Source organism: Dipodomys spectabilis, unplaced genomic scaffold (assembly GCF_019054845.1).
Source record: "Dipodomys spectabilis isolate Male_0828 unplaced genomic scaffold, ASM1905484v1 ptg000052l, whole genome shotgun sequence".
NCBI lineage: Eukaryota > Metazoa > Chordata > Mammalia > Rodentia > Heteromyidae > Dipodomys > Dipodomys spectabilis.
The window spans coordinates 2,982,269-3,053,650 of record NW_024870729.1 but is presented as its reverse complement, the minus strand read 5'-3'; the positions used below and the strand labels follow the sequence as shown (position 1 = coordinate 3,053,650).

The window sequence follows — 71,382 nt, the reverse complement described above, 5'->3', positions numbered from 1 at the left end:
CATTGTTTCTTAGAGATGGTGCTATGTGCTCAACAACAAACCCAAAAAACAAATACAGAACCAACCAACCAAACAAACAAAGCAAGCTTCACTATAGGAGCTCTGGTTAGGTAGTGCTGCCTTGCTAAATGTGACTTTATTAAGGCTGGCTTTTGCTAGGCTGAGCTGGGCTGGGCTTCTGTGTGTCTGTGTAGCTCAGAGGATTTGTCAATGTTGGTGAAAAACAGTGAAACTCAGATTGAGGGGACTGTGACTGTTTCCTGCTGTGTGTGGCCGTGGTTAGCTTCAGGGGTATCAGGGCCATGGGATAAAGGGGCCTAGCAGGTTGGTCTGTCCCTCACTGATGGCCTATGGCCTATGGGGGCAGTGGCCCTTGAACAAGAGGATTTCACGGGGCAGGGCCACCCCTGATCTGCCTTTGCATATTGTGTCCTCAATGAGCCCAGGCCTGTGTGACAAATGCCCCAGAAGAGAGGGAAGGAGGGGCAGGAGGAAGCCATTCAGAAGAGGATCTGCATTTTACCATCTTCTTGAGCCATGCCTATTTGGTAACTAAATAGGAGGCTGGCAAAACCCCACAGTAAAATATCTTGTGTTCACTCATTCATTTTGTGTTTATTACTTCATTCATTTCCATTCCCTTCCTCTCTCCCTTTGTTCTTCCATCCATCCATCTGTCCATCTACCCACACACCCACCCATCCATCCATCTATCCATCCATCCATCCATCCATCTATCCATTCATTCTCCCACTGTGACATTGTGCAAAAGTCGTCAGGGGTTACAAGATACCATTTCCTTGCTATTTACAAATTTCCAGGCCAGGCAGGGAGCTAAGATAAATGTGCACATTCTATGAAGGAGCAAGAACCACAGGAAGACCACCAGCAGCAGACAAGTGGTCTCATGCATTTGGAGAAGAGTTTCTATGAATGTGGGTCAGAAAGAGGGACAGCTGAATTGAAACTGGAGGGATGGGGGGGATAGATTTCCACTGATGGAGATGATTTGATTTCACCTTTTCAGAAGGAGAAACAACCAGGGTAAGGGGGGAAGTCGAAGGCTGTGTGCAGCAGCTCAGGGAAAGGAGAATTTGATTCGGCCTCAGAGCAGGGAGTGTGTGGGTGGTAAAGCAGGAGGGAGAGATGTTAGCTAAATTGCAGAAGGCTCTGCAACAGGCAGGCAGAACTTACTCAGAGTTAGTGTGACCCTTCCAGAACTGGGCTTGAGACACTGTGCTGACAGAGACAGCAGCAATGGGAGAGATCTTCAAGGCCTTCCTCAGATGCCCAGTGAGTAAGCCCAGATCTCTCTCTCCTCAGCCCTGGAAAACCATCAGGCTGGTGCCCTGTGGATCCCTTCCTTCCTGTCCAAGCACTTGGACAATGGCCACTCAGCACCACACACAGAATGATGGAAAGCAATGAGGCACAGTCCATGCCCAAGTGACAGACAGCCTGGATGGAAGAGAAAATCACTAGAATATCTTTCTGAGTTCTTGGGTAAGTAGTTTGGGAGATTATTTTTTTAACTCAATATATTCATTCATTCATTAAAAGACATGGAATTTGGTTATGTTGTCCGGTCTGGCACAAGTGATTCTTCAACTTCCTGAGTAGCTGGAGCTATAGGTATGCATCATGGTGTCAGGCTTGTTTGTCAGTGGAACAGAGAGACACCATTTGCTGAATGTAAAGTGACCCCATTAGGATCATATGCCATTTTCACCAGTGCTTAAAGGTATTTTCTCACAATAATTACTCTTTTCACCTAACCCCTGTACCTCAAGTGCCACTATTAGAGATGTTTTGTTTTGTTTAGTTTAATAATAGTACTGGGCTTGAACTCAGAGCCTTCCTCCCTTGCTTGGCTTTTTGCTCAAGTCTGGTGCTCTGCCACTTGTTCCACATCTCCACTTCTGGCTTTTTGCTGGCTAATTGAAGATAAGCCTAGGCTGGCTTCAAACGGTGATCCTCAGATCTCAACCTACTGAGTAGCTAGGATTACATTTGTGAGACACTGGTGCCTAGTGAGAGAGTCTTTTGGTTCATGAATATTAAGCACCAGCATCAAGAACTGCCCAGTCTTTAGCATTTTGGAGAAGATTCTTTGGATTATAAACCTATTGTTGAAGTTTTCTAATAGATACATCCATATCTTAATGTCTATGGTATAATTTTAAGAAACATTTAACTAGCAAGTAACTAGTGGGTACCAGGAACTGATCCAGGGTAAAGTTGAGAATAAAGTTGAGGATACTCTAGTTCTGTGCTGTAGAAACCAAACCCCAAGGCCCCATAGCTCAGCATAGATGAATAAGCATAGCTAACCTTTGCAAGCTATAGGTATTGGCTGTTAAGCGTTGTTAAGCTTTAAATACATTATCTCACTTAAACAAATTAATATCCTCTAATAAAATAGCTACCAAGATTATTGTCATTTTAGTCTCTCATAGGCTCAGGAATGTGTAGATGTGTTAGGAATCAAATGAAGAATGATTCAGGGAAATGCGCTGGAGTTAAAAGAAAATCCAAATGCAGGCTAGGCCAGCCTCTGTCTTCTCTATGGCAACTGTCAGTTTATGAGGCAGAAAGGGCACTATAAAATACTTCCCCAATAGTGAGATTTGTGGGAGAAAAATCCAACAAGACCCAAATGCAGGGTACAAAACAAGTGGGGGCTGAGACGGTTAGCATAAGAATACTATGTCTCAAGCACCTCACTATACCCATCTGAGCACAGTGCTTGATGCCCATTTAGTGGGCACTCAGCAAATGCTTGCTGAATTTGTTTTTGTTTTTGCATCAGTAAAGACTAGGATCAAAACAAGGAACTCTGGAGACTTACTACAATTGTAGGGTTAACAATCCGATTGAACCAAGGACTTCCCACTCCTGCCAGCTCCCCAGTATAACAAAGGATCAATCTACTTCTTTCACTCACATGCTATGGTACATTTTGATGTAGCTGTAAACTGGGTTGAGAATAGAAGCCTCCCTTGGTGGGTCCTGGGAGGATTTGTGTGTGTGCAGCCTCCCACTCCACCAAGTTCTCCCATTCCCATGCGAACATGGATGGCTTTCCTTGGAAGGTTGGTGACAGCCCAGCCTCCCATTCACAGATTGGAGAAAGGGCATTCATTCATCTTCTTGACATGGCAGTGGTGGGGGAGGGGAATTAGGGGCTGTAATCTCTCTAACTGGGATATCCCTGAGAGCAGAGAGATCATTGTCTTACTTAGCTGTCTGGATAAGCTTTAATTTTAATTTTCATTAAGCCAAGGCAGACTCCAAAAATTAAGTAGCATTATGAAAAGCAAATAGCATTTTTTTCCTGTTTTATTATTTTACTTTATTTACCTGCAGGGCAGACATGGAGGGGACTCGATGCCCATGGAGAAACTCTGAAGTATTTTCTGAGAACAAACATCATAGCAGGAGGAGGCCAGGCAGACAGAGGAAGCGTGAGGTTCATGCTGCAGAGAAGGCAGGCCTGGTGAAGTCTAAACTTGTGAGTAGAGCATCATGGATGTAGCCAAAGGCTTTTACAAACTATTGGCAGGCTTGTGAGGCTTCTACCTCTCCCTTATGGAGTCCTAATTTACCTGGATGTTCCCATTTGGATAATTCCTCTGTTTTATATGCATCCTGTGGCCTCAGAGTGGATTAATCCAAAAGAGCCAGGATCCAGAGGCCAGAGAGGCCTACAGGGGACCCGAATCCCTGACTTCCCTCTGACCCCAATTTTGGTCTCCCTCACTTGAAATGAGAACAGCAGGATTGGGAATGAAAAGAAAGAAGGTCTTACAGTATTCAGGGGCAGTAGTTAGGGAGATTCACGACAAAGAGAGGAATGATTGTCACATGTTATGTCAACCCCCTGGCCATATTCTTTCTGTGCCTTTGTCTTACTTGGACCACCAGCAGCCCCTTGTTTGGCTAGCCCCAACTCAGCCTATCTTGGGATCTGCCTCCTCCCTGAAATTCTTAGCCAACTCCATCCCACAGGATAGAATGCCTGTGTATTCCCCATTGTCTCAGGTAGGATCTCCTCAGCCCTCAGGAAACTCACCTTCTCCCTGGAGGCTTGAACTGTCCTATGATGGCCACTCAGGTCTCAAGCTCAGTGTCCCCTCTCATGGAGGTCTTTCCGATTTGAGGCCCTCCAGACACAAATTGCCCTGTTTGACTTCTTTCCCAAGTGCTCCCCTAGTTTCTTACTGTGTGTGTGTGTGTGTGTGTGTGTGTGTGTGTGTGTGTGTGTGTGTGTGTGTGACATTGGATCTTGTCCTTGTCCATAAGAAGTGAGTGGTACCAGAGGTGCACCAGATTGACACTCAAGGTGATATTGTCCAAAAAGAAATGTACTCATTGCCTGACGTAATAAACTATAACCCCTTTGTCCATCACCTTTATAATAACAATACTTTTTTTTAAAAGAAGGCAACCTGCTCTCATCCTTCTCTTGCCCTTCATTTACTTTGTGTGTTGCGGAGAGATGGAGAAAGGAGTCTTCCCCTCCCCCACGTGATAGCCAGTGCACATTTGCCAGCGGGTGTTTAAATAGCTCTGGGTAAAAGCTAAAGGCAGTGTAATGAGCAGTGTACAAAGCTCATGCTGGTTCAGAGGGGACTGTGGTAGATCCCCAGCTAGAGACTGGGTTTCCTCACTTCCACAGCCTGCTGGCTAGGTCAGGTATATCAGTCTCCATCTAGTTTCATAACAGGATGTTAGTGGTTCACTTCCCTATTTCCCTTCTGATGCTTGAATCCTGGAGATGAGAATTCTGGGACTTCCCCCAGTTAGACAATGCAGCTGGGCAGTGGGGGTCCCAAGCCAGTGAAGGTACATGATTGGGTTCGAAGCTGCAAGGTTCTTTATGGAGTCTTGGAGCAGGCATCGTTAGTGAGAAGAGGAGAGGGGAAACAAAGGAACCTTCCCAATTATTAATAAGGCAGCAGCCCCATCCATCTTAATGAGACAGGGTGAAAAACCCATGGGCCGGGCTGCCGGTACACAATAGGATACAATGGAGACCTTACTTTCTTTTTAAAAGGAGGTAAGAAAGAGACAGACAGAAGGAGAAAAGCCTTACAGATTGGAAAAAAGTTCCAAAGGTCCACTCTGTAACACCCCCCCCCCCCCATAAAGACAGCCTGCTGTGCAGCCATGGCTGTCTGCAAAGTGCAGAGCGGTACTATGGTCTTTGGCTGGGCCAGGGCATAGGGCCCTATGGAATGGAGCAGAACTGATCCCAGCCAGGGCTTTTGTTTCCTGGAATCAATGTGGCCTGGTGTGAATGTGGCTCTTGCCAAGTGATACAACACTCCATATGTTTTGTGAGCTGGGCCCAGTGGCTCATCCTCAAAATCTTAACTACTCAGAAGGCTGAGATCTGAGGATCATGGTATGAAGCCAGCCTGGCCATGAAAGTCTGTGAGATTCTTTTCTCCAATTAACCACCAAAAAGCCAGAAGTGGAGCTGTGGCTCAAGCCGTAGAGCTGTGAGCAAAAATGCTCTGAGACAGAACCCAGGCCCTAAGTTCAAATCCCAGGACTGGCCCCCCAAAATTGTAAACCTTTTACTTAATAGTTCCTCTCCTTTACCCTCACCCCCACTGCCACCAGGTATGTTAAAGGTTTCCCAACTCCAGGGTCACAATTTCTCTGTTAGCTATAGGGTTACAGGCAAGTTGCTGAGGGTTTGTCCTCAGTTTCTTCAGAATGAATGAGCCTAACCCTGGCATTTACTGAGAAGGTCATACTGTTCTCTTGTGTGCAAACAGACCTCAAGGTGCTGATACAAAACTTATCCAGAATCTGAGGCTCATTTTGGCTTCAGATTTGGCTTCAGAACAAGGGTCCCTTCCACAGGGTTCAGAGTGGGTCTCTCTCATGTTTATTTGGATTCCCAGAACCCTGCATCTAAACGTTGAATTAAAAGTCCAAACTCCAATAACTTTACCAAGACAAGAGGCTGATCTAGCCCTGGTCACACCCCCTGAAAGTGGAAAATTATCCTTTCTATGGAGAATATTCTCCCGACTTGGAGGCTGCACCATCCCTGGGTCTCTTCCCTTTCCGCACAGTAGGCACCCCAGGTCAACTTCCAGGAGTCCCACTGTTCTACTTCTGCTGGAGTTATCTGCCTCATAGGAGAGCTGAGAAAGGAAAAGAGAAGGTATCATATGGTCTGAGGCTCTTAGCAGGAATTGCAAAGAGCTGAATAGAGAGGTTGGTCAGATTCCCAATACACATAGGTGGGGCTGCCTAGAAGGAAGGGAGCTGGTTCCTCTGGCCACCTCTGCTTATCCAGAGGATTCTTGGGGATTCTTCAGGTGGGTCATATTGAGTATGGCTGTGGGTGAAGTGGATGAGGTCATAAAATGCCTTACAGGATGTTGTAGGTACCAGGGTCTGGGCAGAGGAACCTGTGGGGATCGAGGCTCAGCACACTCCATAGCACCCAAGGCAGCTTTACCCATCTCTTCCACCCGGGGACTGAGTCCAGGCCAAACGGGAAAGGTGTGTTTGGTGTGGCAAGTTCTTACAGGATGAATTCCTGCAGCCCGGAAAGCATGTCTGCCAACACTCTCCTGGGATGGCAGCCCATGACCTTCCAGGGCTCTTCCCTTGGCAGGACTGCCTCATGGTGGATCACCTCAACCTCAGGCAGCCAAGCTTTCATGCTGAGGAAAGCCAGGGGGCCCACAGGGCCTGAGGCAAGTGTACCAGGAGGTCTAGTGACCATGACAACCTATAGTAAGACCTTAATCAGGCAACATCACTCTCAGCCTATTTCAGTTCTCCTATGCTTCTTTGTCCATAATTAGAGCAGGTAGAAGAGGCTCAGAAGTCTTCCTCCTAGAGGGTGCAGGGCTAAATGAGTAGATGCCATGGAAGGAGGGTGGGAGGCCTGATGAAAATATGCTGGAAGAGGTGAGAGGATAAAGAGTAGAAAGGAAGGTGTGTATAAGAGTTGCAAGTGAGCCAGCAAGAGAGAAAGCAAGCTAGCAAGCTAAGACACACACACACACACACACACACACACACACACACGCACACACACACACAGAGTGCACATTGTGCACATAGTAGGAGCTCATTAAATATTTGTTGATTGATTGTTGGCCTCAGAGTTCTCATTCCCTTATTCACTTCTATGTGGTCTGGAAGAAAGATGGAGAATATGACTCCACATGCACCATAGACTGGACAATGGAGGCAATCATCCAGAAGCTGTGAGCCATTGCTTACCCCTCTAGTCTTTTGCAATAATTACTGATGTTTCAAATAAAGTAGGATTTTAAAGGACCTGTATTATGAATCAAATATCAGAGACTCATATTATTCCATCTGTCTGTGAGGAAGTGGATATCATTCCTTTATCTTCTTTTCAAAACATTAATATTTATACTTTTATCTCCTTTGTAAGTGATGTATGATCATTTCTGAAGTTCTAGAAAAATGAAGAAAAAAACAAAAACAAAAAGAAGACTGTGTAAGCCACCTGTGATTCCAATACCCAGAGAGTTGACAGTTCAGTTGACCCTTTTCAGATTTTCTGGCTCTTTTCTTCCTCTTATTCTTCTATTCTTTCTGAAAAATTGGAATTATAGTATGAATGTAACCCATCCTCTCCATATAATGATCATCTTGTCTTTTACTTTTTCCTTCACTTATACAACAAGTATTTATTGAGAAGCAGATGCTTGAGTCTGAACTGACAAGTGCAGTGTTTCTCCAAAGGCCCTCTGTGTTCAACGTCAAAAACTGGGTGTTGGAATGATTTTTCTCGGCGACACAAATTCTCATAGGTAAAATTTTCATGGCAGAAATATTGAGAATATAATGTTTGAAAAGATAAATGGGACTGAGAGTACAATTCAGTGAGAGGGTGCTGTCTCAGTAATGCACTGGGCCCCATCTCCAGCACTGTAAAGGCAAAATCTAAACAAAAATAAAAGAGCTAGGAGCTACTGGCTCATGCCTGCAATCCTAGATATCTGGGAGGCTGAGACTAGGAGGATTGTAGTTCCAGGTCATCCTAGACAGAAAAGTCTGCAAAGTTCCATCTCAAGAGAGGAAAAGCTGTATGAAGTGGCACATGCCTATCATTATAGCAATGCCAGGAAGCTTGAAATCGGTGGATTAAAGTACAGCTATGGGCCTGAGTTCCTATCCCACTAATAACCAGCACTAAAAAGAAATGACTTGGGGTGTAGCTCAATAGGAGTATACTTTCCCAGCAAGAGCAAAGCACTGAGTTCAAATACAAGTATTAACAAACAAACACAGAAAAGAAAGAATAAAAATGCAAAAAGAAAATGTGCTCAGCCAGGTACTGGTGGCTCACACCTGCAGGTTGAGATCTGAGGATACCAGTTCAAAGCCAGCTCAGGCAGAAAAGTCCAGAAAACTCTTATGTCAAATTAATCACCAGAAAACTGGAAGTGGAGCTGTGGCTCAAAGTGGTAGAGTGCTAGCCTTAAGTGAAAAAGCTCAGGGATAGCACTCAGGCCCTGAGTTCAAGCTCCATGGCTGACAAAAAAAAAGTGCTGAAAATTTAGGACTGATTTCTGAGTTTGTCCCCAAGGTAGTCAGAGTATCCATGAAGAGATGACTGAGTCAGGGGAAGACAAGCTATATGGGGCATCATTGTACTCTCTCCTCACAACCACACCTACAGGGTGTGGTTGTCTGCCTAGTATCATACATGGGCAGGAATAATATAATAATAACAAAACATCAACATAGTTCTGGTTTAGTATTGGTTTTGCTTTCTTCACCCGAATCTTTCCAAATTCTGTATTGACCACTGGCATTTGCATTGCGCTTTTCAGTTTTCAAAGTTCTGTTTTCAGTTGAAATGGTAAAGGAAGTTAAGAGTTTGCTTTTTATTTTAAACTTTCAAGCCTTAACCTAATCCTGCTTAGAACCTTAGATACAGAAGTGGCAAGATTATAATGTTACATACTCTACTCCTCTACCTGAATGGAAACTAGCTTCTTGGCCTAGTGCTTTCTCTCCCTGGGCTGAGAGGTTGACAGCATGACCCTGCTAGCAGCTGCATTCCTCCCTTAAGCTCCAGATACTAAAGATTACTCTGGAGTCTACTACTAGTACTAGATGTGAAATCTGAACTCTGTCCTGCTTGTTTTTGGTGGAGCAACTCTTTTGTGTCTCCAGATTCTGTGTGGCTCTGCCTGTTGATGGCTTTTGGAGAGCTTAGGAGGCTGGAGTCAGTCGACTTACATGTCAGGCCCAGGAAGGATGCCCCATGTGCCTGGCAGCTATACCCTGCTAAAGTATTGAATATGGACTTTGTCTGGTGTGCTGCACTCTACTCTGAATGGACCAAAGCCAGTCATTTGGCAAAAATCAGCTCAGTTGCCACCATTGTTCTTAGAGGAGGCAGAACTGAATGGAGAGGACTAATGTATTCTATTATGTCCTCAGTGCAGAGTGTTGGGTGGGGGTGGCATTCCTCAGGCTCCCTCCCCCATTACTGCCCCCCCCATCCCAGAGGGCAGCCCTGAACACTGCTGTGTTTGGAAAGCACCCTACTGGAATCTTGCAGTGGTGATAGGAGTGGCCATAAGTGCAGCAAGAAAGCCAGGAGTGAGAATGGAGCCTTGGGGTACTATGATGAAGAGGGAGCCTGGATGCCAGACAGGAGACAGCTGGTGGCTGCCTGTTACCCTGACACATGGCCTGCTTGTACCCTGACCTCCCTCACCCCTTGGCTCAGCAAGCACAGTCACCAGCTGTGCGACTGTGTCTATAGCTTCTTCTCTTATTTGGACATTCCTCTTCCAGAGGATGAGGGATTGAGGGGCATGTTTTGAGCAGTCTGCAGACATCTCTACCCGGGTCAGTCTTGCCTAGACAAGGAGAAATATGAAGTGTGAAGACAAGTGGAAGAGGGGTTTGGAGGTGGGAGCCTGCCCTCAAACATTTGTCACCGAGGCCCCTTAGGTGTAAAGGAAGGGCTATGTGAGTCTCTCTAGTTGTTCGGTTACCTTGGAGCTCCTAGAGGGAGACTCAGCCAAGGGAGGAAGGAATGAAGGCAGGATGTGGCTGGCCTGGGGCTCAGGTGTCTTTCCTAACAAGACAGCAGTTGGAAGTGTGACTTCCCTGGCCCTGGTCCTGGCTGAGTTCATTCTTCAGAGCTCACTCCCATTTTTGGACATCAGCACTGCGTGACTCTCACCTTTACCTTTCCCCTGTTATTCTCATTGACAAGTACTCAGTTCTTGGGTGACAAATCAGGAGGTTGAAAGCCTGCTTGCTCAGGATAGCTGGGCAGGATGGAAAGGGGGTAAGTGTGTGTGTGTGTGTGTGTGTGTGTGACAGAGAAAGAGAAAGAAAGAGACAGAAAAGATACAGAGACAGTGCTGTACCTCTAATGCTGAGTATGGTATAGTTCCTGCTGGGCTTGTTCTGGAACTGTGTCCCTAAAGTGCCTGCGGCTTTTTTTGGGTTGTTGGACCAGGGGAAGGCTGATGACAGATGAATCTAACAATAAGAAACACTGTGTCCCTTTTGTTTTCCACTATTTGAAAATACATGAGATAATCATATGGGTTGAGAGGTTTCAGTTTAAGGTCACCTGACTGTTGCTTTGGACCTGTGGTGAGGCAGAGAGCACAGTACCACAGTACAAAGCTGGGACCTCAAGGAGCCTGAGAAACAAAGAAATAGGAAGTACCTGGGATCCTGATCTCACCTACAAAGGCATACTCCCAATACCTAACTTCCTTCCATTAGGACCTGCTTCCTAAAGCTTCCACTACTTCCCATTAGTGCCAGAGGGTGGCCTGCAAACCTCTGGCACTGGCCTTTGGGGACATTTAGGATCCAAATTATAACACTGACGATGATATCACCTTATCCTATTTTAATCTTACCTTCCACCTCTACTATTTATTTCCTAGCCTTCTAACTCTGATGCTGCCCTTGTGTCTGGTTCTACCACTGCCCCTGACCCCCACTCCACCGCCACCATCTCTATGATTGAGGAATACATTAGAATCCTTCATTCCTCATATGACCCAGATCAGAATCAGGGGCACGGAACTACAGGTGCAATGGATGTACACTTGCTGATCTTCTTGCTTTTAGAAGCAAGAGATCAGCTCAGAGAGCACCAGTGGCAGGTTGAACTATGTCAGGAGACACAATGGAACGGCACTCATGTCTGAGATACCCATTAATTGCCTGGAGGCCATTTCTGCGGGGTAAGGATGGGAATAAAACCCCACTGCTGGGGGATTCAGATGGGTTAAGACATGCAGGATGTGGGGGGGCATTTCTTCCTCCAGAAGGAACAGTTATTCTGGTGTTAAAATGACAATGATAATCGCAATAAAAGTAAACAAACACAGGAGATGGTGGTGAGGATTATACAGAGATTTAGAGAGCAGCCAGTTATTTATTTTTGTACCAAAATGGCTACAAACCCCTTTACACCAGAGGAGCTAATGCAGAACTTGGAAAGCACTCCAGGACTGAGTGACTCTCTTTGGGAAATTGTTATTTATGGAGCTTTCTAGTATGTATTAAGCAATTTGGTGGTCTAGACTACAGTTAAAGAAAGAACAAAAGAGGCTTGATGGACAAATTATGCTTTTCCGGGGTGTGGGGGGAGTTATGGCTTACTTGTAACAGTCTAAGTGTTAGAAGTATTTGGTAAAAGGCCCCATTTGTGCCGAGAGATATTAAATCTGATAGAGTATGAAAGTGCTGGACGGGTACCCATGCCTCCAGACACACAGCGTCTGTGTTTTACATATGGGGAAGAAAGTGAGGTCTGTTGGACTTCTGGCTGCTGCAGTCAGCCTCAGAGCAGCATTTTTACCCTTCTGTGTGATGGACACCCTGCTGACTGCCTCCTTAACAAAATTGCTTGTCTGTTGAACCTCTTTTTTTTTTTGGTAGTACCAGAGGTTGAACTCAGTCTTGTGCTTGCTAGTCTACTACTTAAGTCAGATTTCTAGCTCCTTTTGCTTTGCCCTATTTTTCAATAGGGTCTCAGATTGTTTTGTTTAGGGCTGGTTTCCCACTGTGATCCTCCTATCACTGCCTTCTCTTCTAGCTGCGATCACAGACATCACCAGACCTAGCTTGTTCTTTGAGATAGGATTGTATGAATGCTTGGATGTGCTGGCCTTGAATCTGGATCTTCCTATTTCCACTTTCCTTTGTCCATTCTTTCTGCCTGAGAACTTGATTTCATTTGACTGTCTGAATGTTCTATGCTTAGGGAGGCTGATGGACCTCTCTGAAACCCAGTTTCCTCTTCTGAAGAGTGAGGGCTGATAAGACCTAAGACCTCTTTCCCCTCCCCCTCTTCTCCCCCCCTCCCCTGGCAGTGAGATGACATACCCAGTGTCACTTAGAAATAACATCATGGTTGTAGGGATGGAAGTCAAAGGTGGATATACAAACCCCCAGGCCCAAGAACATTTCCCCATGTAATGATTCTTGATCTTAAAGAAGCAAAGGAGTTCCCCAGGAATCTCAGTAAAATGAAAATTATAATTGTATAAGTCTAAACTGGAACCTGTGAGTCTGTACTTTTGGAAGATGCTGACCTGCTAGTCTGGAAACCACACCTGGAGTAGCAAAGTCCTGGGAGGTAATAAAAATTAGATCCTTCAGCACTTGACAGCAGTCAGGAGGCTGCAGTCAAAGCTCAGATGTGGGAGATCAGTGTCATTTACGTTGGTTATTCGCTTCCTGAAAGAACATTCCAGTGAGAGAACACTAGAGAGTATAGATCTTGCCTAAGAAAAACTTGGGGGTGGACAGCTCAGGACTAGTAACCAAGATTCCTTTTGACCTAGGTGCTTTCTAGCTTTCTCTTTCATTAACCTTGTATATGGGCCACACAGATGGTCTCCTGGTTACAAGACAGCTACTATACCTGAAAGTCACATCTCACTTTCAGGCAGGAAGAAAAGGGAAGAGCCATGCTTTATGTCCTCTAAAGTTATCTACTTTAAAATATGCTTTTGTTGACAACTTCCATCCATTCTCACTGGCCAGAGGTGGGCCATAAGGCCAACCTCAAGAAAGTGACTCATTTAGTAAGTGTTCAACTATTGTGCATCTGTGTCTCTCTCTGACAGGGACTGGAAATGCAAAAGATAAAAATGACATAGTATAGCTTCTCAAGGAAGCTTTGGAAGAATTCCAACATTTAACAAAGGCAGTTTAACAAAGGCAATCAGGCCTTTTGCAAAGTCAACAGAATTTAGCATCCCAAGATCTGTGTTACTGACCTGAGACTGGCATCCTCCCAGTGCTTTGGTGACTAGGCTGCTTGCCAGGGTCTCACCACGCTGAACCTGTCTTCTGTCGGACAGAAACACTGAAACTCTGCCCACTCAGAGGTTGTTTATGAGGGCCAATTGTGATATTGCGCAGAGTGCAAACCAAGAATGACTACAGAAAGGCAGCCCTTTACTAGGCAGGACATAATGGAATTCTATGCCTTAAACTAGGTGAGTGATGCCTCTCCATGGAAGAAGGTGGATGCATTATTCAACTATTCAGGCAGAGATGTGTGTATGTATGTGTGTATTTGTGTGTGTGTTTTGTGTGTGTGTGTATGTGTTGTTTGCATATGTATGTACTTGTGTGCTAGTACTGGGGTTTGAACTCAGGGCCTGAGCATTGTCCCTTAGCTTTTTAAAAAAAATTGTTTTATTGTAAAGATGCTGTATAGAAGGGCTACAGTTATATGAGTAAGGTAATGAGTACATTTGTCTCTTAGATTTTTCACTTAAGTCTGGTACTCTACTACTGAGTGACAGCCCTACTTCCAGATTTTTGGTAAAATTGGAGATAAGGATCTCACAGACTTTACTGCTTGGGCTGGCTTTGAACCATGATCCTCAGATCTCAGCCTTCTGAGTAGCTAAGATTAAAGGCATGTACTACCAGCAGCCCAGATAGAGAAATAGTGAAAGGGAGCATTTCACAGCTGGAGGCAGGAGGAGGAGGAGGAGATAAAGATGGGTACTCTGCTCCCCACTCTTGCCATCACCTCATTCATATCCCAGTTGTTCTCTAATGAACCCCCGAGGAGGGCAGTCCGTCTGGTATGCCCTATGATGAGTTAGATAGATAAGCACAAACGTCCTGGTGCTGGTTGCGAAGGCCCGAAGCAATGGTGGTGGATTTATGGGCCTCCAGTCACTGAAGCATGTCCCATTTCACTCTCACTTCTTGGAGATAACCAGAGGGAAGGGGCTTTCTAAAGCCTGCTGCTCTACAGAGTGAGAGTGAAGCTTTGAACTCTAAAGACAGAATGTAGAGCTAGCTGTCAGGCTGTAGAGTCTCCTTTGTCCATTCTTGCTCCTCATTCTATTTGCCAGCAGAGGCTTCTGAGACCTTCCAACCTTTTATGCATCAGTCTCGGCTCTTCCTTCCCCAAGAACTGGCTGCTGCATTCACCCTCCTGTCTCCCATGCTCCACCAAACAAGCTACCCCAGGGAGGCGCTGGAGTCCGGGTTGACTTGGGCCATGGCCTCTGTGATGGGAAGAGAGGCAGTCTGACAGCTCTATACTCTACAGTCCTCATATCAGGCCCTGGTGGCCTGATCTAGGCAAAGACAAAGAGAACTATGAGTTATTCATGCTTTGGTTCTCAGAAAACTCAGTGCAAAATCAGTATCCAAGTACAGTACCCCACAAGCCAGGGAAGACGTCATCATTTATTAGGGTAGAGTGCTAATTGAACATTCAGCATCTGCCCGGCTCTGCACTAAAAGCTGGGGTTACAGGGATGTATTAGAAAAAACAAGTCAAAATCCCAAAGTTCTTGGTCATGTAACATTTACCCAAACGTCAGCAGTTATAAATAATAGACATGTGTGCTATGATGATTGTGCCAGGGCCCTAGCACAAGGAGAAAGTTGTCAATCAGACCAGGGATAGAGGAGGGGATGGACAAGGAGACAATTATGTATGACTGCCTGGAGGAGACAGTGCTTTCAGGAATCAATGAGTTTGTGAGATAAAATATAGGACACGCAGTAAATGTGAATTTCAGAAAAATATTAGAAATATTTTTTAGTATAAGTATATCACAAATATCATGTGGGATACACTTAGGCAATACATTTTTCATTGCCTATCTGAAATACACATTTTATTGGACATCCTATATTTTTATTTTCTAAATCTGAAAACTGTATGAGTGGGTTTATATAAAGAAAACTACAGGCAAAGGTGGACAGCAAACTGAAGTGAGTGGGGCTGGGAAAATGTAAGCATTTCCCTGAGAGTTTACCCTGAGGTAGTGAGAGATGAAGCCAGAGAGACTCTTGATGGCAAAATCCTGATTTCCTAATGCAGTCTGGACTTCAAACAGCAGACAAACCAAGGATCTGTGAAGGTCTGAATCAGAACTGCCATCTTCAATTCTTGAAGATAGTAATGTACCTACATTTATTTATTTATAAATATATTATTATATTTGTGAATCAATAAAAATTCTTAATTCCATGGGCTGGGAAGTTGGGTCAGTGGTAGAGCGCTTGCCTTGCATGCCTGAGGTCCTGGGTTCGATTCCTCAGCACCACATAAGCAAAAAGAAAAAAAGCCGGAAGTGGCGCTGTGGCTCAAGTGGTAGAGCGCTAGCCTTGAGCTGAAGAGCTGGGGACAGTGCCCAGGCCCAGAGTTCAGGCCCCACGACCGGACCCCCCCCCCAAAAAAAATTCTTAATCCCAGTTTAACAAAGCCTCATCTGAAGAGTGAGGCAGCTGTGCCCATCCAGACAGAGAGGATAGACACTGACCATAGCTATTCAGGGTATGAGGAATGCCACTTTTGAGAGGTCAATGATACTGGTGAATAAGGGTGGACACTAATTCTGGGCAGATCCCATGAGCCATGACGAAGTTTCCCCTCAGAAAGTGAAGAACATTCTAGTGGATTGCCTCAACTGAATAGCTGTGTACCAAAGAAGCAAAAGGGTCCAGCAGTGGCAATGGGGATGACCAGCCATCCCACATCAAGAATGGCGCGGAAGGCCATGTACGTGGGGAAGAGGTAGGGTTGGGCTTTGCCTTCTACTCTAATTTCTTTTTTCTTTTTTTTTTTTTTTGGGTCCAGTCGTGGGGCCTGAACTCTGGGCCTGGGCACTGTCCCTCAGCTCTTCAGCTCAAGGCTAGCGCTCTACCACTTGAGCCACAGCGCCACTTCCGGCTTTTTTCTTTTTGCTTATGTGGTGCTGAGGAATCGAACCCAGGGCCCTGAGCATGCAAGGCAAGCGCTCTACCACTGAGCCACCTTCCCAGCCCTTCTACTCTAATTTCTAAAGGTTCTTTCTAAACTTTTTTCAAAATTCAGTAGCAGATAAGGTAAATTTTTGAGAATCAAAGGCTTGAGATTACTTGTGCATAGATATGGAAGAGAAAAGAAGCTCATCCAAGCAAAAACTTCACTGGACTTCATGGTATCTGCATTGAATACTGTTTGAAGATTTCAATGTGGCCTAGATGCTGGGGATTCTGTGTCCTTTATTTCAGAGAGGTAGCAAAAGAAGCATTGCTTGTTCTTCTTTAGAGATGAAAGCTAAAGTGAGGGGAGGGGAGTGTATTTCTTGGGAGCCCCAGCCTGTTAGGGCAGAACTAAGGCTGGATCTGTGTTTTCTGACTTTTGGTCAGGATGTTTTTCTCTGCCTTGTACCAGATCTGCCACTGCCATTCTGCTCAATGCTGCTGGAGGATGGAGAGTAAGATAAGTGTATCTTTGGAGAGTGTCCTAAAAATCCTGGAACAGGGGAGGAGCATGGGCTGGGGAGGCTCCTTCTTTCCCAGGTTTAAACTCTGTGTGTGGGACAAGGCCACCAGGTAGGCACCTGGGAGGCCCCTCAGTGACCTTGCTTGGCCTGGCAGTCAGCTTTGAGCATGGGGAGACTGACTAATGCCTCCTTAAGCTAGTGTTATGAAGCAACAGAGAATGCATTTCCAATTTTCATGTACAGGCACCTGGAGGTGTGAGGAAATCAAGAACTTCTTTGAAATGAGGAGTGATTTAAATCTTGATGTCTCTTATATTCATTTAAACCACGGGAGCTAGGAGGGAGTCACAGGCTTCGCCAGGCCCACAATTCTCCTAGTCAGGCAGTCTAGTTTCTGAGAGTGTGGGAGGTCAATAGCATGCTTAAAGAGCCTTTGTTCTAGAACATTCTCCTGTACACACTCATACACACACACCATTAGAGAAATGGAGATTGGAATTTGAATTTAAAAAAAAAACTGGACAACATGAAAAAGGAAGCAACGTATCTTTTGCATCTCTGAAACAGGAAGAAGATTCCATCTGCTCAGGCTAGTGCTAGCTGGCAGTGTATAAACTGAACTACGGTGAGTTTCCAGCCTTCCAGGTGTGGATGGACATCTATCAGTGAAATGTGAAATAAGACCCAAGGCCTTCCTTGCCATCTGAGTCTTGGACTCAGGTTTGGAGTCTGGGTTGAGGACTCTGGGGTGTATGAATACTGACACTTTCTATTTGACCTGGAGCAACTCTGTAGCAGGATGGTGACTGGAAGGGGTGTAGAGGAGGTTGGATATTTGGAGTGATCATAGTGAATGTGGGTGTCCAGATAGAAATAAGATTCTTCCATGAGTGGATATTGTGTGGTTAGCTCCTCATTAATACCCTGAACTCATTTCCAGAATTTTAATAGTGACAATACTGACCTAAGTCCTGAATCCAAGTCTTCCTATCATTTGTGAAAATTGTACAAACATGAGTGAGATGTCAGTTAAGTCTGGATTTCAAGTTGAGAGGATATTATCTGCAAACATGATATCTCCAATCAGTGAGTAAACAGACTCATTTGCCTTGGGACTAGGGCCAGACCAGAGGAGAGAAAAGGACCCCCTACCAACAGCATTTCCCCCTAAATGACCTTTGAATTCAGACGAAGTTGCCTGATCTCTTGCCTTCTAGGCTCTGTAAGGAATATTAGCTCCTCAGGCTGAGCATTGTGAGTTACTATGGAATTAACCCTTGGCCATCCAAGCCATGCTATATCTTCTCGTTTCCTCATTCTTCCCTCTGGGCTTTGGGCAGCTTTTATTGACCTGGAAAGGAGATAGAAGTGGATGACCTGCTAATGCTTCCTACATTGCGCTGTGGACTCACAACCTCTATGTGGCCATAACTGCTTTAAGAAAATAGCCTTGGGTTGGGTGTGGGTGGCTCATACTTGTAAATCTGGCTACTCAGGAGGCAGAGATCTGAAGATTGTGGTTCGAAGCCAGCCCAAGCAGAAAGTCTATGAGACTCATTGCTTAAATCAACCAGCAAAAAACCCTCAGAGTAGTCCTGTGGATCAAGTGGTAGAGTACTAGCCTTGAGCAAGAATAGCTCGGGGACAGTACTCAGGCCCTGAGTTCAAGCCCTAGTACTAGCATGCACTGACAGACAGACAGACAGACAGACAGACAGACAGACACACACACACACACACACACACACACATACACATATACATACACACAGAGTCCTGGTTCTTCACAAACTCTAGGAAGTTTTATTTGGAATCTGTCCATCAAGAAATTAGGCATGCAGAGTCTAAAGCAAGCTTCCCTAGAGCTTTAAAAACAAGCTGGCTCAGTAAGACAGCACTTCCTAGAGTCGAAGGCTGTGGTATTTTTGCCAAATGGGGTGACACCACACTGCTCAGATGGGAGTTTTGGCATCCTTGGCTTGGTTTTACCCACATTTAAGGGAACTTGAGAAACTGCTTGTTGTTTCATGCCCACACTCCCAGCTCTCTGGAACTTAATCCTCCTTCTCCATAATAGTTGAAACATACAAAGATTCTCAGGAACTGGGAGGTGGTGGGTGACAATTAGACTTCTGTTCCTGGATGCTAGTTGAAACTGGTCAGCTGTTTCTGTGATACTGTTCACTTTGTGCTTCTACCTTTTGGGACCTTTGGTTTTGACGTGAGGTTCTTGGACCGGGCCTGGCCTTCATGTTTACAGAGGCCATGCTGATAAGTATACATGTGTTTTTAATATTTTGGCTTTCTTCACCACAAACATGTCAATGTGTATTATGCATGTGCATATCTAGACATGCTGTTGGCCAGCTAGGATTTGAGTAGCCTTTTAAAATCTTATTTAAAAAATTAATCTGTCCTCCCAAAGCTACCACTTTTTTTTTGGGGGGGGGGTTAGTACTGGGGCTTGATCTCAGAGCCTGGGTGTTATTCCTTAACTTTTTCACCCAAGATTAGCATTCTACCATGTAAGCCAAAAAGTTTCTGGCTTTTTGGTGGTTAATTGGAGATACGAGTCTCACGGACTTCCTTGTTCAGGCTGACTTCAAACTGCTATTCTCAGATCCCAGACTCCTGCGTAGATAGGATTACAGGAGTGAGCCACCAGTGCCTGGCTCCAGAGCTGCTTTCTTAAAGCAGCTTCAGCCACACTGGTGCATGCTTCCAAAGCTAACGCATTCATGAGCAACATGTTCCAAAAGGAGCAACTTTGACCTAGTACTTAGATGACATTAAGGACCATGTTTAAATGTGCCACTTGGATACAGATTGCATTTTGGACTCAGTAAACAGACGGGAATACCACCTTCCTGGCCACTATGTAGTCCCTAGTTAGCTCAAGAGCACTCAGTTATTAGCCTTAAGCTAGCTACACAGAACAGAACCGTGGAGAGTAGAACAGCCATGCTGTTGCTTTAGGAAAAAGAAAAAAAAAAGTATAAAGGAAAAAGCTGGGCACTGGGGGCTCACACCTATCATCCTAACCACTAAGGAAGCTGAGATTTGAGGGTGGAGACTCTTATTTCAAATGAACCAGGAAAAAGTTTAAAGTGGAGCTGTGGATCAAGTGGTTGAAGGCCAGCCTTGAGTGAAAAAGCTACAGGACAGAGCCCAGGCTCTGAGTTCAAGTTCCTCTCCGCCTGGCGGTCCCCGCCAAAACAAAAGTCCTCATAATCTCTTGAAATTTGGGAGTCCTATTACTGTTCCCTGCTGTCAAACTCACCCAAATTAACTACAGTGTAAAACATGCTTTTTATCCACCTCACACTTCTGGCTACTCCTCCACTCCTTGTCTTTCCTTCTTGTTAATTTCTTTCTTGGTTTTCTCTTACTTACTTATTATTATTGCTTTTTAAGGGGTGTTGACCTGTGTCTAGTTCTAGTAAACCAAACCCTCTCGTCCAGTGAAGCGATTGGTTAATTGCAATGCTGACTGACCGGGTAATGAGTGCAGCTCGCGGCAGCCGGGAGCTGATTGGCTGCGCGGGGAGACTCCAGGGCTTGGCGGCCGGAGCCCCGCGCACTCCAGTCCTGCAACGTCGGGAGTTGGAGCCGCGCGCTCGCCCGCAGCCCGCCGCGCCTCTGCAAGCCGGGACGGCGTTGGGTCCCCGCGCCTCGCTCTCCTCCGGCGCGAGCTCCCTCCGCGGCTCCTGGGGGCAGGCCGTGGGCCGCCACCCTCTGGAGACCCAGCAGGAGCGCGCGGTCGCGGAGCCCGACAGCGTCGGGGACTGCGCCTTTTGTCCCTTGGAGATTTCCTGGAGTTTGCGGCGGGACGCGGGCGTGAGGGCAGCGCGGGCAGCCCCGACGTCGCGGGAGCGAGTGCGGGGAGGCAGCATGGGCAGCGGGCGCAGCGCGGGGGGCCGCTACGGGGCCGCCTGGGGCGTGCTGCTGGCGCTGACCGCCGGGCTGATGGCCGAGGCTTCGGCCAGCGAGTACGACTACGTGAGCTTCCAATCGGACATCGGCTCGTACCAGAGCGGGCGCTTCTACACCAAGCCGCCGCAGTGCGTGGACATCCCGGTGGACCTGAGGCTGTGCCACAACGTGGGCTACAAGAAGATGGTGCTGCCCAACCTGCTGGAGCATGAGACCATGGCCGAGGTGAAGCAGCAGGCCAGCAGCTGGGTGCCCCTGCTCAACAAGAACTGCCACATGGGCACCCAGGTCTTCCTCTGCTCGCTCTTCGCGCCCGTCTGCCTGGACCGGCCCATCTACCCGTGCCGCTGGCTCTGCGAGGCCGTGCGCGACTCGTGCGAGCCCGTCATGCAGTTCTTCGGCTTCTACTGGCCCGAGATGCTCAAGTGTGACAAGTTCCCCGAGGGGGACGTCTGCATCGCCATGACCCCGCCTAATGCCACCGAAGCTTCCAAGCCCCAAGGTAAGGACGGGGTGACCGAGCGCACGCGTGCGTGCGCGCGCGCGAGCCCCGTCCCCGCCCGGCTCGTGCCCCGCCGGACGGGCCCCGGGGACCCGGCGAGCGCCCCAGCGAGCACCCCGGCTGCCACGCCCCGTCTCGCCCCCCCCCCCCCCCCCCCGGGCTGGAGTAGAGAAGTGCTGCCAGACGTTGCCCTCCATGGGACGTGGACGATTCACAGTTCCCCGAGTGCTCGAGGTGTCGCCCTGCGCCTCTCGCGACCCCGATGCCCCGCGCGTGTGCGTGGGAGCGGCTGGGCACCTCCGCCAGGACAGCGACCCGGGCCGCTCCTAGGAGCTGCGCTTCTAGGGATCCAGTCTCTCTTTTTTCATACCTGAAACAAAGCCTCGCGCCTTAAGGAAAAAGTGCTTTTCCTTTCCTGTGGGAGGATTCCCAGTCCCCATCCAACATTCTTAGCGACCCACTGGGATGTTCCCATAGGAAAAGAACACTCTGGAAGGAGATAATGCCGTGCGCAGTGTTAGTTTTCTTTCTTTCTTTGTGGTTGTTGTTGTTTTCCAATACCTTGAAGTCCTGTCGACTGCCGCAGAACTGGCTGCATGGGGGAAAAGTTTAGAAACGGCCGAGATTTGTAATTTTTTTCATTTCACAACTGAGTTCGGGAGATTTAAGGGGTGGAAAAATCTCTGAACAGTATCTTTGCATACCCCTCCCCCCCATTCGCTCATTTACACAAATCCTCGGGTAATTAGAAAGATAAAAATGTAATTAGCGTTTTGTTTATCTCCCCCAGAGGGGGTAGGGACCTGCAAATTGGACTTTGCAAATTCCTAATAGCCCTAGACCCGTGGTTCCTCCCGAGCCCCTCCTATTTAAAGGGCAATTAAAGAGTGAGGAGGGGAGAAAAAAATCTGGAAACGAAGAAAACTAACCACCAGCTCAGTCTGATGGCCTGAATTCTTCCAAAGCAGGGATAGAGAGCAGAGACATGCAGGTAATCAGGAAGCCATGACCTCTGCTTTCTGCAGTGTGTTTGTTTTGGTGACAGTAGAATTTGCCTCGGTTCTTTAACTTGTGGTTGATGCTCAAGAGAGGGGTGGGCAGTCACCTGCCCTCCCCCTCCCATCCAAGTGAGCGTAAAGGTACTTGTGGGCTACTGGGAACACTGGGAATACCCTTGCTTGCATTAGGAGAGACTCGCGACGCTGGGATCTCCGCTGAGGGGCATAGGCCTTGGGTGGTTTGTGGCTGTAGCCTCTTGTTTGCCTGTAAGGTGACTGGTCTTCTCTCAGAGTGAACTTCCCTGAAGGTGCTGTGCTTTGGGAAGGAGAAGGGTGCATTCATTCCGCAGGGCAAAGTCTGTGGTGTTGTGTAGGTGTGGAGTCATCTCAGTCTGCAGAGCTTCCTTTCTTAGGTCCTGCTGCTGGGTCAACCAGGTTCTGCCCAGAAGCTGTGGCCAGTCTTCTTTGGATTGGGTTGCTCTTGATGATTACTGTTACCCCTTTCTGGGACCATTCATTGGTGGGCATGAAGTGGAGATCTCTGAGGAAACAGCTTTATGGTAAGTGGCTGATGCCCAAGAGAAGGATGAAGGGGACTGAGGGGTAAGAATCCCCCAACCCAACCCCTTCCTCCGAAGGCTGCCAGGGTATGGAAGAGTTCCACTATTACCAGACTGTACACCTTGGGCTGGTTGCTGAGGTTCCACTGTTCTACTCCCTCCTCCTCTAGGGTCAAATTGTCACCCACCTTTGCTAACTTGAGGGGAAAAACCTGAGGAGAATTAGTCAAGAGTGGAGTGGGGCTGAAGGTCATTCTTACCTCTGTAATTTTGGTGAGAGCAATTCTGGGAGGGCTCATGGTTCTTCTAAGACTTCAGCCCTCCATCCTCAAAGGATATCATGTGTGCATGCTGCGTGTGTGCCTGCGCCTGCGCACAAGCAAGCATGCACTCCTCTGTGCCTGCATTTAGGAGGCAGGGAGAGACATATCAAACTACTGGTCCTCAGAAACTTATGGATGGTACATTTTGATATTACATGTTATTACTCTTATTTGCTTTTCCTCCATTCTTTGTATTCTTTGGTATTAAAACCAAGTTTTCAAAGCAGTGTCAATCTTTGCATACATTATGTTGGTTTCTGTTCATATTTTCAACACATGGAATTTTAAGGGTATTGGGCAGCCCTTAGTTATTAAGGATAGACTTAATAATGAAAAATGAGTCAAAAGAGATTTTCTCAAAAGCAGATGCCCAAGCTACATGGGCTTCTGTTACAAGAAGGGCAGTCACTTCTTTTCCAGGAAAGTGATTTCTAAATCTTGCATTTATATTAGACAAATCCAAGAAATTGTTTTTCCCCTATCTTGCAGGTTTAATGGTGGGAGTGGTAGGAACAAGCCCGTTTCGTGTTCAGTACAGTTGTGTTGTTAGTCATGTTGTGTTTTAAGCTTGCCTGGGTATTTTAGATACAGTTTGTAGAGGCATCATGCTCTCCCTCCCTCCCAGATCCTTTCTTAGGATCTCTTTCGGCCACTTAGTGAGCTGGCTAGGGAAGATCTGGTGTGCGTGTGTGTGTGTGTGTGTGTGTGTGTGTGTGTTAAATATTTGCATGTGTGTATTAGACAGAGACCTTGTGTGTGAGGCAGATTTTGTGTATGTGTGAGAGATCATGTATGTGAGAGATCTTGTATGTATATTATGAGATCTTTGTGTGTATGAGATTATCAGTGTGTAAGAGATTTTCAGTGTGTGTGAAATACCTTGTGTATGAGAGAAAGATCTTGTGTGTGTGTGTGTGTGTGTGTGTGTGTGTGTGTGTGTGTGTGTGTGTGAAGGAGAGATCTTGCGTATATGGGCAAGACACATTTTTGTGTGAGAAAGATCTAATGGTGTGAGACAGAGATCCTGTTTGTAAGAGAGATCTTGTGTTTTGTGTGTGTGTGTGAGAGAGAAATATCTTGTGTGTGTGAGAAGTGATGCATGTTTATGTGTTAGATATGACTGTGTAAAAGGTCTTGTGTGCATGTATGTATACTGATGCAATAATTTAAAAAAAATTAGAAGAGTGACATAATTTTGATTCTAGTCTTTGCCCTTCTCCTCTACTCTCCTTTAAATATTGGAAAAATATGAATATTAACAAAATACCAAGCTTTTTAGTTTTTGTTCTTATACTCTAAACATTTAAAGATACCTCACAACTGTAGATTAGTTCCCTTCTCAGAGGAGTGAGGATGGATTTTGCTGGCAGCTCAGCCTGCAGGGCCACAAGGACGCACAGGGATACAGATAAATATTGCCTTACACATTCCTCTTCTTCTCCCTGGCTAAAACTTCTCAGAGCTGAGTCTGGCAGTGAGAAAATGGAGGCTAGGGAGAACCATGTTGAAAATACATAGCTCCCAGTAGGGAGCTATGTATTTTCAACATGGTCCCTAACATCCAAAGGAAATTCATGGCACTAAGAAAAACACCTTCATGGGGTGCAGAGTCCTTGGCTGCCAATAGGATCCAAAGGAGATGTGGTGAGTGTGTTTGGAAGACACCTAGCTTTATATTCACAATGCTCTGACTTTGGCTGGTATTATATTCCTAGAACCTTGAGATGTGATAACTTCTACTTAAAAAACAAAAGCAAACACAAAACTAATGAAACAAAGAAAACCTTGAAGCACACTTTACACACCTGGTAGAGCTCACAGAGTCCTTTCCATGTTGCAGTACTTCTTATCCTTCTTTCACTCCTTGGAAGCAAGAACTGTGATGGAATATTCTGGGTAAGGTTTTTCTTTGGTCAGAAAAGTTCTAGGTACAAAGCATAGTCCCAACATTTGGCTTAAAGAAGTCATGCCAACCTCTGTTTGGAGTGTAGTTCTTGCTGCCCCAAGAATCTGAAAGCTATTTGACCCTGAATACACAGTGCAAGGGAAAGCGAAATGTGTTGGGACAGGGGCATGGCCTCTGCTAGGCCCTGCAGGAAAAGGTCTGGAGAGAGGTTATCTCCTGAGTGAGGCAGGATCCTGGGTGGATGGTGTAGCTCCCTCCTTTCTGCCTTGGGGAAGAGCCGTAGAGGAGTCCACGAGGAGGGAAACGATGTGCTAGAACCACAGTAAGAAGAAGAGAATAAAGAAGAGGTACTTAGCTCACCAAACTTTGTCTGACTTGGCCTTCTAGCACCCTTGGCATCCACCTTAGTCAATTTTCTATGCTCTTTAGCTGCAGCCCAGCTCAGCCTCCTATGGTGTGTGTGTGTGTGTGTGTGTGTGTGTGTGTGTGTGTGTGTGTGTGTGTGTGTGTGTGTGTGTGGTGATTTTCTGGATCCTTGATGAGCATCAAGTTTAACAGATGAGGAGGAAAAAGAGGAGGAGGAGGAGAAAGAAGAGGAGGGGGATGGGGGCGGGAAGCCAGTGATGAGAAGGCACTTCCATTGGCCCTGGAGGACTCTCTGGCAGCACATCCTCTCTGCCCTTTTATAAGAAATAGGGTCCTCTTATCCCCTCCCCCAGCTTCAGCAGCATTTTGGCTTGTGGGAGGCCTCTGGTTCTGGCCTCAGATGTCTCTTCCCCCTGGGCCAAGCCACCTCCCAGTAGCCTGCCTGTCTGCACTCACCTCTTCAAAGCTCTTCCCAGTCCCTTCTGAAAGAGCCTCTAAGGTCTACCCCCCATCCAGCTCTGTCCTCCCATTTGGTGGCCCATTCCACCCCCATTCAGCTGTTGGCTTCCTGCTCAAATCAGGCCACTACTGCAATGGGCCTTTTGAAGAGGGGACTTTAGGGCCCCGGGGCTGAAGCTGATAAGTCTGCTTTTTGCCTGGCTTCTGGAAAGCTGGTCAAATGATGAGCTGATTTGTTAGTCCTCTGCAGGTGGGACAGGAATTGGATGCAGTTATTTAAAGGAAAGGTGGAAGGACAGGAAGCAAACAATGACTCATTTTTGTTTAAGCCAGCTTTTTCTAGGGACTCACGGCAGCCTTAGTTCCATCTACTTTTTGTAGTGGAAGCTCAAGTAAGTGTGCTGTAGTCAGCATCACTAGACCAACACTTTTCTCTTTTTCTTTTTTTTTTGCAATTTAATTTGTGTGTGTGTGTGTGTGTGTGTGTGTGTGTGTGTGTGTGTGTGTGTGTGTGAGAGAGAGAGAGAGAGAGAGAGAGAGAGAGAGAGAGACATGAGGCTTGAACTCTGGGCCTGAGCGCTGTTCCTTCAGCTCTTCAGCTCAAGGCTAGTGCTCTGCCACTTGAACCACAGCACCAATTCTGTTTTTTTGGTGGTTTATTGGAGATAAGAGTCTCACTGCCTTTCCTGCCCAGGCTGGCTTTGAACCACGATCCTCAGATCTCAGCCTCCTGAGTAGCTAGGATTATAGGAGTGAGCCATGGGTGCCTGGCTTAATTTCTTTATTGTTGGTTTAGAGGTGATTGATAACAGGGTTACCTTTACATATATCAAGTACATTTTCTTCCTTTGGCTTACTATCATCAGTTCCCTCATTCTCTCCTATTCTCTCCCTCCCATCTCTGCCCATGAGTTGCATGGTTCACTTTCATCAATGTCCAGTACAGCCAGTGGGCTCTGCTACTGCCTTTTCACCCATTTTCTGCTGATTCTGTGCCCTCCTCCCCCTTTCCCTCAGATGTGCACGTGTATACAGCGTGTATGAGGTAAAGAATACGGAGTCATCAGAAAACAAAAGGACAAATTAAGAAAAGGTCCTTTGTTTTCCTTTGGAGTTTGTTTCTTTGGACTTCATTCAGTCTGTATGTTATTTTATATGCATATGAGCTGGTGCTTGGGTGTCACAACTTGGTGATTTCTCCTAAAACTATCCTCTTTTGGTCTCACTGTATGTGAGTGTCTGGAATCCTGTACAATTTGTCATATCCCATTGTGCTGTAAATCTGACTTATGCAGATCAGGGAGAACATGTACCGTTTTAGACCAACACTTTTCAAGAGCCATTCTCCTACTTTAGATCCTGGGTATAAGGGCCCAGGAATCTTTCTTGATTCTCAGGACATCCTTCTGAAATTCTAGAAGACCTGTAGCTACTTTGCCTGGTCTTCAAGACAGTCTCTTCCCTAGTGCTCTCCAGCCCCATAATTTATAACTTCTGCTTCTTTCTCTTTTTCTTCCTAGGTACAAATGTGTGTCCCCCATGTGACAACGAATTGAAATCTGAAGCCATCATTGAGCATCTTTGTGCAAGCGAGTTTGGTAAGACATCATTCCTGGCCACTTCTGGGGCTTTCCTCTAGGCTGTGTCTCCAGTGAGATGCAGTGCATTTCAGTGGAGCTTTTCCTTCTCTACCTCCTTCTTCTCCAGTTTCTGCTTTGTTCAGGTAAAGAGAAGGATCTGTTCTGGTAAAGAGAAGGTAGAGAATAGACCAATATGAGTCATTGTACATATTTTGGGGAACCCTCTTGAGTGGTGGACAGAGGCAGACTTAGAGACAATTAGACAGGAGCCAGGTCTTCAGAGGCTGCCCCTTCTCAGTGCTCCAGTGAAGCCTTTGGTGGGCTTTCATTGGGGTTCATTTTCATATTCACCCCTAGGTGTCAGCACTACTCTTCCCAGGGTGTCCTGTTAAGAGGGGAGATTTTCATGCTTGGGGGATTTAGAGGTGGTAGGGGCAGTCAAGTTCTCCGAGGCAAAGGAAACTGATATCCCAAGAGTGGAATTTTCCTCCCTTTTCCTCTGTCATTCAGGGTTAAAAGAATTCCCATCAGCACCTGCAGCTCCTGGTTGAGGTCTGGGGGCCAGATCCAGGCATAGTCCTGCGTTAGGGACATTTGGAAGACCTAGTTCCAAACACCTTGGCATCTCTCCTCTGGGAAAATAAATGTGAATGTCATCATCTTGGAAAGTCAGCTCCTTTCAGCTGCCTCTGCTTTTCATGGATGCAGAGAAACAGCCTAAGACAGGGACAGTTTATTGAAAGACAAGTTCAACGCATTTTTCCTAATTTCTACATTGTGCCCCTGAGGTTGGATTTCTTACAAAATTCTTACTAGGAAAAACATAAAGGTAGGTAATGTGAGTCTTTGCGTCCATTTGAAACCGCCTCCTCTGTGTTATCATCAATCAGATATGACAAAGTACAAGAAAGGGTACAGGTAAGGTTCCATGTCTCGGTGAGTCACACACATGCGGGAACACACATGAGACTGAGGATATTGTACATCATGGCAGGCACACACTCAGTGTTTGCAACTGAATGTAAGGTCGGAGAATTCAGGCCAAGAGGGGATATCACAAGAATGGGGTTTCTCTCCCTTCTCTCCATCACTCTGGGTTGAAAGAAAGTTCCCATCAGCACCTGCAACTCCAGAGAGCCTCAGGGAATTGTATCTTGGTTGTGGCTTTATTTTGATATTAGGTACGCCTGCCTGTCCCCTTGGATCTTGGAGGAGGATAATACCTCCAGAAAAAAAAATGGCCCCCAGTGAATTCTACTGCTGATATTCGAGTCACATCCTTTCCTTGTTGTCATTCTTTATTTTATTTTAAAAACTAATTATGTTTTTGCGACAAGGTATTGTTCTATTCCCCAGAGTAGCCTTGAACTTGTGATTCTCCTGCTGTAGCCTCCTGAGAGCTAGGATTACAAGCATACACTACCGATGCCTGACATCTTGTCATTCAGAATGAACTTAGAATTGAAGACATTTGCAGTGATGCATGTAGTCTGATTGTTCTTTCATGTAACTAATGATCCTATCATTTGCTTCTGTGTGTGTGTGTGTGTGTGTGTGTGTGTGTGTGTGTGTCTTGGTACTATCTAGGGCTTGAACTCAGGGCCTACGTGTTATCCCTGAGCTTTTTTGCTTAAGGCTAGCGCTCTACCACTTGAGCTAGAGTTCCACTTCTAGTTCCACTTGTTGGTTAGTTGGAGAATAGAGTATCATAGACTTCCCAGCTTGGACTGTCTTCAAACTTTCATCCTTAGAACTCAGCCTCTTGAGTAGCTAGGATTATAGGTATGAACCACTGGCACCTGTGTTAACATTGGCTTCATAATGTTAACATTCATGCTGTATTGGGCTGCCCCAAACTGGGCTAAGTCAGGCAGGTCTTCCTGTTCAATAGTCTGTGGGTACACAGTTGCATTCTACCTTAGCAACCAGCTTTTTTAAATCTATAAAGGCATATTGGCTTCTTTCCCAAACATACATTTGAACATAGAGGAAACAAAAACATAAGTAAATCTCCCCAATATCCTGGCAAGAAGCCTTTTGTTACATGACTATGGCAAGAGGTGAGCTCAGATATAGATAAAATCCCAAAGGATAGCTGAGGACAACTAAGGGAATGCTCTTTGAATGTCATTGATCTTCAAATATGGTAAATCATAACACTCACATTTAGAAGTTGGCCCCTTGACATTTTCAAAATCCAGGAATCATATTTCTAGGAAGATTGAGGGGTAATGAATGCATTAGTGGGTGCTGTTTTGTGTTCATGTAATTTAATCAGGTTCAGCTCTTTGGGGAAGAGTGATGGAAGCCCCTGGAATCCAGTGTGGAGGTGACTGGCAGGTGATGAATTTCCTGTCAGAAAGCTCAAACTCTAGTATGGCTGATCATTGCTGTGCATGTATCCCTTTACTCAGCATTTATTGAGTACAAAACACTAGCCTCAACACTGTAATCCCAAACTGCCTACCTACAATAAATTTAAGATTTTAAAGTAATTTTAAGTCTTTTAAGTTGTAACCAATCAGTAACCAGGGACTTGCTAGGTATTTATGACTCAGTTTATAACTCAGGCCATAGACAGGGCTAGGGGAGCTCAAGGACAAACTTAGTGTTATGAGGCTAAGTAAAGGACCAGGTACTGGTGGCTCACACCTATAATTCTTATTGTTCAGGAAGCTGAGCTCTGGAAGACTGAACTTAGAAAATCGTTGGGCAGGAAAATCAGAGAGACCATCTCTGACATAACCAGCAAAAATTTGAGCTGCAGTCATGGCTCAAGCGATAGAGTACTTAGCACCCAGCAAGCCTAGCAAGGGTGAGGTTCTGAGTTCAAACTCTAGGACCTGACTAAAAAAGAAAAAAAATGAAAAAGAGAAGAAAAAAGACCAACACATCTTTAAGCTCAGAATCTTTGTCTAGAATGACCAACCCCACAGTTGGTCAGGTCTCCCTGTCCACCAAGGCTTTGTGACAGTTAAAATAGATACATTTGGTAGACTTGGGCTGAAAAGCTTGAATGTAATTGACGTAAAACATAGGGTAGAAGTCTAAAAGGGGCTCTGGTAACTCACCTGGCATGATGGATGACCTTTCCCGCTGCCTGAGAGCCTGCTAACTCAGCAAGTCACCAGGCACTGTGAACCAGAATGATTTGCCTGTGTTAGTGCTAGACTGTGTCTACAGCATTATTTCCTTCTTTAGCCCAGACATTATTTCCTTCTTGGGTCATAAGGTCCTCTGGGATCTTGAGACCATCATATCAAGTCCTCTTACTTAGACAGTGAGGAGTCTGACATCCCCCTGGAGTTTTTTTCACTCACCTTGGGACTACCTTTCCCACCTATGAGATGATGAATGTGCTGACATCTCACCATTGATGTATTCCTCTGCACAGCGGGAGGATAGGGTGTGCTAGACTGCTTTGATGGGCACAAATTTTCTAGGGTTTTTGCTTGTGAGGCTCTTTTGTGTGTGTGGGTGTGTATGTGCTGGTAATGCAGCTTGAACTCAGGGCCTTGTGCTATTTACTGCTTGACTTTTAACTGCTCAAGGATGATACTTTACTACTTGAGCCACACCTCTACTTCTTCCAGTTTTCTTTTTTTTTTTGCTAGTTTATTGGAGATAAGAGTAGCTAGGACTACAGGCATGAGCCACCAGGGCTTGGCTTCTTGTGAGCTTCTTTAAAAAATACTTTGAATTCCCCCTCTCCCTCCCAGTTTCTCACCCACCTTAGGGGTTGAGCTTAGTAGAGTCCTTCTTAGGCGCCTAGAGAAGGCAACCTTCATTTCAAGTAAGCAAAGCAGCCAGCCAAACTGACGGGATTCAGTTAGGAAACAAAGAAATTTGGAAATGCAGACTGACACACACAGAGAAGAAAAAGAGTGTTTGACTCCCCACAGCAGTGGCCTTGGATGGGCAGGGTGGGGGGGAGGCATCAATTGCTGGAAGGCACTCTGTGAACCCCAGAAAGAGGGAGGTGTGTTCCTTGTGGGGTCAGCATGCACACCAGCCTTTCTGCCAGCACATCCTTAGATTTTCACAGTCACTGTGTGGCCTGGGCATGCCTAGCCCATTTACTTTGTCCCTGGGCAGTGTGGTTTTTCAGCTCTCTGGTAGGATTGTCTGGCCATTTGTCTTCTTTCCACCCCTGCACTCTACCCCTCTGTTCAGAGCACATTTTTTTCCCCCAACAGAGGAAAACATCAGCAGAAAAGCCTGTGTAGTGATGCTTAGGAATGCAGCTGGATCAGCTTGGATCAAGCACCAGATGTGGAAAGCCAAAAGTTAGATGGTGCAAAGTCTCCAGATTCAACATGGTGTCCAACCTCCTGCTGTGCTTCAGTTAGGGCACACAGCTGTTTTTTGTCCTCTGCTTTTTCCTGCAACAGGGTGCCCTGTTTGCCTCTTGAACAGAATTTGCAAGCTGCCACACTAATAATCTTGGTGTTAACAGCTCAGTGCCCATAGCTTCCTTCCCCCCCACCTCCCCTCGGCCAACCTCCCAGGTTAGTTTACCTCTGGGATAGGAAGATCTGATTTATAACCACTTTGAGGTTAGACTCCTGCCTCCAGCCACTTTCTGGAGCTGCTTCCCAGTACCTGTAACCCCCAAAGCTTTCCTGGTAGATATTTTCTTGATGAAATACAGTGCTTTTGCTAAGGGAGATCAGCTCCTTTGGCTCTATAGTCCTGTATTTTCTTGCTGTGGAAAAGATTTCTTTGCCCCCAGACATTTTCCCTGCCTTCTGGAAAGACTTTTCTTTTTGCCTGTATATTTCCTCATCAAGAGAAAAAAAACCCACATTGTACTTTGCATCTTAAAATTAGCCAAATAGAAAAGGAAAAAAATCCACTCTCGCAGTCAGCACTTGGGAGCATTTCCTAGAAGAAATGTTCTCAGCGGTCCTAGCACCTCTGCATGCCTGTCTTTACTCTGCCTCACAGGTCTCTCAAGATACTTGGCTGTGCTGTTGGATCAAATACAGTGCCTCACCTTGCAGAGAAGAGTAACCTGTTCTCTTGCAAAAAGTAGGCTCAGCTTTTCCAAACTAAACCTTGAATTTCCTCTCTAAGGATGAGGAGCTCCACTGCCAGCTCAGTAACTAAAGCTGCTGTAAGTTACTTGAGAACAAGCTCTGTGTCCCAGGCCACATTTTACCTGATGGCAGATGCTGGCTAACTGTGAGATGCAAGATTTGCCTTGCACCACTGACAAAGAAAACATACTTAATGCTAAATGTGAAGAAAATCTAAGTCTTATGGTGAACAAAACAAGCCTAATTTTACCTAAATAGTCCCTGGCACAGTGTCTCATATGTGGTAGGCATAAAATAAGTTTGTCACAAGGACATGTGAAGGACAGGATATGGCAGGGACTTGGACATTGGACTTCCTTGTTTGTAAAGGAAAGAACTTCTTTCTCAGTGACTATTGTATTTGTTTGCTAATTTCAAGGAAAACTGCCTGCCTTGTTTGGGGTAATTCAGTGCTATGTGTCTATATGAAAAGCAACCCTAACATCTAGAAATCTAGTTAGGTCAGCAGTAGAGGTGATAAAATGAAAACAGTTGGGTCTTATTGTCTCTGAAGATCTATAAAACAACCGGGTATCAGTGGCTCATGCCTGTAGACTTAGCTACTCCAGAGGCTGAACTCTGAGGATCACAGTTCAAAGCCAGTCTGAGCAAGAAAGTCTGTAAGACTCTTAGTTTAACTACCAAAAAGCTGGAAGTAGGGCATGGCTCAAGTAGTAGAGCACTAGCCTTGAGCAAATAAGATCAGGGATAGTGTCCAGGCCCCAAGTTCAAGCCACAGGACTGGCATACACAGTAAAGAAATGCTATAAAAACATACCCCTGGGGCTGGGAAGGTGGCTCAGTGGTAGAGCGCTTGTCTTCCATGCCTGAGGTCCTGGGTTCGATTCCTCAGCATTGCATAAGCAAAAAGAAAAAAAGCTGGAAGTTGTGCTGTGGCTCAAGCGGTAGAGCGCTAGCCTTGAGCTGAAGAGCTGAGGAACAGCGCCCAGGCCCCACGACTGGACCCCCCATAAAACAACAACAACAAAAAACAACAACAAAGAAAACATACCCCTCCCACTGATCTGTGAATGTCTAGACAGCTGTTATGGTGTTGCTTGTGTGAAAAAACATGAGGTTGGCAACTGGTGGTAGACCCATGGTCCAGGGTGAACAGCTCATTCTAAATAGGCCCTTAGTGTAGAGACAGTGCAGGGACTGTGGCTGAATCTGAACTCCTCAAAGCTTTCCAGTGGGTAGGATGTTTGCAATGTTAGTTACCTGTCATGTAGGGGCTCAGATTTCACAATGGGCCCCAAACCTGGGGTCCAGCCCAAGGAATAGGGCCCTGGGCTGTTTCTGGTAAAGTCATACATCAAGGAACCACAAGGGAAGAGCATATAGAGCCAAATGCCCTTCTCTGGTGAGCCTAGGGCATTCTTTCTCTGTCACTAGTTCTATGACTAGCTCCTGACTATAACTGTCAGAAATTTCAATGAGCATTGCTTTACCAGCATCTTTAAAAGACGTGAAAGTAGAGTGAAGGATGAGAAAGGACATGGGCATCCAGGATCCACGGATGGTCTATTGCATCTTCTGGAACTAAGTTCCATTTTCTTTGGCTTTCTCTCAAGAGGATTATGCATGCCTACCACAGTGCAAACCTCCTAACATCACCACAACCACAACTCGACTTCCCACAGTGAGATGGTAGCAGATGCCCAGATAGAGATCATTGTAGGAACAGATGAGATGAAATAGTATCTCACAGGCTGAACTCAAGAGCTGTTCCTTTCAGTTTCCCGGAAATGGAAGTAACCAGAGGTCTGTTCTGGCAGATGAGGTTTCCTTCACAGGCTTCACCAAAAGAATGAGGGGTTATTTTTAGTACTGTCCTCTGAGGTCAGCATTTCTATTCAAGTCTCCTTTTAGCCCTTCACTTCCATGCATCATGCTGAATGGATGCTAATCCTAGGAATATCATGATGACTGGATCAGATCCAGCTGATACCCTTTTATTCTCTGTGGTTAAGTCCAGGTCTGATTAAGTTATTTCTTGGGATGGACAGTTGACAAGTAGTATGGTCTAGGTATCCTTGGAAGATACTCCAACCTGCAGTTCTGTGATTCTCTCATAAGTACTCCTGATTCACTGCCGTACCTGCACCTGTCTCCTTCCCTTCCTCCCCCTCTCCCTTCCTCTTTTTCTTTGTGGCAATATATCTAAAATGTACAGTTTTAACCACTTTTTAAGCGTTAAGTCAGTAGCATTAAGTTCATTCACCTTGTCGAACAACCATCTCCACTATCAGTCTCTGGGTTTTTCATCATCTAAACTGAAACTCTGTAACCATTAAACATTACCATTGCCCCCTCTCCCCAGCCCCTGTTTCTGTCTCGAGCTACTCTCAAGACCTGATGGGGTAGGGTCGTATAGCAATTTCTACTTGCATGGTTGGCTCATTTTACCAAGCATATATCCCGATCTCTTGATGTGTCCACTAATTCATGGAGAAAGACAGCAATAAGAAGCATTTGCCCCTAAGTACACCTTTATTTTCTGAAGCTTTTCTGGTGAGGGTGAGAAAGAAGGATAAGCAGCTGGACACAGGCTAGGCTTGCTGCCCAGTTCTTTGGGCAGTGTTCATCTGTTGTACCAGTTTGTCCTTGTAGAGATAGGCTGAGTTGAATAACACTTCAAAGATCATCCAGTTTATGCTTTCCTTTACAGACAGAAAGGTATGACAAAGGAGTTAGTCATTTGGTTGTCCAAGGCTGCTTCACCTGGACCTCTGACAGTTATTCCTCTTAGGAGCACTGCCCCGCAGTCAGGCCAGATTGCATACCCTCTCACCTTCCTGTGTTCTCATGCATATCATTTCCTGCCCCGCCAGGGGTGGTGAAGGAGCTCCCAGTCAAGGGGCATTTGCTCTCTGAGTGTGGAATTTACAAGGACTGATGCCTGTATCTCACACACTGAAGGAGCTCAGCCATTGTTGGATTCCTTCTTGGTGGAGAGGCAGGCAGGCTCTGGGCCAGACAGACTTGGATCAAATCCCAGCCCTTCAAGCTGAGCGACCCACCAGAAAGTCTCTTAGCCTCCCTGGGCCTGGTTTCACCAATTGCAAAATTTGGATGGTAATTCTAATGTTACTATGTTAATTAATTAATTCCAGTTCCTGGAATATGGCTGCTATTCAATTCATAATAATGATCTCTTAGTGAAAAGAACTATTTCAAGATGAAACCTAGCTAAGGAAGGTGGAGACTAAGTGCTCATGGAATCAGCTTATGGGTGGGGGGGGGGGGGGGAGGTGGATTAAGAATTGGAATGGAATGTTCTGGTTAATTCCATGGTTAGAAGAAGATTAAACTGAAGTTCTTTTAAAAGACCCCTTTGGAAAACCTTTTAAAATTTCATGCAGCTTTAAGGTACTGTAGTTAACAAAAACAAACACAAAAATACAAATACGCCCCCTACCCCAAGCTGGCCCCCTCCTCCCTTGCACAGCTGGAAGTGAAGGAGGTCTGATGTTAGTTAGATGACACTCTCAAATCATCCTACAACTTAGAAACCATTAGACAATTAGGCCAGAATCTATACCAGTTCCAGGACACGCCCCCTGAAGTTTTCTTTGTGTTTTTGTGTGCTTTTAAGAAATCTTAGACCTAATATATTTCCCTCATAATTTATTGGGGTCTGTTTCATGGAGGGTTTAGAGTCCTTTTGTGTTAGTGTACCTCCCTCTCCCTCCCCTTTTTCTCAAGCAATACCTTAGGGGCAGATTTCCTTTTCTTTTCCAACAACTGCTTTTTGATATTCAAACCCCCACCCTCCAACTAGACTATATTCAGAAGCAAAGGAGCATTTAAATATTGGTAGTTTTCATCCAGTTTTGCAAAAATGAGCCAGAAGCTCCAATCTGAACACCTCCCCCACCCCCCCTGCCCTTTTTTTTTTTTCCAAGGAGAACAAATGGCTAAAGAAATGTCAGGCCCTTGCCCTGCCCCAGCCTGCTCGAGCAGCCAATTAAACATGCATTAGCTTTGGAAGGCTTCTCAAAGGCCTATGGATTTGTGCTTGAAATCTTTGTTTAGTCTTTCAGGAACACTGTCACACGGATGATTTATCAAAGAAAGTTGTTTATCTGGCAGTAAAATAAACTCTGGGCCTGTTCAGACTAAGATTCCCCGTGAATTTCTACCAAGGTAAACACTAATGACTGACAGGTTGCAAATTCCGTGTGAAAGCCAGACACATACAATAAATATTTGAACTACAGCTTTGCTGTATAAGAGGTACTGTCTGTCACTAGAGCTGTCATTCCCAATGTGGCTGCCTGGGCAGACTGGCACGGTCCACATCTGCGGGAGCTGTTCCTGCTGCGTGGGCCTTCCTGTGGCTGAGTGCCACTTAGTGCTGGCATCTGGGGCTTCCTCGTTGAGGGGGCAGGGGCAGGGCCTCCAGAGCGTCTCTGCAGCAGCACAGCCAGGCTGTGATGAGGTTTGAGGGAAGTGAACCAGAAGCAGCCAGCTTAGGTTTCTTTGAAAATAGACATTTGTTGAATGAAACTGGCAGGGGGTTGGGCATGTTGAGTGATTTGGAAGGTGGGGCCAGGGCCCAGTGACTGAGAATGAAATCACCTGCATTCTGCTGAGTTTGAATTCTAATGGCAAAAAAATCCTCAATGGCACGGGTGGCTCACATCATTATTCCTAGCTATTCTGAGACCAAGTTCTGAGGATAGTGGTTTGAAGCCAGCCAGGGCAGGAAAGTGAGATTCTTAATTCTAGTAAACTACCAAAAAGCCAGAGTGGCACTGTGGCTCAACTGCTAGAGCATCAACCTTGTGCAAAACAGCTGAAGGACAGCCAGCAGCCAGGCCCTGAGTTCAAGCCCCAATACACGTACACACACACACACACACACACACACACACACACACACACACACACACACACACACACACACTATGCGAGCTTTCTTGTGTCTCTGGCTTTGCTATCCGATGGTTTTGAGAGATTTATGTGACACTGTCAGAGGCAGGTGGCACTTTGGGCAGACAGAAGTGAGTGCCGGGGACATGTTGCAGGGACAGAGGGACAGAATGAGTGTGATGATGGAAAAGACAATAGATGACTGCTTGTTTTTCAGGAAGGGACCACTGAGTAACAAGTTGCACATTCTCTGGGTAGGGTTACATGAGCTTTGCAGTCCTTATTGTAGGGGCAAGTTTAGAGATGGCTTGGATACCTCCTGGAACTTACACTCTGCCCTGATCCTTCTCTCTAACTCCTTGCTGGGAAGGAGAAGAACAAGACTGAGAGAAAAGCTGACATTGTATCTCTTGCAGGTGGCCATCTGGGGCAGGTGCTGAGCTCCTGTGTATAGCCTCTGGTCTCATGGTTGTGTCTTAAGAATAAAACATGCCGATAGCTGGGCCCTGATGATTCAGACTTGTGATCCTAGCTACTTAGAAGATTGAGACTTAAGGATCAATGTTCCAAGCTAGACAGCGCAGAAAGTCTGTGAGACTTCACATTTAGTTAACCAGCACAATGCCACTGGAGATGTGGCAGAAGTGGTAGAGACTAGCAAGCATGAGTCTCTTGGGTCTATAGAGGGGCTGCAGATGTATGAGATGAGGCTCTTCTGAGGGACAGGTATACAGGTAATAGATGTTTACTGGCTTATAGATATTTGGGGAGGGGGGATCAAAGGATTGTTTTATTTAGGGGAGGAAATCAGGGGAAATGTTTACAAATGGTATCTGTGAGTTGTGAATAGATGCCAAAATAGTACTCAGGTAGTAAAGTCAGCCTCTCTAAACCAGTTTCTCATTCTTCTCAGGCAGAATTAAGAGGGGATTTTCTTACTTGTTTTCCCCAATCCTTCTGTCAGTCTTTTCCACAGGACATTTCCTCTTGGAATTCTCTTCCTTGGCCCTCTAAAAATTAGTTCATAATCCATACTGGCATCTTTTAGCCCATACCCATTTAGTTTTGGGATGTGGCTTATGGCTGAAGGAAATCCCTGCCTCCATGTTGGTGGCCTCTGAATTAGAAGTGAGCTGACACACAGCTGCTACCTCCTGCAGAGGTGTTGCCAGCCTGCCTTGCATTGCTCCTAAATTCACAGATTGCCCACATCTTTTCCACACTTCCTTTGGTCCCAGCTCCATAAATGGAGCTTTAGTGCTCAGGGGTCTTCTACAGGGCTGAGGAAATTCTAGGGAACTTTGTGGAGGATGTGAGTAGCTGTCTGTCCTGTCTGGTGTAAGCCTAGCAGGAGAAGTCATAAAGCATATTCCAGGAATCAGAAGATGAAGGCATGAGGAGGAGTTAGATCCCAACAAATAATGTCAAGATGACATTATTACCTAAGCATGCTATCTCTTACCATTATATCTAAGCTCAGACCTAAATGTTATATCTAAGTCAGGAAATAAATGTCAGGTTGTCATTTGTGAATTGTAGCAGCTAATTTTGGTACTGTCTTAGTTATTCCTGGCCAAAAACTTGGAAACTTGAGGAATTGGTTGGTCCTTCTGATTCCTGGCTGAAAGGATGATGAAATCCCAGTAACATTGCACCTTCTGAAGTGGAACCAGTTGAAGTGTAAAGCATGAGTCACCCATAAGGTTGTGACCACTGGCCCAAGTCAGAGATGCAGCCAGGTGAAGCTTAGCTGCAGGAGGGAAGGCAGGCAGGCAAGCAGGTACTTGCCAGCCCTTAACAAGCTGCTAAGGCAAAACAGCCTTTGCAGGCAGCCTCTGGCCTTTACAATCTACAATCCAAGCTGCCTCTTCCCAGAGGGAGTGGGCTGGCTGGAGTCAGGGCTTTTGTTCAGCTGTGCAGGGTGCAAAGAGGCCCAGAGGCTGCAAGGTTCTGAATGCCAGCTAGAACTCAGCCTCTCCAGTTACAGATTCTTTACTCTTAACATGCATTGTTATAAAACAGGCCTTTCTCTGTCTGTCTGTCTGTCTGTCTGTCTCTCTTGGCAATCAGAGGCCAGACACTCCTGTGAAGACTCAGTGGCCAAATTTTGGGCTTCTATGGAGTGGAGAGTCCTTTGCTTATGCAAAATCCAATAACCTAGCATCATCACCCACCAAAATGATTTCAGATATGCAGATAAAAGTATTGTCGTTTCTTTTGGGGTCGGAAAGAAGAGGTCACAGTTAGAGCCCAGAAGAGCAGTTGTCAAGTGAGTCCTGTTCACTGTAGAGTTCTGATACTCTCCTTCTCTCCAGATGCCCTGAACCTCAAGGTTAGCCATGGGCTTGGGAGATAAAGCCTTCTTTGGCCAGACACTAGCTCTACCTGCACACATAGTGCCCATGAGAGATTTTGGAGGCTGATTCTCTCTGGTGACAAGTTGCTTATTAAGTTGTATTAGGAGTTTGCAGCCCCAGCAGAAGCTCCCTGGTGAGGAGGGAGCACTCATTTCAGTGTGCCTCATGCTGAGAGATGGGAGCTGGTAAGGTTGGGAAATGAGGATGAGACCCCTCTGTGTGGGAGTGAGCTCTTGTGAGGAGTCAGACAACCCCCTCCTGTTGCCATTTCCAGGGTCAGCTTGAGGCAAAGCTTTGAGTTTATCAGGAGCTTTGCCTCTGTTCTATTGCTCAGGTTCCAATACTTATACTGCTCCTTTTCAGTTTTGGAAGGAATGTGTCAAGAGAAACCTCATCACACATTAGTGCTGGAAACTCAATACCAGTGGATTGAATTGTATATATTGTGGGTGAGGGTCACCACTGTTAGTGCATGTTGTACACAGAATATTGAATGCAGAAGTGAAGTATCTGTAACAGACAAGATCTGGGGCTCTAGCTGTGTAGAGAGCAAGTAGTTCTTCCTAGGAAGGGGCCCAGAAAAGAGGTAACGTGCATCCTGCAAGGAATTGGCAGGAGTTGGTTGAGCAGAAAGATCTGCACAAGAAGATAGATCGTCTAAGCAGAGGGCCAATTAGAGGTCAAGATGAGAGAGGTGGAGGAAAATGGCAGAAGTGCAGCTAAGGTCTGCTGTCTCTAAGAAACGAGTTACAGTGTCCCAGTGAAAAGTCCAGAGCTAGAAAGTGACACCAAGTGAGCCATAATAGTACAGAGAATTTGGCTAGAGAGGAAAAATTCAGGCGGCCTGCTTAAGAAGACAGGACTGAGTACAAGTTGGCAGTGGCAGTCAGACAGAGCCAGGACAAAGGCACCAGAGACAGAGTGTGTAGGGCTTTTTACTCACCTCCAGCGTGAACTTGATGACTAGGAGCGTAAATCCACATCCTGCTGCCCACAGATAGACATAGAGGTCAAGATGTGGAGTTCTGACATTGTGCTTTTGGAGAATGGTAGGTTTCTTCATGATCAGATCATTTGGCCATGGTGGTGAGTGTCTAGAAGTGAGCTTGATAAAGTAGGCAAAGATCTACTCATGAAGGGTCTTGGGTGTCATGCTAAAGAAGGGTGAATCTTTTGGGTGCCACTGGCTCATACTTTTAATCTGAGCTATCGTGAGCTGAAGATCTGGAGAATGGAGGTCTTAGGCCAGTCCCCGCAAAGATGAAGCCTAATTAAAAAAAAAAAATGGTCTGCCAGGCATGACACAAGTGGTAGAGCACCTGCGTTCAAACCCCAGTACAAAAGAAAAGAGAGAGAGATGAGAGAGAGAGAGAGAGAGAGAGAGAGAGAGAGAGAGAGAGAGAGAGAGAGAGAGAGAGAGGCCAGATACTGTGATCTATTCCTGTAATTCCAGTTATCCAACTGTGTGGGAAATATAGATAGAAAACTCTTGGTCCAAGATGGCCTGGGCAGAAATGTAGGACTCTATAAAAATAACAAAATAACAAAAGCAAAACAGGTTAGAGGCCTGGCTCAAGTGGTAGATCAATTGTCTAGGAAGCTTGAGACTCTCCCTGAGTTCAAAGCCCACTACTGCCAAAAAGAAAAAAGCTCTATAGGCAGTCAGAATAACACGACTGTTACTCATACCTTAACAAGAATTAATAAAAGGAGGAAGAGGCAGAAGTAGTGGTGGTAGGCCTTCAGGCAACAGTAGGGCAGATGTATAAGCCTGTGCGGGGCAAGCAGAAAGCCCACAAATCTTGTCTCTGAAGAGGCTGAGAGCAGTACTGGCTGAGTCTGAGCCAGCTCCAGGCCACCCACCTGAGGAGGCAGGCCCAATGAGGTCAGCATGGCTGTCCCAGCAGTTGGGGGAGGGCCATGGGCTGTGGTCAGGACCCCAGGAAACCTCCGTGGGGGTGTACTGAGCAGGAGGCAGATCCTGTAATCAGGTCATACTTCTGTCACCACAGTGCTGATCATTACCACGAGCAGTTGTCATTAGGAGCTGTCATAAATGGTGCAGTCTTTTCTCTCGTAAGCTTGTTAGTTGACCAAGTAAGCAGCTAACTTAAAGCTTGCAGAGCCAGCTTTCATAATGCCTGGACTGGTAATGACACTGGTTAGGGCTGAGGGACTGGATCAGCTGAATTGTCTGGGGTCTCTCTGAAGAAAGGAGGCAAGAGAGGCTGTAGGTATAATGAAGAATGAGGGTTGAAGTTTGCAGATGATGCATGTATGTGGTATATATTTATGGCTCTGTAGGTATATGGTATGTACATGAGATATGGTATAGATGTATGTTTATAATTGCTTGTGAGGTTGATCATGTGCACATGACTCTTCTGTGTTTGTGAGTGTGAGCACAGTGTATCTGCCTGGTAGCATAGCCATGCCAGCCAGCTACTTGCAATAGCTAATAGGAATTTGTCTCTTACAGCTGGCTTGGTCCTGCCAGGAGCTTGGGCTTCATCATGAGTCCTTAGGTTTATTCTTACCCCAGTGCTTCATGGAGAGAGTCCTTTGAGAATGTATTGTTAATTTCCCCCTACTTAGGAAGGCCTTCACAGAAGCCTGTAAGAGATTACTATGCAGTGATGTCTTTGTGCAAACCAAAGGCCATCTTTATGAGTTTGGGGAGCACTCCTACAGGCTTGGTGCTTTGTTTATTATAAGTCCAAATGCCAAATAGGCCTATTGTGCGTAGATTTTAGTATTGCGACAACAAATCCATTTAAAACTGCTGGTTCTCTGGGAAGGAGTGGCTTCCTTAGCAGATTCCAGCGGTGAGCAGGAATTGTCATAAAGGATGTGGTGTAATCCCCAGAATTTAAAAAGCATGTTGGCAGAGCACATGTAAAGTTAACAATCAGATGATGAGTACAGAGCCTGGGTCTACCACCTAGTTGTGTTCGTGGAGGTGAGTCACTTAATCCTTCTGTGGCTCAGCTTACCTACCTGTCAAAACCTCCAAATGCACATTGCTGTCTTAGGAAATAACAAATGATGTGATAGAAAATAGAACAAATTCTGATGTTCTAATTCCAGCTCTGCTATAACAGCTATGTGGCTCGGGCCAGCTGGATTGAACAAATTCAACAAACTGAAGGCTTCTCATAGGCCATTTCTATTGCTCCTTCCAGCTCTACTGATAGGATTTTGTTGTGCAACACTCTTACTCTGTTGCTTTCTTAGTGCCAGTACTTGGGCTTGCACTTTCTGATCCTCACCCCACAGACACTCTAAGGCTTGAGCCACATCTCTACTTATAGCTTTTTGGTGGTTAATTGGAGATAAGAGTCTCTCTAATTTGTTTTTCTGGGCTGGTGTTGAACCATGATTTGCAAACCAGTCTCTTTAGTAATTAAGATTATTGGTGTAAACTATTTGGCCAAATTGATACAGTATTTTTGTGGGCTTCTTCCTGCTCCCTATGTTCTTAGGGAATACCTGACTTCTCAGATAATATGAGAGAGAAGCTTGTGTCTGAGAGGCTGACACAGAGGAAAAGAGAGTGGGAAGACACACTCACCGAAGAGTTGAGGTGAGATGGAGCTGTGGTGTGTGTGCATTGTACACCTCCAGACCAGCACGGTTTGGACAAGGTGTGTCCTAACCTCAGCCCTTGACCTCAAGTTTTCCCATATATGGGACCCCCTATCCTGACTCTATCTTGAGCTTCTTGGTTCTTTCTATCCTGTGCTACTCAGAAACTCAAAGACAGGATGTAGGAACCTGTTCACCTGTGTGGAGAGATGGAGCTTTTTAGGGAAGTCATTTGAAGCATGGAACAAGTACGTTTTTTTAGCAACTACCTTATCATAGTCAGAAGTACACTTTAATTCCAGTTCCACAATTTACCAGTCATGTGGCTGCAGTTAAGAGCAGTTTTTCCATTTATCAAATAGGAATGAGCATATATCTAGTTCACCTAGCTGGTGTGCACACATTGTACCCATGTCCTGGAAATTATAAAATACAGTTTACTCTCCTGTGGCAGCAGTCCCAGGTTTCATCTTACAGCTTTGCATAGAACCACATCATGGAACTTCCTCTTCAGGTGGGAGCTCATGTCACACCCCACATGGCCATCTTTGTAACAAAAACGGCATTTTCCTTAAAAATTGAAAATTGTGGCTGGGAATATGGCTCATGGTAGGGTGCTTGCCTACCCTGGGTTCAATTTCTCAGTACCACATAAACAAAAAAATAAATAAAAGAAATAATTTTTTTAAAAAGAGAACACTAAAAAAGATGAATGCATCTTACAGTCATAGTTTTTCTATTGAAGGAGCTTAGAATTTTCCAGATATTGTTTTTCCCCCCCTTTGGACAGGTAGCCTTGAGCTTGTAATCCTCCTGCCTCAGGCTCCAGAATTATGTGGTAATAGGACCACCACATGTGGCTCAACATATTAAAATATAGTGTGAGGTCACCTGGTAGGAGAGGGCGCTTGTAAAATCCAGGCTGAGACTATTTGCCAACATGCCCCTAAAAAAAAAACCTGCCCAGAGCAGACCTGAGCAGGTGTGACATATTTGCAGGTGACCTGGGCTTTTACTGACACTTTACACCTTACACCTTGCACTGTTCCTCTGCATCTAGCACCTGGAGGGCATGACAACATCCTGTAGTGGGGTGATCACTGCAGGTATTTGCTGTAGGTACAGTAAGAGAAGAAGTGGCTGCCAGACCCAACACATCCAGACCATCGCTGCTTGTCAGCTCAACTGCTCCACATTCTCCAGAAGGTCCAGAGTTCTCTTTTCCATATCCTCTCTTCATAGATGAGCCTTGGGTTTCAAGATGGCTACCTCTTCCCTTAGGAGAGAAGACAGGAAGCTGAGGCTTCAGGTAATGGAAAGACTTGTTCTGTACAGTTCCTTTAGAACATGGGGGCTGGAAAGTTGGTTCAGTGGTAAAGTGCTTGCCTCCCATGCATGAGGCCCTGGGTTCGATTCCTCAGAACCACATAAACAGAAAAGGCTGGAAGTGGCACTGTGGCTCAAGTGGTAGAGTGCTATCCTTGATCTGCAGAGGCTCAGGGACAGCGCCCAGGCCTAGAGTTCAAGCCCCATGACTGCTAAAAAAAAAAGAAAGAAAAAGAACATGGTATGTATAAGAAAGCAAACTTTGCTCCACACAGGAAAGGGCCACCTTGTTCAGGAGGACAGCACCTCACCTTACCACTAGCAGTAAGTATTCAAAGCCTTCTGTCAAGATCATGGGACCTGACCTTTGGAGGAAGCCCCAAGAAATCTAGCCCCTTATGGCCCTCCCCAGTCAGAAGGATGACTTTCCTAGTTAGAATGATGACTTCTTTTGTGTATGTGCCAGTACTGGGGCTTGAATTAAGGGTGCTGTCCCTTAGCTTTTCACTTAAAGCTGTTGCTCTATCACTTGAGCCATACCTTCACTTTGGGTTTTTGGTGGTTAATTAGTGATAAGAGTCTCACAATTTTCCTGCCTGGGCTAGCCTTGAACCATGATCTTCAGATCTCAGCCTCCAGAGTAGCTAGGATTACAGGCACAAGCCACCATTGCCCTGATGATCTTGTGACTCTTGGTACACCCCCTACATATCTCCCTGTGGTGGCCTCCCCAACAGTGGCTGTGCTGGTGGCTGAACTTTGTGGGCATAGATAGTGCCTAGCTTATCAAATTGCTACTAGAGTAGGACAACATGCCCTCCCCTTGCCCCCAGCTTTCCCCAAATAAATGTGTTTTTCTGTCTCATGTGAGCAAAAAAAGAGATAGAACCCTGGTTGGGCAGAAACAGCACTAGGAAGGCTGCTGAGCTGAGGCCCCTGCAGATGAAGACAAGACATCTTGGGGGGCTCTGTCTGCAACTGCAATTCCTTGTCAGGAAGGAGCCCCCAGAGTCCTGCAGGGAAGCACAGGCCTCCTTCCCCTCTTCCAGTATGTCCTTTCCTTAAGCAAGAACTTCAGGGCCTGCCCTCCTTCCCTGAGCCTCCTTTGGTATCAGTTTTCCTGGTGATTTTAAAAAAGGCAGTTTTTGCTTTCATAGTTGTGTAACTGTGTGAGACTTGGGAGGTGGGGAGAGGCCCAGCCCAAGGCGGCCCTTCATGGGGAGAGAGTAGAATCAATACATTGTGTTGCTTTCCCAGGTGACTGACAGCTCTCCCCCTGGAGCCTTCTTCTCTTCCAGACTTAATGCATCTTTTGGCAGATTTCCTTATTTGGAGCCAAGAACAGGCAAGCCAGGACAGCTGAGAGGCTTTCCCTTCCTACTGCTGGTCCCATTTCCTGGCCTTTGGAAGCAGGATAGTGCCAGGCACCTGGGTACCTTTTGCCCTCTACTTCCTTTAAAATGAGAAACCTGGCTTATAGTTTGGTTTTGTGGGGTGTGGGGGGGGGGGGTGGGGGGGTGTTGGTCCTAGGGCTTGAACTCCAGGCCTGGGAATTGTTTTGAGGCATTTTTTGCTTTAGGCTAGGGCTCTACCTCTTGAGCCACAGCCCTACTTCTGGGTTTTTGGTGGTTAATCAGACACAAGAATCTCATGGACATTCTTGCCTGGGCTGGCTTTGAAGTGAGATCCTCATGTCCCAGACTCCGGTGTAGCTAGGATTACAAGGGTGAGCCACCGGTGCCTGGCCCAGCTTGTAGTTTAAAAGCTGCCTGTTCCCCCCAGCACTTTCTTAGTCTAAAAGTCTCTGAGAGATGCACAGCTCCCAAACTCCAGCACAGAACACCACCTTCTGAGGTGACCTGGAGGAGTCGTGGATAGTACCCTCTCCCTGGGCCTGATTATCTCAGGGCTCTGCCTCACCTGGAATGTTAGCCGGAGGACAGGAGGACAGGATACACCTGGACAAGGTCAGGGAGCTCTCAAAGCAGTGCTGGGCTACTATGCTCAGCTCCATCCACAGATGAGGGAGGGGCCCCATCTGTGAATTCAGTGGAGAGTATGGGGAAGAGACCTCTAAACTTGGCTTTCCTCCTACTGTACTGTATAAGGAAATGACTTATCTGTTAATGAATTAGAGTTGGACTTCTTCAAGCCGAGACTGGGGCATTTTGTTCTGGCACTGGGATGGGAAGAAATTTGCTCACTTTTGGAAGAGCCTGTGGTACTGAACCCTGAGGGTCTTCTGAGATAAGTGTATGTGAAGGGAAAGTCGGAGGAAAATGTGTGTTAGGGAATGAGGGGCAGAGGACAATGGTGGCCACGGGGGTGCAATGCCCTGGTCCTAACCCTGACCTTGGGGCCTACCTAGCTACTGGAGGCTGAGCATTAAGGCTCATCCTCATTTCCTCCTTCAGTCTCAGGTCTTCTCATCTGCAAAATGGGGCTTTGTTTTATGACCTCTTGCTTGTTTTATGATCTGTCATGGGGCTTGAACTCAAGGCCTTGAGCTCTTTTTTCTCAAGGCTAGCACTCTACCACTTTAAGCCAAACTCCACTCTTTCTGGTGGTTTTCTGTTGGTTAATTGGAGATAAAAAGTCTCACAGACTTTTCTACTCTGGCTGGCTTTGAACTGCAAGTCTCAGATTTCAGCTGCTGGCCTGGCTTATACGGCCTCTTAAGTCCCTTTGCTCTAAGGCTCTGCATCAGCGTTCTAAGTGTTCTGTAAATGCACTGGCCAGGCTGAGGGTGTAGCTCAGTGGTAGAACATGTGCTCAGTATGTGCAAAGGCCCTGGGTTCCATCCCCCATACCAGAAGACAAAAAGCATAATTTTAAACACACTCACTGGCCATAAAGCAGTATCTTTTCTTCAAGGAAAATCACACCCTAGACTCCATTCTAGAAGACCAGCCAGCATGAGCCATGAGGTGGGAAGAAGAGGGGGACCGAGGCAGGGGATAAATCCCCTGGTTATTTGACAAGTGGCCGTGTGACCTCAGGGAAGACAAACAGAGATTATTCAGTGACTCACTCTGTGCTTCCTAGATTGAACACCAGGCTTCTGCCAAATGGTCCTAGCTTTGCAGCTTGGGGGTAGAAATTATGACACTTTGGTGCCCAAACCATGTCAGTCTGCTGGCCTATATTTGGTCGCACTAACCAACTGCTCTCCAAGGGCTCAGTACAGCCTCTGGGGTAAGGGAGACTGGATCATTGTGCTGACATAAAATAAGAAGCTACTATACTCCCTGCAGGCTGAGGTGGAGTCACTGAGGTCCCCTCCCATATTGTCTTCCTGAGCTGCTGTCTCCATTACTGCCAGCTGAGCTTTCTACTGGTTCATTGGAGATGGAGTCCCCAGGACTTCCCTTCCTGATCTGGTTTCAAATCTTGATACTTCAGCTCTCATTCTCCTGAGTAGTTAAGATTATAGGAGTGAGCCACCAGTGCTTGCTGTGGTATGGGTGACTTTATAAAGGACAGCACTCAGTCTTCTAGAGAGTATAGAGCCATGGACTTTAAATTACATACTGGCTTTGTTACTTCCCCACTGGTGTCTTTTGGAAAATTGCATTCCCATCATACTGGCTTTAGGGGGAAGAAGGTAGTAGTGCCGTGTTAATGAGGATTTGGAAAGGACTGAATAATAGTACTCAGTACCTGATCACACCAGGGATCCCAGAGGCAGCCTTTGTGGGAGGTGGAAGCATTCACTGGCAGCTTGGGTAAGTCAGTTCTGGTGTGTGAGCCTGGGAAGGGATCTGGGGACCTTCCCTTGGTGGGTGTCATGTCACAAGTTGGTAGGCCTGGCTTCTGGTAGCTACTTTGAGGCAGGGGGCTGTTCTAAACAGAGATGGTGGCCCTTCTGTTCAGTTGTTGGGCCAGGAGGGTGATATAGGATCTAATGTCTAACATTACAAGTAAATGGGGCCAAACAAAACCCAGAGCCAATGAGATCTATGCAGTCTATACACCCGAGGAGAGAGGAAACCAGAGCTGCAGAGGCACCCACAGTTACCCCAAAGGACTGAGAAAGCTGGCGTTGGAGAGTGACAAGAGGAATGGGATGTGGGTCACTGCTGTGCCCCACACAAATAAGGACCCTTTCGCAGCTGCTGTCTTGCTGCTCACTAGGTGCAGTGTCTGCAACTGCCAGAGAGATTTGAGGGGATGGGGGCAGTAGAGGGGCAACAGCAGGGCTGGGAGAAGCTGAGTCTCTGTACTGCGCCTTTCTTGGTTGGCATGTGAAAAAAAAATAACAACAACTGCTTCATTTCACAAGCATAGGTTGGGGGTCTTCCCATCCAGCACACAGCCCCTGGGCTAGGGGAGTTAGCCCCTGCATGCCTGCTGTCTATCTGCTTTTACAGCAGACCTTCATCCATGGCAAATAGGCAACATGGCTGTCATTGAACACTGTCCCATCAGGTTGCAAACGATGTGAACTTGTCTTGGTGCTGTACTGCCCATGACAAGTAGCAGATGCCTTCCTACCTAATCTGAGTTTTGGATTGGTAGGCAGGAGCTGGAAGGTTTCCAGTCTGATGGAGAAGGTGTGTGTTCGGGGAAGACCCGTATCCTAGGCCCTGGCTCAGTCTGGACTTCTGCTCTTGCCAAGGGCCAGAGTTGAGGCAGGCTGCCAAGGTGTCTGTGTCTTCTGGGCTTTCCTTCTGCTAGCACAAAACCTAGACACACTGAAAGCAAACAAAGCAAGCAGATTTGAGTGTAGAAGTTTGGAGAAGCTTCTATACAGATAAAGCCAGAAGCTTCATCTGTGACTGCGATGCTCTGAAGGTGTCTTGGGTTGGGGTGGAGGGAAAGAATGAAGGATTTGAGACACTGACTTCTTCCTTAGCTTTCTTAACAGAAGTCTGTAATGAACCCAACAGCTGCTTCCCTCTCTTGGGAGGGAAAAGGGGCCTTTGAAACCTGGATGAATGTAATCTTCCTTGGGATCCATGCCTGTAAAGGATACCCCAGCAAGTGAGACTTCCCTTCTGCATATCTAGCTCATTTCACCCTCAATATTTATATATGTAGTGAACTTGGATCTTAGGGTAAAATTCCAGCTCCACCATTGTCCAGTTGGAACTTGAGCAAATTATTGGAATCTTAAGTTTCCTCACCTAGAAACTGGTTTATATTTTAAAGTATTTTCCTTGTAGAATTGTTAGAGAACAAGAAGAGTTTCTGTATGTATAAGTGCTCAGGCCAGTGTTGGAAGCAGGTAAGTGTTTAGGATCTATTATCCATGGTTATTAGCACTAAAGAACATGTTTGTGTTAAAGAGCTTGAGTCCCACAAACGAGGCCATGAACTTCAGGGCAATGACTGTGTTGTCTAAATGTTTTTTATTCATTCAGGTGTTCAACAAATGCTTACCTGAGCTTTCTGGTGGGTGGGGGATTGCACTAAGTAGCTAGACAGGAATGGGTGGGGCTTTGTGTGAACATTTCTGGGGAAATCGTAGTACAAAGCTAAGCTGACTCAAGGTTCTGACAGGGTAGGCCATGAAGGTTAAGTGTGGACCTACCTGGCTAGAAACTTTCAGAGATGATGGATTGAAAGTAGCTTGGTTTGAAGGATGGGTAGGAAGAGTATATATGTCTGCTTGTAAGTGAATCAGCCTGGAAAACTCATGTAAGGAAGAGAGCTGAATGGTGCCTCTAGCTACCACTCTTCCATGCTGGGTCATAGTTTCTTTAGGGGATCCCTCCCTGGGTCTCTTTATGCCATCTGTCAAATGTGATGGCATGAAGGTCCACTGCATATGCTTGAAGTGGAGTGTGTGACCTCTTCTCTGGAGTTGTGTTTACACAACTTCATGATCAAGATGCTACTCTTGGGCTACTGTTTGAGCTCACCCAGTTGGGCTGGGGTAAATTCAGACAAAGTCTTTCATTGGTGGGAGCAGGCAAAGGCAGCCTTTGTCATCTGGAGTATTTTTTCTTGGGCAACCTGGGTTTCAGTTTTGAAGTTCAAAGACAAAAGAAGAAAATATGCTTTTGATTTCAATTGCCAGGGTTAGGACAAAAATGGAGATAAATTTATTCTATACCTTCATTCTACAGATGGATATAGGGAGACCCAGAGAAATGAAGTGATTTACCCGTTTGTCAGAAAGCTGCGGATGGGATGTGTCAGCTGGGGTTTGTTGATTCTGGTCCTGGGCTCTTCTCAAATATGCCACCTCTTGCTGCCACAGCCTTTGTTTGCTGGCTCTGCAGGTGTCACAGCCACAGAATAGGTCATTAATTGCACAGAAAGTTCTATAGCAAATTCTGTAGCCAGCATGGTCTTGGACATACCCCTGCCAATCTTGCTGCTTCAGTTTGAGTTTCAGTGGAGTTGGGGTTGGTTGGGGGATGTGGTAACCTCCAGAAAGCTTAAACATTATCCAAGAGAAGCCCTTAAAGTGTACTTCTGTGATTAGCCAGGGTGACAAATCAAAAAGCTCAACCCCTTCACCCCAGCTCCTTAAACCAGCAGTTCAGTGCTGGGCTTACTCACAGTCCAGCAACATCAATATCTCTTAAGAACTTGTCAGAAATGCAGACTCTTAGGCTACATCAATTACTACTGAATCAGAAACTCTAGGGTACAGCTCAATAATATGCTTTTCTTTTCTGCCGTTGTTAGTTGTTGGGTTTTTTTGTTTGTTTGTTTTTAGATAGGGTCTAGCTATGTAGCCTAGGCTGGCATGGAACCCTCGATTCCTTTGCCTCAACCTCATGAGTGCTGGATAATCTGCGTTTTAACATGCCTTCCTGGCAATTCTGATATTGCTGCTCTCAGATATTTATCAGAGCTAGGGCATCTCTGAATCTGACTTCTCATTCCCCATTCTTTCTAAGAGATCATGACATGTTCCAAGTTGCCATTTGGGGGAACACCAGGAGGTAGAATGGAGAGGGATGGATAACTGGGGACCTCATGTTAGGAACAGATGTTTGCCTTGGCAGGTTTGCCTAGACTTGGAGCCAAGATCCAGTCAATCCTCTTGATTGACTTTATTTAAGCCAGTCTCCTCTTCTCTGCCTCCGCTGCCACTGATGCGTGGAGGTGGATGAGGTACACTCTGGGAAGGGGAAGAAAAAGGACCCAAGCTTTTCATTCTCCCTATTCTGAGGCCCAAGTGCTAGCTGTGAGAGCCATCAATACACAGGCTTTCCTGCTGGAATAAAGCCTACCGGGCAGCATTCGTCTCTTCAAGGGGGATTTCATTCTACACCATTAGCTAAATCAGTGGGGATTTGACAAACTCTGTGAAGTCAAGCAATTAGGCAGTGGCATTCTGGGGACTGGTGAGAGAGACAGTGGGAGTAAAGAGTAGGAGGGGGAGGGCAGGACAGAAGGAGGGAGGAGGAAGGGAAGGGGAGGGAGAAAGAGGGGAGGAGGGAGGAGAGAGAAAGATATGCAAACTTTGTCCTCCTGCCTGACCATCTCCCTATGGTGTCTGGAATCCAAGAAACAGGACAACTTTAGTGAAATAATTTGCCTCAAATTATTTCACTTGACAGCATCTTTTTAACATGTGCTGCCTTTCATAGGTAGGAGGGCAGAAGGAAAGCTGCCTTCAATCTTTTTTTTTTCTTTTTGCATTTTTTGGTAATGCATGTCGTGTAGTCAGCATACATGTAAATATGCAGTCTGTGGTTTGTGGTCAGGGGAGAGAGTCTGAGTTACTGTGACCAAGTGCCAGCTCCTTTCTTTGCTAAATGAATCAGTGATGCCAAACACTGGCTCCTGCTGGGAACAGAGGGTTCTGCTAAGCTGCCATTGGGAAGCCTTTGTCCTTAGGATTCATTGAGGCCCTAGTACCACAAAGCCGGCTCTCCATGGGGCCAAGACCCTCTGCTGGGCACTGGAAGGAGGCTGCAGTTTCTCAGAGCCAAGGTTTATTTGTACACTCACTGGGAACTATGCTTTCTGCCCTGGCCCTTGGGGACGCCCACCCAAGAGATTTGTGAACTCGGTGGAAAAGGCAGCAAAATGGGTTCTTCTGCCTTCATGACTCATGAAATATTCTTATGATACCACTTTTGACCTGGAGACACCATGATTAGGGCAGAAACCCAGGGGGCCCAGGCATGACATTTTCTCAAGCAAAGGGCCAGTAGACTCCAGCTACTTCATAAAGAGATAGCCAATTCTCCGTCTACTTAGGAATTTGGGAAGCAAATCTCCCAGGAATCAGGTATATAGTCATGTCTGCTCTGCTTGACTTTTGGTTGTTGTCTATAGGAAGAGACAGTATCTAAGTGTATGGTCCCCAGGCCATGCTTACGTTTCATGAGTTACTCTCATGTTCCATTTGAACATGGTTAATACTCCTTCTAAGTCAGAGTGAATAAACTACATTGTACGTGAAGGAACAAATGGCGTTAACCTGTAAAATCATGACTTGCTACAGACTAAATCTGTAGGCAACCTCTTCTTTACCCTCCCAAGACATATTTGAAAAGCAGAAATTTTGTATTGGGGCTTGAATGCAGAATCATCTGATTGCCTGGCTTGCTTGCTCAGCTGACACTCTGCCACTTGAGCCATGCCTTCATCTCTGCATCCCTGTCTTTTGCTCATTCTGTTGGAGATAGAGTCTTGCAGACTTCTGTTTCAGCTGGCTTCAAATGGTGATTCTCTAAATCTCAGCCTACTGAGTAGCTATGCTTATAGGCATGAGCCACTGGTACCCTGGCAAAAACAAAATACTGAAGCAAAATCTCTAAATATCTCCAACTAAAGCTAAGTTCCTTCAAATGAGGGCCTGTAATTGGAAGCTGTTTTATGATCCCACATTTTGTGATTCATCTAGATTGTATATTCTTTACTAGATTATAAGCTTTTTTAAAATTTAAGGGCTTTCCCCCTCTTCACATTAAATACAGTTTTAAGAGCCAAATAGGAATAAAAGACTTTCAATAAAAACTGCACTTCACTCCCCTCTTGGACACTCCTTCACTTCAAGTTCCTGTGAATGAGGAGCAACCATTTTCAACTACTTTAGCTACTTTTTGTGATATTTAGCAAACTGGAGCAAATCCAGAACATGTACATATATTTTGATTTCTTCATTTTCATGTTAAAATATTATTTATTGGAGTTTCTGTTATTGAAGTTAAAGATAACTCCTTTATATTAAACTTCCTAATATAGCAAAGTCCCAGGGTTTGCTCAGTTAATTAATTGCATTTTAATTTCTTGATATTATGTAGATGACACATGGTGTGTCATTTCCATAGTGTATCACTCCATTGACACAGGGAGTGCTCTGAGCAATGGAGTGTTTGAGCTGGTGTTTCCCCCTTTCACATCCTTCATCTGTTCTTGGCTCATTTCACCTACAGTTCCAATGCTGATGTTCTGAGCTCAGTCTCAGATGCACAGGGGGTGGGGTCACTTCTAGAGCCCTTTTCCTCTTGCTGGACCACTGAGTCTCAAGCTGTGGTGCAGTTGTTCCCAAGAAACCATTCTCAGCCTTCTTTTGTTTCTCCGAACTCCATGCCTTCTTTCTGCATTTTTAAAAGACGCCTAATGCAAGATATCTATTTTTTTTTAACTTTTTAATGTCTGGACATGTCTACTGTGCTCTCCACATGTTACATGCTGATAAATAGGTTCCATTCAGAATCCCATTGGGAATTCTTATTTCCTTTCTCTTCTGTCTGGGGCTAGAACTCAGAAACTCTTGTGTTTGTTAAGCCAAATGCTCTACTACTTGAGCTATACCCCCTACCTCTTTCATTGTTTTATGAATAAGGTCTCACACTTTTTTGTTTTGCTTGCGTTTTGCTGGGTACCAGCCTTGGGTGGGTGATCCTCCTACCTAGGCCTCCCAGTAGCTAAGATTATAGGACTGTACCACCATACTTGGACCCATTTAAAGGCAGTCATTCTTTATCTTAATCTAATAAAGTGCTGTTGTTAATAAACCCAGTACTGCTCTAATGCCCAATCCTTTGTCTTAGACATATATTCTCTGTTCTCTAGAAGATTTCAAAAGTCTTTTTTATCCTACTTCATGTTTCTCAATGTCATCTCTCATGGAGCCAGGCACTATTTAACTTACTTAATAACATAAGAAGAAAACTTTAAAAAATAAGTTCTTTGTTGTTTTCTCCCATTCATTTTCTTTATTCTGTGTTTTTATAACTCCATTTATTCAGATCTGGAAACTCTAGATTGAGAAGAGTTTGGCATCCCCTTTGGCATCTCAGGAAATTTCTCTAACCAGATTTGAACACATTTGTTTTGAATTCTTAATTTCTCCTCTTATATTTCAAATAGTCAAGTGTACTTTTCTGGTCTGTGAACTTTTGCTTTAGAATCTTTCTGTTCTTGTTTTATGAACACAATAACTTGTCTAAAATTGCCATTTTGAAAAGTTTTCTTATGCTTCTTGCATTGCCCTTGAAACCTGTTTCTTCATTATTATTGTTGTTGTTGTAAGTGCTGGTTGTGGGGCTTGAACTCAGTGCCTGGGTACTGTCCCTGAGCTTTTCTGCTCAAGGCTAGTACTGTACCAGTTGAGATCCACTTCTGTCTTTTTTGATGCTTAATTGGAGATAAGAGTCTTGTTGACTCTTCTGCCTGGGCTGGCTTTGAACCATGATCCTCAGATCTCAGACTCTTGAGTAACTAATATTATTTAACTGCCTGCCAGTATTTGGCTGTGCGTTTGAATTTAAGAGCAAGGAATGGAATTGGAAGCTTCTTGCTTATATTCAAGGCCTGTGATATTTTAGAGGTAAAAGATTTTTCTTTTCTTTTGGGATACTAGTTTCTTTAGAGAGAAACTATCTTATCCACTGACTGGAAGACCTAGATTCAGTCTTCTGAGATCTGCAGGTCTCACTCTTTACTATGCAGAATTTTGTTTAACCCTTTGGTGACTGTGTAGCATCTTACTGCTTTCTTCTTGTGTGTCTGCTGAAAACTTGTGTATAAAATAAACTACTTGCCCCTTGCTGGTGTTGGTGCGAGCAATCATTTGGCTTTACAGCCCAGATGAGTGGGTGGGTATGAGTTCCCTGTTTAGATTTTACAACAACTCCCACACTTAATACAAGCTCTGTAATGGTGCACAGGACCATGTGGGCCCAGACCATGAGAATCTCTGGGTCCTGCAGTGTGGGTGGACAGCTGGCCTCTTACTGGCACTTCTTCCTGTAAGTGCCTCTTCTCTCTGTCAACACTGGCTCCTCCCCATTCCATGTGCTTTTTGTTACACAGAATGTTGATGATTTGCTCTTTTTCTTCCATTATGATTTTCTTGCATGTAACTTTTTAAAGACGTGATTTTAAATTGATTTAAGGACATATCGGGAATGATTGTATGTGTTTGGCCAGAAATGGTAGCTCTCAGCAGACATTCAGGGGTTTGGAGTCTGTGTGCAGGGCACATTTTCATTTCTATTTCCTACTGTTCTTTGCTTTCTGGAATTTGCGCTTCCTGCTTCAGAGCCTACAGGTCACCAGTGACCTGCCAGTCACTAAGAGATCCCAGCTTCAAACTCATTCTCAAACTCTCTGGAATTTGGGCTTGGGGGACAGGCTATCCATTTGATTCCCTTATTCTTGTGTTCGTGACACTGAACTGCTTGGCCTCTGGTAACTTTTAACGCTCTCTTCCTTTCACTCCAGGAAGTATTTCCTGGGTCCTCCTTTTTCTTCTTTCTTTGTACTTTATCCTGTGTTGCAAGTATTATCTAATCAAGTAAGTTACAAATTTGATTCCTAACTTAGCCTTATTCCTACTTTCCCCAACCTATCCCTCTTAGATTCCTGCAGCAATTATTAGTTGTTTAAATGGTTGGTCATTGGCCAATGGCTGTCCTATATCCAAGCCCTATATTTAGTCATTGGAGAAATGGGGAGGTAGTAGAAGCAGGAAAGTTAGGAAGAAGAGATGGTTCTGGAAGAGATGGGTAGAATGACTATCTGATTCTCATTGCAGCCTCAGAAATATGGCCAAGCTTCTTGGGGAGGCTGTCAAGGAAGTATAAGTGTGAGCAAAAAAATTAATTTGAAGCTGGGCACCAAGGGCTCACACCTGAAATCCTAGCTACTAAGAAGGCTGGGATCTAAGGATAATGGTTTGAAGACAGTCTTGGCAGGAAAGTCTGTGCAAAATCTTATCTCCAATTAACTATCAAAAAGCTGAAGTGGAGCTCAAGTGGTAGAGTGCTAGCTTTGAGCAAAAATGCTAAAACAGCACTCAGACCCTGAGTTCAAACGCCAGTATTAGCACACTTACACACACACACACACACACACACTGATCTGAGTGACTGAAGGTGGAATGCAGATTTAGTGGTCTACTTGAATGTAAGGGATTATTTGTTTTAAGATCGCTGAGGAACACCCAGACAGTCTCCAATTGCAGCCTCAAGTTTTGGGTTTTCAAAGTTTTTGAATTTCTGAATTCTTGCTGGCAGTAAGTCATGAATTGGGAGAACATTCTACTTTGGCGGGGGAAGGAGGAAGGAGATGTTAAAGTGTGACTAATACAAAAGGAAAAGGTATTTTGTTTTGTTTTAGTTCTGGGCTGGCTGGGTTGTTACAGGTAGAAGAGATGAAGGGCCTAAGATCTAGTTAAGATAGAGTGCTCTCCATCAGAGCAAGCAGGAAACTCTAGGGAGGGAGGGAGAAGCTGGGTAGAAAGCAGTGCTGGAGTTGGTTTCCCAGTATCATTGCTGGATCTCTGGATGGCAGCTCTGCTGCCCAGCAGTCACACTGTGCTTTCCTTACTGGAAGAAAATGAACACTCTAGGCATCCAAAACCAGAGCTTGAGGTCACACAGAACCCAGCACCTCTGTCCGGATATCCCAGTGCTGCTCCCCATCCTCAGTCTTCTCTTCCTTGACAGCTACTCATTTTTGCATTGGAAACTCAGCCAAGGATGAAATCCCTGGGGTCCTGGCATATTTGCATGATTGGGAGAAGCAGTGGTGGTCAGTCCTTGACTGCTCTAGGCCACCACCCAACAGCCCTGGATATGGCATAGTGGGGGGTTGCACATATACCCACAAGGCATGGCAAAATCAACCTTGGACAGGTAATTGCCTATGCAAACATTGTTGGTAATCTGCACTCCTAAAGTAAACTCTTGAAAGATGGAAAGATGTTAGCAATTTCTGACCACATGTGCATTCGTCCCCACTCTCCCCACCTCCAGAAAGAAAGTGAGCCAAATGGCAAGAAGGAAAACTTCTAATGCATAACACATTTCCATCATCTGATTTCCCACTCCCCTCGCCAGTCCCCACCTATGTAAACTAAATTCCTTTACACGGTCATGGCAAAGGGAACGTTAATTTTTGATTTGAGTTGTGATTAAAAGCAACACAATCAAAAGAGTGAAATTGTTTCCACTGAAGCAGTATCTTTTTAAACTGAGTCATGGATGGTAGAGAGAGTGTGATCTATGCATTTAAGCATAGGTTCTAGGACTGAGTGTGTCTCTCACAAACTGTGGCCTTGTGTTACCATTGCTTAGTCTTGGTTCTTCTTTTGATTATAATCAAGTAATTATGCTGACTACTCAGTTTGGTTGGTGTGAGTAGTGAGGCAGGAGTCATAGTAGAATGAACATCTACCCTGTGTTTATCTTGAGAGCCTGGCATGTGGTAGGTACTCAGTAAATGGTGGTGCACATCTCTGTAGAAAAGAGGGTATTACGTTATCAGTTGGTACATGCATTAGATCCTCCTGATGTTGTGCTTTATTACTCCAAGAGCAATGCTTGGTTCAAAGCCTTAATTTAGGGACTGGCTTGGGACTGACCTAACAACCTAGGGATACGTTTTGTGTCCTGTGAAAGGAGTGGAATTGTTCTTTCCCTTGATGAGTGGTATGTTAGCTTTCTGGTACTATAACAAATACTCAAGACTTATTAAGAGCCAGGTTTCTTCTGGCTCACTGTAGGGAGATTCTAGAACATGTTTAGTTGGTCCATATCTTTGGGTGAGGCAATACCTCATGATAGAAATACATGCTGTAACAAAACTGCTCATCGCATAGCCAGGAAACCAAAAAGAGAAAAAGAGGCCTTGGGTCTTATAATCTCCTTCACAGGCACATCCCAACGGATCCTTCTCCCTAAATGACCTACCACTCTGGGACCAAGCCTTGAAAATATAGGGACAAAGAGGAACACTTGAAATCCAAAGTTAGCAAGTGTTTTCTCCCACTTGTGCTGGCTCAGTTCTACAGGGAAGGTGGGTCCTGACCCTACCTTGGTCTGGATACCAAGTCTCTATTTGATGGCTCCTCACTCAATCCTACTGAGAACTTTTGTCTTTCAGCAAGCCACACACTGCAACAGGCAATCTTTTCTCAAGTGAACCACTAGGTTCAAGGATCACAAGTCAACAGTGGAGGTGGAAGCAGGTACGGGCCTGTTTGGACTTGTCTGGAGTGAGGCCTGTAAGGTGTGGTCTGTGCTTTGTATGCACTATACTCTCTTGCCTGCTAGCTCCTGATTGTTCTTCACCATGGGGGTGAGGGAGAAGCAAAGTCAGAAACACTGAGCAATGGCTAGCTAAAGGTGGGAAAAGAGTTTGGAAAAAAAAAAAAACCAACAAACTTACTGGAAAATTGTACTCAACTTACTTCCATGTGTGCTAGAAGCTTGGCGCAGCCTAGAGGTCAGTATTAATCCTCAGTTAGGGCCTCTGCTTCTTAGTGTCCAGTTCTGACCTTTCAGCCCCACTGGATGAGGCCCTTTTCAGGCCTGGAGTATTATGTAGAGCTTGAGTTACGTATGTTCCAAGATTTGGAAGTTCTTTCATCAGAAAAAGAAAACAGTGGGACACATTCATTAAAGATTTGTTACTAGAACTTTTTGCACTCTTTACTGGTGGCTTGGACAAGAGTGTGGTTTTCTAATCAGAATGTTAAATAACAAGACCTTTGCAAACAGTGTTCTTATTTGGTTAGAGAAACTTTGACTTCATGAAAACAATCATTTTAAAATACGAGTGAAGCTGGGAATAGGGCCTGTGTTTCTTCCCTTTTTGTTTGTGGTCCATGTAATGAGTATTGTAAGTTTTAGGTTCATTATAAGGAACTTTGGAGCCTAGAGGCAGCAAAGACAGCATGGTGTTTGAAAGTGCATAGTCAGACATAGCTGGATAATTGCCTGTGCAAAGGCCCATGTTTTGAAGACTTGGCCTCCAGCCTGTGGCACTATTGGGAAGTGGTGGGAGGGAGTGCCTAGTGGGAGCAAGCTTGGTCATTGGGTGTGTGCCCTTGAAGGGAATGTTGGGGGTTCCAGCTTTTCTTCAGTCTCTCTTTTTACTTCCCAGGAAGTGAGCACCTTATTCCGCTGTGATGTGCTGTCTTACCAGAGACCCAAAGCAATAGGGGCAATTATGCATGCACTGGAACCTACAAAACTATGGGCCAAAGTAGATAGCTTCTCTTTGTCAGTTGATTTATCTCTAGAATGTTACAGTGATAGAAAATGCACATGGCTTAAGCATTAATGATTTGAGGCAAGCCAACTCAATTCCTTAAGCGTTCTCATTTAGTGCACGTGTAGCTCATTGAGTGTCTTTATCAACCATGTGGCCAGCAGTGAAAGACCTGATCCACAGGGATCAAATAAGGGCTGGGGCTGTGATTCAGTGACAGAATGCCTGCCTAGAATATGGTGAGGCCCCACTGATCACAGTAGCACACAGAGAGAGCAATTGTGTATGAGAGAGAGAAAGAGAGAGAGAGAGAGAAAGAGAGCTTATAGAGGCAAAGAAAAGAGGAGGCAGAGTTGAGAGGAATAGTGGTTTTCTCTTTCTGCTGCCAATTATGCTGAGAATAGAAACAACCTCGCACTGTACAAGGTTTGAAGAGATAATTACCTAGATGTAGCAACTAGGGTTTCCCCATGACCTGTTCTGAGCTGTTATGAAGTCCTTGTGAGCAGGGCTCATGGTAACAGAACATGAGCAGTGCCTGCTATCTAGCTCCCCTTGAGACTCTGGTTCTACCCATGTGGAGATTCAGAGGCTGGAGATGTCAATGTTGAATGCACCCAAGCATGACAGTTTGCTGTGTACTCTAAATTGCCCTTGCTGTGTGCACATCCATTCCTGCTGCCTTGTTAACAGGACTCAACTTTCAAGGAATTTTGGATATTAAAAACCTAAACCACTAACTTTCTCTTATAAAAAAAAAATCAGGCTAAGTTCCCCCCTTGGAATGCTGGGATCTGTAGCATTAGATTATATGGATTAAATTGGATTATATGAAACCCTTCTGTCAAAGCATTGTATGAGATTCCAAATCACTGAATTTCATGAAAGAAAAATATGATTTGGTTTTGAAATTTTAAGAACCTCATGATACACTATGACAATTCCAGAGATGCTTTTAGATCCCACAAAACTAGGGTGGTGACGTAGGTACCAGGCAGCAATGAAGACTTTTTCTTTCTTTCTTTATTTTAGGGGGCTAATACTGTGGCTTGAACTCAGAGCCTAAGCATGTCCCTAATTGTTTTTTTTTGTTTTTTTTTTGGTGTGTCATGGGGCTTGAAGTCTGGGCTTGGGCATGGTCCCTGCGCTCTTCAGCTCAAGGCAAGCACTCTACCACTTGAGCCATAGCGCCACTTCCGGTTTTCTAGTGGTTTTATTGGAGATAAGAGTCTCACAGACTTTCCTGCCTGGGCTGGCTTTGAACCGGGATCCTCAGATCTCTGCCTCCTGAGTAGCTAGGATTATAGGCGTGAGCCACCGGCACCTGGCCTTAATCTTTTTTTCTCTCTCTCTCAAGGATAGCACTCTATTACTTGAGCCATACCTTCACTTCCAAATTTTGGGTGGTTAATTGGAGCTAAGAGTCTCATGGACATTCCTGCCTATGTTGGTTTCAACATAGCTAGATTACAGGTGTGAGCCACTGGCTCTGTGCTGAGATCTTTAGGGTGGAGGGTTTATTTTCAGGGCTGCTGTCTCTCCTGCTTGTTTTAGTTTCTTTCCTTCTCCTCCACTGTGGCCATGAGTCCAGGTTACTGTTTCAGGCGAAGTGTTCTAAATGCTTTCTCTTCCTTCTCCTTTCTCTCTGTTCTCCCACCATCCCTAGCACTGAGGATGAAAATAAAGGAAGTGAAGAAAGAAAATGGTGACAAGAAGATTGTCCCCAAAAAGAAGAAACCCCTGAAGCTGGGGCCCATCAAGAAAAAGGAGCTGAAAAAGCTGGTGCTGTACCTGAAAAATGGAGCCGACTGCCCCTGCCACCAGCTGGACAACCTCAGCCACCACTTCCTCATCATGGGCCGCAAAGTGAAGAGCCAGTACCTGCTGACAGCCATTCACAAGTGGGACAAGAAAAACAAGGAGTTTAAAAACTTCATGAAGAAGATGAAAAATCATGAGTGCCCCACTTTTCAGTCGGTCTTTAAGTGATGCTCATGGGAAGGTTGGGGAGGGAGCTGTGGGCTGGGTGAGCACTGGGGAGAGCAGAGACCCTGGACCTCCTCTGTTCCATATGCACTGTTACACTATTCCTGCCCTAGCAGACCTTGTAATGCAGTTGGCTTTGTTCGCAGCATCCTCACCCCCTCCCCCTCACAGCCACGCTCCAGACCCCAGCATAACTATGTCCAGGTACACCCGGACCATTTAGATTAGGAAGGCTTTAAACATCTGTAACATGGAACAGCTGTCACTGCAAAAGGTGCGCAAAAACATTGCACCAGTCGCAGTCTCCACAAAAGAAAAGTTGCCAATTTGGGGAACAGGTTAAACAAAAGGGATCGTGGAAAAAAGTGAGAGAGAAAGAGAGAGAGAGAGAGAGAGAGAGAAAGAGAGAGAGAGAGAGGAGAGAATGTGTCTTAAATTGTGCATCTTTCTGAGTGTTGATACAAATTGCTTATGGTTCCTTGGCTAATCTATGCCTTTGGAAGTAGAAAATTCTAACTATTGGTAAGTCATCTTGCTTTCAGTCCCAGAGTAATTCCTCTGTCTACTTTAGATAGAAACACACACACACACACACACACACACACACACACACATTTAAGACCAATTCTGAAAGTGATGGGTAGGAACAAAGCCAAAGGCCCAGTATGCAATAGTGAGCACACAGAAGGGAGCCGCTGCTTCCTCTGCCCTCGCTTTTACCCCTAGGTTCTTCAATATGAACTCATTAATGAGGGGCAGTCTGGATCAGCCCAATGAAAAGTCTTCTAGATTGGGGAGGAGGGGCACATACCTGCTTTTGTGTGAAGAAGAGCAATGTCATAAGCATGAAAGAATTGAGGACTTTCAGGCTGAGAAGGTAGTGTTCAGTGAATTCAAAACACAGTTAAAAAAGAAAAAAGGAAACAAAGAATAGTAAGGGTGTATTGTGAATGAGGAAAAAGAGGTTCATATCCTAATTTTATCTGTTGCATCTTTTAAAAATAACAACAATGGGAACAACATAACAAATCCTACTTTTTTTGTTTGTTGGTTGTGGGACTTGAACTTGGGGCCTGAGCACTGGCCCTGAGCTCTTTTGCTCAAGGCTAGAGCTCTGCCACTTTAAGCTCTACTACTTGGAGATAAGAGTCTCATGAACTTTCCTGCCCTGTTTGGCGTTGAACCAAGACCTGCAGATCTCAGCCTCCTAAGTAGCTAGGATTACAGATGTGAGCCACCAGCTCCAGGCCTACTAACTTTTTTGATTAATAAGTCTACACTGAGAATCTGAAAGGTGAACCAAGATAAAGGTCTCTCTTCCACATGAAACTCCTTTAACAAATCTGGTGTCAGCAGCAGGTGGGTCTTCCTAGCAGATCCTTTTTCCCTAGGAGAGCTCAGCTGCCCTGGAACCTACAGCACAAGCAACCCCTATAGCACAGGTTCATGTGCTTTGTCTTTCTGTGAAGGGATTGATTCCTTTACATGTAATTGCCTGAAGATCAAGGAGATTCAGAACAGCCTGCCTTCCTGACCCCTTCACTCTCTATTTTCTACCTTTTTCCCATCGCTGCAGAGGGGAGGTTGACATGAGTGTCCTTGTCCAAGGAGAGTTTCAAAGGCAAACCTATCCTTGAATTTTCTCCCAAATGCTGGAAGGTAGTCTTCAGAGCTGTTATACTTGTGAAGCAATGTAAATAAACTAGTCCTCCTAGACAGTTTTACTCCTGTTGTCCAATGCTGAGGAACTAGTTTTTTTTTTTTTAATGAATGTTAATTTCTTCCACCAAAGCCCAATTCTTCATAATCTGTCACATTTCAAGGACCTTCAATGGCAATCCCTCTGGACATCTAGTCTGCAGGCAGCAATTAGACATCAGGAGTTACCAGTGGGATATTCTGTTGTCTGAAATTCAACATGTCAATGTAGTACCCAATGAGTAATCCTGACATAATTAATAATTCACAATTAGTAATCCCAGCATTTAACACCTTCTGAAGAAATTCTCTCTGGTGTTTAACTATAAAGTCAATACTTTATGCTATTTGCCTGTACTTTTGGGTGATTTAAAAATGTGTGTGTATATAAATATATATATTAGTAATTAGAAATACTCTACTTTCCTACTGTTCAATTAAAATTCAGAGCAGTTTCATGAGTGGGTGGAGCTGGGCCTTGCTTTTGATTAAGTTAAGAGTTGAATGCTCCTATGTATCTGCTCATTTTGATAAAGTACATTAGGCAGCAGGGCTTTCTCCCTAAGGTTGGGGTCTGAAGAAAGGGATTCATCCAGGGTCTTAGTGGTTCCCACAGGAAGAATATGTAGAAGAGTGGCCAGGCTATGTGAGGGCTCTCTGAGTGGGTTTATTCTCAGGCAGGAAGCCATTTCTTAGAAAAGTTTGCAGCAAACTGTAAAGGTCCCTGGCCTTTGAGTCTCACTGTAGCTATTAGTGAGAGCTTTAGACACAGACCACATCAGCAAGTTCAGAACAAAATGGAAGGCTATCTATGGGCTCAAAGCTGCATGATCACCAACCTTTGTTTTTCCCAACAAAGGGTGTTAACATAAACCAATGTGCAGACTCATTGGCTTAGTCATTGACTTCCAAAAGAGAAAGTCCATATGTGGATTGATAAATTTTGCTAGCACAGAGATTGGATTTGTAAAGCTTTAAAAATATTCATTCTGGAGTAAGTCCTATGAGGCCATTGACAGAACTTGGCTAAATCCTTGAAGAATATTAGTAGTCTTCTTAAAATAGAATGGGAGGTGAGAATTCCAAGGTGAATTTCCAGCCAGAATCCCATCAAAGCATCCGTTTACATTTGGATCTGTAAATTACATAGATGGAATGGGTTCCATGATTTGTTTTAGAAGCACGGCTTAGGCAATTTCTTGGGATAAGGGACTAGTCAGTCTGACCTGTACCAGTAAATCAATAATAACGGAATTCCTGCTTCCCCTGGTTACTTCATGGAGGATTCCTCTTCTAGAGACTAAATCTTCTATGAAAGCTTTGAATACTGTGAAGATGTTTTACATTCCATTTCATTTGTATTTTAACTGCATTTGATCAGATGTTTTGATGTTATCACTTATGTTAATAGTAATTCCTATACGTGTTCATTTTATTGTCATGCTTTCCCTGCGTGTATTCACTTGACTAAAAATCACTCAATTAATCAATGTGAATTGTGACTCCCTCTCCCAGAGTTCCTACTCACCCTTTTCCACAGCATACACAGGCACATGAGTTGTTTCAACAGGATTCTTTGGTCTCTATTCAACAGTTTCAGATGTTAATTGGGAGTGGTTGGAGGGGACCCTGAGAGGCACCATGGCCTACCACGTCTTCTCTTCCCATTGACCATCATGGTCTCCTATGAATAAGTGCTTGAATCACATGTCTCCAGATTGTTCAATTCAGATCATAGAGAAGGTTAAATATTTGCTCTATGAGGATGTGGTTTACAGCCTTGCTGGAGTTTCTCTTCCCTATTTCTGGTTGCAGATGTTCATTTCTCTCTGACCCAACTCCACATTCAAATTGCCAGCTGGAACTTGGACATTTTGTATCTGGAGTGGTGGATCAGTATGCCTTCTTTGTTTTCAGGCAAACAATCTAAGTTGTGATGTGTCTGGGATTTCACATGGAACCCCAACTCAGCCAGAACCCCTGAATCTCAATTGTGCACAGGGTCTGCACTGACTGCTGGGTTTCCCTTTGGACCATGTGTTGCATTTTGCTGAATCTAAGCTGTTTCCTATTAGGTTGCAGGCTTCTTGCCTAAGGAATTCTTCCATAGGACTTTCAATGCTGTAAGCAGTTGTGGTGCTCATACCATCTGAGGAGGTTCCCTAATTAATAAAGCACCCTAAAACCTGATGCAACCAGTAGTTTTCCCAACAGTGAACAAATAGCTTCAAATCACCCCAAACCATGCACAAGCACAGAAATGCTACTGTTTTAGGTAAAGTAGGAAGACTTGTATGGTTTTGTTAAAGTTACTGCCTGACATTAAAAGATTGTTACATACTCATGCACTTGGCTTAGTGAAACAGATGCTGGCCCAGCCACGCAGAGTATTTTTGTTCCCAGTGGTTAACAAGCAGGAGTTTCCTTTGGACTACATGCAGATGTCATTGTCATCCTCATCCAAGCACCACTGCCATGATCCTCAATTTCCCATTGTTGTCTTGAGTTTATTTCAACTTTATTACACTTTTTTTTTGGTATTTGTTCTTATTGGCATCAATTCGTTGTACAAGGTTTCATTTTGACATGCCAGATGACACTTTGACACGAACATAAGTATATTGATCAGACTCAGCCCTCCATCATTCTCCCTCCTTCTCCAATCCAGTGTCAGCAAACTTCATTGTTTCATTTACACATATGTACATATTGTGAGCATATCCACCTACTTTATCTTCTCTGGTCCCCTGCTCATCTCCCCTTAGTCCCTATACACCAGAGAGGACATTTTCACCATCCTAATATTCAATGTTTTGTTAAAGTTTATGTTAATCATTCAAAGGGGCTTAACCATGGCACCTCACACATACATCTACCATATCTCAGTCAGATTTATCACATTTGTATATATGTACGTATGTTTATCTTTTAGGCTACCACCCATATATGAGAGAAAACATCCCCATATGAACCTAGCTCTGCTAATATGATGGTCTGTAGATCCAGACTTTTTTTTCTGAAAATGAATTAATTTCATTCTTTGTGGGCAAAGAAGACTATTGTGTATTTCTTGATCCATTATTAGCTGTAGGGCACCTGGGTTGTTTCCATGGGTGTGCAGAGGCCTTTATTATATCTGACTTAGATTATTTCTCATAAATACCTAAGAATGGCATTGCTAGATTGCAGGGGGGTTCTAGTTTTCATTTCTTGTGGAAACTCCACACTGCTTTCTGTAGTGGTTATGTTAGTTTACATTCCCACCAATAGCATATAAGGGTTCCTTTTCCTCTCTATACTCCAGCACTTACCATCGTTTGTGTTTTTTTTTTTTTGGGGGGGGGGTCCGGTCGTGGGGCCTAAACTCTGGGCCTGGGCGCTGTCCCTCAGCTCTTCAGCTCAAGGCTAGTGCTCTACCACTTGAGCCACAGCGCCACTTCTGGCTTTTTTCTTTTTTCTTATGTGGTACAGAGGAATCGAACCAAGGGCCTCGAGCATGCAAGGCAAGCGCTCTACCATTGAGCCACCTTCCCAGCCCCCATCGTTTGTGTTTTTGATGATGGCCATTCTCATTGTAGATGAAATTGCAATGTCTTTTTCAGAATGATGGGGTGACTGTGCAGACATGTCAGATCCAGCTGCTAAGTTACCCTAAAATCTAGATTCCCCCAGGGTCAAGATTGTGTAAACCTTATGATTTGGGATGCAGGAGTGCCAAGAACTGTGGTCTTCCGTTAAGCTACATAGCACACACCCTCCTCAAGGAATTACACAGGTGGCCCATATGGGAGCAATAAAGATATGTGCCAACAATTCATATTTGTTCCTGAGGAAAAGAAATTGGTTATTATAATCCAGTAGCAATCACAGGAAAGTTAGAAACTTATTCATAAGCTTTAGCATGTGAAAGTGTCTTAGAGGGGAGCTTGCTCACATGCAGTTTCTGGCTTCCTTCCGTAGAAATCCTAACTAGGAAGGTTTAGCATGGAGGAATGGAAGCTGAACTTGTAACTAAGTCATTAGGAATTTTAGGGGCTCCCTTCACTGCAGTCCATCACCCTGGACTTTGCAAAACATTCTAACAGGGCAGATGTGAACTGGGGATGAAAAGCAGGAGGCTATTTGGAGATCTTCCTATTTTCCCACACATCATTCTGTAGATTATTTTCACTAGGTTATAATCTATATAAGTTACTTAGGGGAGAATTGAGACTTACTCTTTTCTTTGTATGTGGGTGCTGGTCTACCCAGACCATGTAAAGTAGAAAAACTCCAGTGGACCCCATAGTGTCTTTGTTGCTATAAATCTCAATATAGAGCCTATTTCTTAGGGACTTAAGATATGTGCCATGCCTTGGGTTAAGAAGAAGTCAATCCAGGGAGTCAGAGCTGTGATAAACTAAAAACTAAGGTTTAATCTTCTTAAGCCATTTATTATATTATGTGTATGTGTTATTAGGCCTTGCACATGCTAGGCAAGCACGGTACCAAAAAACCCTAGATTTCAACCCCTTTATAGAATGTCTTCTTTTCCTCATCACTGCTTGTTCTGGGCACCCATAGATCCTAATAGGAAGATTTTCTACTTCCTTAGCAATCTATTAATATCCCAAGCAATGTCCTCTGCCAGACTTCCCTGTCCCCAGCTCCACAGTGCTTGTCAGAGGTAGCTGGCTGCAATAATACAGCTGAAATAATACAGAAATTTGACAACAGAATTGGGGCTTTTCCTATTCTATGTGTTCACATCTGGGCAGTTTCAAACTCAGGTTATGATAGTAGTGAAGAAACTGAGACATTTAGAGGGAAATCTCACCTCTGATAAATTGAGGACAGCCTTCTGAGTAGAGCTGATTTACTGGGGAGTGAAGGGTATTAGGAATTTCTGTCAGCAAAAGCCAAAGAAGGATGCTTTTTGTAGGTGAACAAAGATGGGTACCAGAACAGGCTCCAAATAGGAGCAGAAAACTCCTCGTGTCTCCATACATCTGTGGACTATTTAGATAAGAAGGGGCTGTACTTAATCACAGAGAGAGTTGTTTGCTTAAATGAAGGGAGGGAAAGTTGTATGTCTGTGTTATAAGGGAGAAAGAGATGGTGAGAAGGAGGAGGAAGGATCCAGCAATTTTCCACAGCAGAACCCTCACCATGTGGTTTTAATTAGGGTGAATGTCCTGTCACCTGACTGCCAGAGTACATGGGTGGAGGTTGATGGTAAAGAATCAGGATTCTAAATGGGTCCTGTCCTTGAGATTTCAGCTGAGCTCTGTTGTGAGCATCTGTGAGCTCCAAGAAGTTCTTACCTTCTCCTTCCTCTGAGCCTCTGAGTCTATGGTCTTCAAGCTGTGTGCCCACAGGAGCCTGTCTACTGCATGGCCAGGTGGGATGCAGGTCAGAGCATCTTCTAGATTCCCTGGGTGTCAGGGCTTTAGAGGAAGAAAAGAATCGGAATACAACATTGCACACTAGGTATACTAGTGTGCAAGAGGTGGGAGATCCTGCTGAAATACCGTGCACAAGATCCCATGACTTGGTATGCTACAGTATCACCCAGTCATCCAAGCTCCTAGTGCTTCTTTAGTGACTTTGGATTATATTTCAGGCTATTTATGCCTGGAATGGACATGGGGAAGGAGATGGCTTAAGTCTGTCACTTTCCATTTTTCTTCGTCCCCAGTTTTTAGGATACCCTGTGCATATTTGAGTGATTTTCTCTTTTCCCCTAGACAACAAGCTCATCTGAATGGATAGAAGATGCCATACAAAAACTTCCAATGCCTTTCACAATGTGGCCCAGAGATGACCAGTGTAGGTACCACAAGAATAAACTGAATTCCTCAGGGCTCAGGGCTTCCTTACAAGGCCTGAGGTCACTGGACTTCCAGATTTGGGGGGCTAATGTTGGCAGGGTTCTCTCTCTGGCACAGCTCATTAACCGATGTCTTGGACCAGGCTTGGATGGAGGCCTTAAGCAAGCTTCCTTGCAGAGGAAAAAAGGAAGAGAAGGCATCCAGTAGTTGACTAGAGAAAGAATAAGCTTCACCTATAAATTATAATCATGGTCAGTGTGAAATATGCCACAGCCACATGTAAATACCCTATATCCCCACTCTTGGCTCAAATTATCCTTGACTGCTGCTCCTTGAGCTTTGGATGACTTCTCTCTAAAGGGCTAGAATGGACAGCTATTAGTGAGATGGAGGCTGGAGATGGGTGACAACGACATCCCAAGTCTACACATTCCCCAGAAGTTCTCAGACATACAGCATGTCCAGGGAAAATCCTCTATTCTTGTCTGACTCCTCTTTTCCTAATTACCTGCTGGATGCAAAGTCGTTTGTGTAGAAGACCAAGACAGCAAGAGAAAGGGATCCAGCTTCTAAGTCAAATAAAACACAAAGGTTTTAAAAGGCACATACATACAACAGAGTCCTACTTGGACTTAGAAACAGGGACGTGGCTCCGCTTCAGGAAGATTATTTCTCTCAAAGTGCAAGCTGCCTGGTTCTTATTTCTTTGCTGTGGTTTAATGATCACTGCTATGTGTTTGGATGAGTGTGAGTGGCTTAGGAAATGTTTGTTCTCATAAAATTGCCTGTTTCCTACTGAAATTTTTCATGTCAGGCCCTTTCATTGTTCTCATTATCGCCTGCCTCCCATTCTGGTTGACTTTGGTATCCGTGGTATTGATATTGGAGCTGGTGTGGCTGTCACCTACGATGCTGGCTCAGGACTTAAGAGCCATGGACAATCTCTAGCCCTGTCCCAGCCAAGGGCTGCCAGGGAACTGTTTCTGGTTGCTGGGTCGAACATCAGGAAGTGAGGAGACTTGACAAGGGTCTGGCCTGCTTCCTGATTTTGGATTAGGAAAAACTTGGAGTACATTTTGCACCCCCACGCCCAAGTATGTCAGAGGAAATGTGACCCTGGTGTCTCTGATTCATGCTCACTAAGCTCATTAAAATGCTGATTTACAGAGCATGGGGCATGTCCAAACAAACCTGGGGCCTTTTTGTCCTGGCTTTTTTCAAGCCACTTTTTTTTCCCCCTGCTGACTTCGTGGGAAGGATAGATAGGAAAAAAGGAGTAAGACTTCAGGTCTAAGCTGGGAGGTTGCATTTGGTCAGGAATGAAACGTGTACCTGGCAGGCAGGAACAGGAGCTTTGACCCTGGGAATTCACTGGGTCCTCCACTAGCTGAATCTTTTGCTTTCTGGCCTAATAAGAACCACCTGGTCTTCCTCAGGCCCAATAATTGTCCAGGCTTCATGAAACATGTGAACTTGACCGGTGCTGAAAATAAGCCAGGGTTCATAAAAAGAAAGACCAGCATCCATACACCAGAAAAAAATGTACATTTATAGAGAGTACTTGGAGTTCTGCAACAGATACTTCAAGCTTGACCTTCCTCAAGTTCCAGAAGCTACCTTCTATGAATACCAACTTACTCTTTTAAAAGCCTCCACCAAGCTAGAGTTGGTGATTCATGCCTATAATCCTACCTACTCAAGAGGCTGAGATTTGAGGATTGCAGTTCAAAGCCAACTGGGGTGGGGAAGTTCATGAGATTCTTACCTCCAATTAACCATCAAGAAGCCAGAGCTGTGGCTGAAGTGTTAGAGCACTAGCCTTGATCAAAAATGTTCAGGGACAGTCCATGCTCTGAGTTCTAG

At 45.1% G+C, this 71,382-nt stretch overlaps 1 protein-coding gene across 1 annotated transcript; it reads left to right on the top strand.

Moving 5' to 3' along the window:
* Positions 1 to 20,353: 20,353 nt before the first annotated feature.
* Positions 20,354 to 63,082, top strand: Sfrp1 (secreted frizzled related protein 1). The gene is made up of 3 exons (XM_042679459.1): positions 20,354 to 21,192; positions 27,325 to 27,402; positions 61,692 to 63,082. The coding sequence occupies exons 1-3, from the start codon at positions 20,649 to 20,651 to the stop codon at positions 62,012 to 62,014; spliced, it is 945 nt and encodes a 314-aa protein (XP_042535393.1). The 5' UTR covers positions 20,354 to 20,648; the 3' UTR covers positions 62,015 to 63,082.
* Positions 63,083 to 71,382: the final 8,300 nt, after the last annotated feature.

Bases quoted from the DNA above. Each gene is read 5' to 3' on its own strand.
- Sfrp1 (XM_042679459.1), top strand. From the start codon at position 20,649: ATGGGCAGCGGGCGCAGCGCGGGGGGCCGCTACGGGGCCGCCTGGGGC. The intron at 21,193-27,324 runs GTAAGGACGGGG...TTTTCTTCCTAG, and splicing joins CGAAGCTTCCAAGCCCCAAG to GTACAAATGTGTGTCCCCCA. The intron at 27,403-61,691 runs GTAAGACATCAT...CACCATCCCTAG, and splicing joins TCTTTGTGCAAGCGAGTTTG to CACTGAGGATGAAAATAAAG.